General features: G+C 38.6%; 3 protein-coding genes and 1 long non-coding RNA gene across 7 annotated transcripts in view; 1 reads left to right on the top strand and 3 right to left on the bottom strand.

Moving 5' to 3' along the window:
• Window positions 1-11,878, bottom strand: part of LOC129769651 (leucine-rich repeat and death domain-containing protein 1) — a 22,486-nt gene extending 10,608 nt beyond the window's left edge. Inside the window, exon 1 of the mRNA XM_055772036.1 lies at window positions 10,849-11,878. Coding sequence (XP_055628011.1) covers window positions 10,849-11,153 — 305 coding nt within the window. The 5' untranslated portion in view covers window positions 11,154-11,878. The remainder of the gene's footprint in view (window positions 1-10,848) is intronic.
• Window positions 11,879-24,794: 12,916 nt separating this feature from the next.
• Window positions 24,795-25,476, bottom strand: LOC129766852 (uncharacterized). Its single transcript, XM_055767454.1, has 2 exons — window positions 25,173-25,476; window positions 24,795-25,117 (listed from the first exon to the last, which is right to left on the bottom strand). The coding sequence occupies exons 1-2, from the start codon at window positions 25,474-25,476 to the stop codon at window positions 24,795-24,797; spliced, it is 627 nt and encodes a 208-aa protein (XP_055623429.1).
• A 12,998-nt stretch (window positions 25,477-38,474) lies between these two features.
• LOC129771257 (uncharacterized) lies at window positions 38,475-38,971 on the top strand. Its single transcript, XR_008742319.1, has 2 exons — window positions 38,475-38,607; window positions 38,665-38,971. It is a non-coding gene; the product is annotated as an uncharacterized LOC129771257 (long non-coding RNA).
• A 4,890-nt stretch (window positions 38,972-43,861) lies between these two features.
• On the bottom strand, window positions 43,862-64,505 carry LOC129767453 (large proline-rich protein BAG6). Of its 4 annotated transcripts, XM_055768373.1 has the most exons (14): window positions 64,219-64,504; window positions 64,003-64,163; window positions 63,756-63,827; window positions 63,141-63,488; window positions 62,441-63,082; window positions 62,170-62,364; window positions 61,704-62,112; window positions 61,454-61,627; window positions 54,763-55,138; window positions 54,558-54,703; window positions 54,317-54,492; window positions 53,804-54,253; window positions 44,843-45,253; window positions 43,862-44,773 (listed from the first exon to the last, which is right to left on the bottom strand). In XM_055768373.1, exons 3-14 carry the CDS (start codon window positions 63,816-63,818, stop codon window positions 44,405-44,407), a joined length of 3,759 nt encoding a protein of 1,252 aa, XP_055624348.1. In that variant the 5' UTR covers window positions 63,819-63,827; window positions 64,003-64,163; window positions 64,219-64,504; the 3' UTR covers window positions 43,862-44,404. The 4 variants fall into 4 exon arrangements, with proteins under 4 accessions (XP_055624348.1, XP_055624350.1, XP_055624349.1 ...); XM_055768375.1 differs by having other exon boundaries at window positions 61,502-61,627; window positions 64,003-64,505; XM_055768374.1 differs by having other exon boundaries at window positions 44,843-45,241; window positions 64,003-64,504.
• Window positions 64,506-72,089: the final 7,584 nt, after the last annotated feature.

Genomic DNA, 72,089 nt, shown 5'->3' with positions numbered 1-72,089 from the left:
CGTTTTACAAAGGTCATAGATACTTTCGGTTTATCATTTTAATCAACTGAATGTTGATACAATACGTGTTACTATAGATACTCCAGTACGCAGTGCTTTCAATCGTTGAACATCGGATGACTCCTCATCCCCGGGAGTTAGTAGGTTCAATACTTCCTCAGGATCATGAGGGATCTCAACTGAAAACGAAACATTTTGAGTATGCAGTAGACTCGTTAGCTGATGTGTGGAATAATATAGCGATCGGCGGATATTCCCTTAAAGCAGAATATATTGAGTTCGGTAACTGCAAAATCGATGAAGCGGAATTAGTACGATATGAAGCTGAGTGGTTTGCTCGTCACGTTAGGACATCCCAGGGCCTTTTGCAAGTAGTGAAATGTAACAACAGGAACTGGTGCATTCAACCAAGGAGTAGTGTTTATATGTTCCTCTCAGCTTAACGCCAAAAGGGCTGAAAGCACCAATCCCAATTGATGTCAGAATTAATTTTCCGTCTATGTTTGATCAAAATTCTATGAACTTGTCGAAAGTTCTTCCGATGTCACTATTTGCATATAAGGAACATCCGTAGTTCCGACCTGGGCTGATATCTAATTTTTTTTATGTTGTACGTACGACTTTGACTTTGTGTAAAGATTAGCGTTACGTAACATAAGGGGGTGGGGGTTTTGTCTTGCGTCACTTTTTGTTACATAAGGGGAGGGGAGGGGGATGTGTGGTTGTTGCAAGTGTTCAACAAATCGCAGTTTTAGCATTACGTAATTTGTGCACGGCACAAAAGTATTTTTTTATTTTATTTTATAGTTTTTTTTACAGAAACGGTTGTTTTTTATCAACGCCATGGAACAAGATATAGGATAATTGATTCTAAATGTTTGGAGTGAGAACAACTTTTGTTGCATGCTGATAAGTTTGGAAGTACGAAGTTTAAAAAGTTTTGAGGAAAAAGGTCGTCTAGGTCTTGCCAATACGGATGAAAAGCTCATAAATCCTATGCGGAAAAAAACTTCAACATTGTGCCGAACAAGTGCAATCCTCCACGCAACCCAGAAATACGTCGAGTAATACTGGCAAATCGTGAAGGACCTGAGAAAATCGAAATGAATGGAAAATAATGTGAAAGGTATTACCAAAATATGGGAAAATGGTTCGAAACAGGTGACTGCGGATCATGATGAATAATCAATTGAAACTAATTTTTACTGGGAGTTTTTTTCGGGATCAGTTTGTCTGTGCACATACTTGATAACATGTAGAAAGCATCGATGTAAAAGTGGAGTTCAGTAGTTAACCATTTAAATTCACACCTTTCAATCTTACACACAGTTCTCCCCTAATAAGTATCGCTTGAATTAGTATAAGGATATTTATTGTAAATGAAGCACAATCAACCAATATGAACACAAAACAATAAAGATTACCGTTGCAATTATTTTGTTCCAACACTCAACTTCCTTGCCGAAGCGTGACTGAGATTGTGCTATAAAACATAAATTCCATTCCAGGATACCCGGTGCCGACGCATAACAAATATGCGAAGAATTTTAATCGAATTAAAATTTTCTTCGAATTAATTGAAGCAATCTCGATGCTTATCGGAGCATCTGATATGGCGCCATTAGACCCACGAAGCATTCAAACAGAAGCAACCACAAAAGCATAATCGCTCGGAGAAAAGAACGGAACCATTCAGAGACGTTTGTCAGTGAACAGTTTAAGATGCGGAATCATTAATTTATGAAACTATGTAATTTCATTTAGCAAACATGATGGAAGCAAGCGAATGAAATGATGAAAATATCGGAGACCCATGAAGCGCCGGGGCGAAAGAATGCTGAAAGGAATTTATTATTATTTTATTGGTACGAAGATTAATGGGAGAGCCATCAAGAAATGGAAAAATATAAGTCATACACTTAAAGCATCAGATTTGTGCTCAGCTACTGGATTTGGATTTTGCCACCACCGAGACACGCAGGGAGGCAGGGTTGGTCGTCGCGATGGTGGAGATGATGATGATAAACGACGTTGTCGAGAATGAGAGCACAAAAAAGAGTCGTCCGCATATTTATGATAATGATGATGATTATGAAAGCATAAGTTTAGCGCCACCACTTAACAGTCGCGTGCCGTTTTTTTTGTACTTGATTGATTCCATCTCCCCGGGGTTGAGTTGAAATTGGGAATTCATGGTGTTCACCTATAGGGGACAAATGAGCGATTTGCTCGAATAAACATTGATGTTTTGGAGCGTTGAAAGGTTTATTCGAAACATAAAATTTTCAGTGTAATAAACAACCTGACATCTATCTGCAATCACGTGGAGCAGTAGCATTGCACATTCACTGAATCACATCGGGCTACAGGAGTTCCTCCCATCGATTGTCGTCACTTCGAAAGGATTGTAAACAACAGTGACGATAATTGTTATCACTCATTCATATTTTCTCTGCTTGCATGCTGATTGTTATTTGAATGTAAGCAATGAAAAAGGTCACAAGTGGAAATGTGCACTTTTTATGAATGAGTGATTTTGATTACATGCCGGACAGGACAGTGAGAGTAAAAGAGCGCCATGTGTTCTGGATGTTTTACGCAATGATGAACGATTGGGTATTGTAAACTATGCTGAGAAATATGCGGGAAAGCGTTTGTATCTAGTATCTATTTGATCTGAAATCTGAAATCAGAATTATGTTATCGTTTGGCGTAAAAACTGATTGCCATTTTTGACTAGTCAAAAATAGGTCAGTCACCTGAGACGTGATATCATCAATTATGTCGCCTCTAGATGCAAGCACTCATTGCCTGAATATACGACGAAAGCAGCACAAGTTCCCGCCGACAGAGCGCCATGTCCGCATCATCCCAAATAGCGGCCAACACACTAAATCGGGCTCAACTTCTCAGGCGTCGCTCACCACTGGAGCATATTTTCCAGTATGTGTTTTACAAATAACGTCAAAATTTAATTAATTACCAATCTGTCCCTTATCAGTAACAGGCAGCCATGCATGAGAACCGCCAAACAGGCGCATGGCGCTTCCAACAGAATAAAAACAAATTTCTTCTCGTGCCTTGTGGTGGCTGTTACCATACTTTGTTAGTAAATTGCCAACGATCGCTGGAAGGAGCGCGTCAGCGCGAGATAGTCCTTTGCTGATTTCCCTGTGTGCCTCCATGCGATTGTATATTTTGGTTACAATACGAACAGTCGGAAATAAATAAACGGCAGAGAGAATGTTTATTTGGTTGCAAACAGCTGATAAAGGATGTACATTACAAAAACACCGGCTCGTTACAAGCCGAGTAATGGGGCGAATGTCGATCATAGATTTACTGAGAGGCCGATAGGAATTTTCATGTTGTCACTTCACAGAATATGTTAATTGGGAATAACCGTTGAATGAAAAAATTGTACGGCGTCATGTGATATTCAACAGTGTTTATAAATTTCATGAAAAAAGAAAACAAATCAACACACAGAACAAGACAGAGGATACTGTCCGTTTATTGCTGCGCATTTCTTCTGGTTGCCTCGATATGAAATCAGTTGACGCAATGTGACGACGTAATTACAATTCCTGATTATTGCAATTTCATGTTCTATCGCGTGCACTTTCTCATGGCATCTCCGTCACGAAGGGCTCACTTCCCCACACTCATCGTGATTTGAGGGTAAAGGTTCATTCAAGTATTAAAATGCTGGAGGAGTTGATAGGGTCGGCGGCAAGGGACGTAGAGTGGCGACGAGTAATGTGTATCCGTGTGGGTGGATTTAAATTTGATCCTTCCTGGTGATTCAACACGTTTCACTGCAGTTATGCCGTTTATTACCGTTGTCTATGCTCTGGGCTTGATTAATTTCATTTGTTGTGTTGATGTAATACATTAGAGTGAGGGCGATCTCTGTGAAAAACTGACGCATAAATCCACACAAGCGTGTCTCGTTGAAACGAAGAAAATATTTTTTATTTATTTATTATCAATTTTAATGCAAAACCACTGAAAACTGTTTTAATGTGACTTTCACATAGCCTCGGCATTTCGAACATTGAGAATTGCGAAAATAAAAAGCGAATTGCCTGAAATCCCTGGTGTATCAACATTTTTAAAATGGCACATGATGAGAGTAACAGACCACAGAATCGGTAAACAAACGGATTCCGTACTATTGTGTGGTGTTGCATGCGGATCTCTGATGGAACTCGCATCATGCGAGTCTCGCCGAGACTCGCATAAGACATCCGCAAGGCAATAGATTTTATTGTCTGCTAGCGTCGCAAATAGTTCTCGATAGTGCCCACGTCTTCAGCGTTGACTATTTTCTGAACATATTGTTCTTAAGAACTTTTACTTCCGCGTCTAATGTACAGTGTCGGACAAAACATTAAGACCACTGCTCAAGCAAAAAAAGAATGTGACAAAACTTTGACAATTATTTCAATCCAGTGCTTCAATGCATTTAAAATAATTTATTTGCATTGTTCGAAGAAATTTTTAACATCCCTGTCGAAACAATAGTCATTCATTAGAAATGCTCTGCCATAAAGCGAGCCTACAAGAAAGATCCCTTCAAAGCATCTAAAAAGATCCGGGGCGAACTTAACTTGTCCGAACCCTATAGAGAACCTACGGGAGATCGTGAAAAGGTCGGTGTACACGGAGAAGCCGAAGAATAAGCAGCAACTGTGGGATAGGATCCAAGTTTGTTGGTACGCCATCGCGGTCACCACGTGCCAGAAGCTGGTGGAATCCATGCCCAAACGGGTGCGTGAAGTGTTGCGTAACAAATGTTACACTACCAAGTACTAATCCTAGAAGCCTTTTGACATAGGACTATGTCTTTGATTTCTATATAGGGGGGTCACTCTACGAAAAATGTAACGATTTATTAAGAGTTTTCAAACGCATATTACTCAAAATTGTTATTGCGACATATGTTGTGTTATATTAGGCTGTCAAAAAAGTCCTGCGGTATTTCCGCGAGGTGTCGTTGTAAGCGCGTAGTTCTAGTTGTATTCATTGTATCAAGTCATACTATAGCTTGTTGGAAAGGTATTTTTGCGCGATAATATAGTCCTTGACAGTGTTTTGTTTGGTTAAGTCGTTCGTGAGTTATAGTGTCGCAAATATGGAGCAAAATAAAGAGAAAATCCGACATATTTTTCAGTACTACTATGACAAAGGCAAAAATGCATCTCAAGCTGTCAATAAAATTTGTGCAGTTTATGGACCCGATACAGTTTCTATTTCCACCGCACAACGATGGTTTCAACGTTTTCGTTCTGGTGTAGAGGTCGTCGAAGATGCGCCACGCTCCGGAAGGCCTGTTGTCGAAAATTGCGACAAAATCGCTGAATTAGCCGAGAAAGACCGGCATAGTAGCATCCGTAGCATCGGCCAAGAGCTGGGGATAAGTCATCAAACCTTTATTAACCATTTGAAGAAGCTTGGATTCACAAAGAAGCTCGATGTATGGGTGCCACACACGTTGACGCAAAAAACATCATTGACCGTATCGACGCATGCGAATCGCTGCTGAATCGCAACAAAATCGACCCGTTTCTGAAGCGGATGGTGACTGGCGATGAAAAGTGGGTCACTTACGACAACATGAAGCGCAAACGGTCGTGGTCGAAGCCCGCTGAAGCGGCTCAGAAGGCCAGGAAGGTTCTGCTGTGTGTTTGGTGGGATTGTCAAGGAATAATCTATTATGAGCTGCTTCCCTATGGCCAAACGCTCAATTCGGACCTGTACTGCCAACAACTGGACCGCTTGAAGGTAGCACTCATGAAGAAGAGGCCATCTTTGATAAACAGAGGCCGCATTGTCTTCCATCAGGACAACGCCAGGCCACACACTTCTTTGGTGACGCGCCAGAAGCTCCGGGAGCTCGGATGGGAGGTTCTTTTGCATCCGCCGTATAGTCCGGACTTTGCACCAAGTGACTACCACCTGTTTTTGTCCATGGCGAACGAGCTAAGTAGTCAGAAGTTAGCCACAAAAGAGGCCTGTGAAAATTGGCTATCCGAGTTTTTTGCCAATAAGGAAGCGAACTTCTATAACATGGGTATTATGAAGTTGGCATCTCGTTGGGAACAAGTCATCGAACAAAACGGCGCATATTTGACTTAAAATAGATTTTTTTTTTTTTTTTTTTTTATCTTCGCTTATTTTTCGTCGGCCTATTTCCGCCACTTTAGTGCCAATCACCGACATCAGGGAGGCGACTCCACCTGTTCCTACCTATCAGACTCAACAACTCATGAGCCGGGCCAACTTCTTTTACTTCCGCTCCGAAGGAAGACGTAACCAGAGATTTTTCGCCTCAGAAAATCCCAACGACGCCAGCTGGGATTGAACCCAGGCCGATCGGATTGTGAGGCTGTTACGCTAACCATACAACCACTGGCGCCGTCTTTAAAATAGATGATTGTAACTAATTTTATGAACAAATGAAATTCAAAAAAAATACCACAGGACTTTTTTGACAGCCTAATATATCATTAGACAGGAAATTTATCCACTTTTTTTTGCTTGAAACATGAACAGTGAATACAGTAAAAAAGTTAACAATTTGACGATTTAATTGGGTATGTTTTCTTTCGATTGCACTATCCAACGCAACCAGCAATCTTTTTGCCTAAATTCGGGCGTTAGCTCGTAATGTGAGTTGATGCGTAAAATGAATTATTCTCCATTTACCGATAATAGGCATTAATTTTATATTATATTGTATGTTGTCCAATCAATTTGTGCTCAATTCATGTTTTTATCGTGTAGGTCTCACTACTAATAATGTTTGTAAATGTGGTCCAGGATGTCATAATATCGAATATGTTGTTTGGTTATGTAAAAATGCAATAAATTAATTTGAATGGCTGCTGATTTAGAAGATCGAAAGGGTATACCAACGTAAATCAGATTATGATAGCTTGAGTAGTCGCGATCTGACAGGGCTGTAAAGCTATTACAAACAATGTTCCGGGCAACGTGGTAACGAAGGAGATAATGCTATTTTTATCTATAATATATTTTTGTATTCATAGATTGATTTGACTCAGTCCTATTTTTAAGTAAGTCTTAACTATTTATACTTGTGTTCAAAAATGATACATGACGACTGTTTGTCTTCTTCTGCATGATTGAATAAACAGAAGAAAAGGGTAGTAATGGCTTTAATGGTATTTTTGTGTACATTTTTGAACAGAATGCGGTACCGAATTCTACCACGTTATGTCATCTAACCCGTTTAAAGGATACAAGCACATACAGGAAACGGTTTTCCAGGGCATCCATTTGATGTATCAGAAATACAGATTTTGAACAATGAAAAACTTATTGAATTTAAATGCAATTACTACACACAATCACAGTCCTATGTCAAGATCCCGTCCGTGCCCCTAGGCTCAGACTCATCAACTTTTTTCTTGTTTTTATTTTTTCTACCATTAATTTTAAAACTGGTTTTAATTTTTGTTGCGTAATTTTAGTTGTTAAGTATGCTTAAAACGCATTTTCCAATGAATGACCATAACTACAGCTGTTATATATTTTTTCGAACAATGCAAATAAATTATTATAAATGGATTGCACTGGATTGGATCAATTTTCTCAAAGTTTTGTCACTTTCTGTTTTGCTTCAGCAGTGATCTTTATATTTTGTCCAACACTGTAGGACTACGTATAACATAATCTTCCATGATTCCATTACAGGATCAGTCAAACGCCAGTGCATATATGAGAATGCATCCCGAAGCGATGGTTAGTGGTTAGAAATTAGTCAAAATTAGAATGAAAATTATTGTTCTATGAATAATTAATATTTAAAACACGTTGTCCTGAATACACCAACCAACTGTTACTATCCAGAGTATATGTGATACATATGCTAAGAATATATATAAGGTTTCAAAATTGACATCTAGCGTTGTTCACCATCTCTGTTATTTTCACTTGCAAAACCGAAGAAAATGCCAAACAAGAGCAAAAAACCATTTGGCTGGCGTGAGAGATTGTAACAAAATTTCATGTGTTGTTAATGTTATGAACGGATGCAATTTGACTCACTTTTTATTTTAAATAAGAAAACATTTTGTTCTATACCTATAAAATTCATAACTCGAGAACAAAATGAAATAAAAACCCAAAACTTTTATTGAAGGTATAAACGACTGCGGACCTATGCCTGACGATACGTGACATCCTGTAGAGTACAAGTGATGCACAAACTATACTTAGTTGCTCGTATCAATAGCTCTCTCTTGTCGGTTTAGTTGGTTTAAGTCAAATAGGTACATAGTGTATTCGGCAAACTTTCGATAATGTAACTTTTGACGTCAACATTGTACCTCTTATACGAAGTCGCCAACCTTCCAGTTTTTCAGGGATATTGCCAGTATTTTTTAACATGTCAGTGAAACAGCTGCCAAAAATCTCCAGTTTTCTTTGAATTTTTACAGTTGAACTGTTCCGTCGCAAATGACGATTCCTTTCATAAATTTTATTTTTGTATTTTTTTTTGACTCTTATCAAAGATTGCTTGGTAATTTTCAAAAAATATGACTTAGAAACGGTTGGTCCAATTGAGCTGGTGTCTTACGCAATGTTTTAGGTTATTATTGGAACTATACGGAGAAAGCACGCACTGTTAAAAAAATGTTTTATTTTTATTTAATTCCGAAAATAACACTTAAAACTCAACTGTACATCTCATCGTTCACCGCAAGTCCCGATGGATAAAACAGTGGTCTGGACGTTCCCTTCTCGCAGATCGTCAACCACAGAAGGACCTTCTCCGGGAACTTGGTGTGGGAGATATATTTGACTTCATCGCTTAGCTCCTTGGTGAGCGGCGTAAGTACCAGGTCCCCTGCTAGCGTCAAGTACCTCTTCTCATAATTGAGGTGGTTAAGTAATGTGTAATGACGGTGGGTGCTGGTGGAATATATTTTTAATCGCATATGGCCGAGTGTGTGCAGTCATGTCTTGGATACAACCCCTGCACTTTTTTCAATTTGTTTGATATTTTTCTAATGAAAATTGAAACAATCACCTACATTTCATTTTAGGATCAAAATTATGTAGTTCTTTTAGTTTTTGGTTTGATTTTTTTTTTGAAAAAAAATAAGGAAAAAACTGGCCTTTCACTAAAAATTGTCTTATTATCCGAAAAGGAGATTTCAACTATACAAAGTAGCTTAATGTTTTTACACCTACTAAGTTTCATTGCAATTTGAGAAGTTGTTGCCATTGGCTAGCCGAATATTATATATTGGAATATCGCGGAATTAAAAAAAAAATCGTTTTTTTTTTATTTTAAAACTGTCCTTAGTCCTGTTAATCTGGTAGAGAGTGGTTTGGCTCGAAAACACGGATGTCGTAACCAGATGACGACATTATACATTCATCATCGCGGATTATTAAACAAACATGTCAACAAACTATGAAAGTACACCATGATACATTTGAGCAAAAAGTGCAAGCAAACAGTAGCAAACAATTTTATTCAATGTACAGGCTTCGTACGCATAAAAAAGTTTTATTTTGCAATATACTTCTTCTGATATGTTATGTTTGCTTCTGATATGTTATGTTTGCAAATTACCATTTCGAATGCCGTAAATCAGCATAAACACTGTAGTTTTACATGTGGCAAACATCTCTCGCTTCTATACATTATCCACAGGTCAGTGAGTGAGGGCAACACGAATTCCTATTGATATAAGGTACGATCGAGTTTAGGGTTGAAAAACAAGGCCCTGGCATAATTATCTCAACCAACAACAAATTGATCTTAGAGCCTCAACAATACTGTGTTCAAATAACTTTTCGATATTTGGTTACTTTACAAAGTAGCAGCGAGTTATATGAGGTCATTCATTACAACGCATCACAGTGAATATTAAATTAAAATGATATTTGCTAAAAAATTAAAAAAAAGGCAATTTTTCTAGCGAAATTCCAGCTAAATCGGCCTTATAGTTTCTGGGATAAATGTTCCGCCAATGTGCGCAAATTACTAGCGCTTTGACAAAAAATATTTTTAACAATAATTAATTTTAAATACATCTTGGAACATATCTGAAACACACAACAAGAGATTCGAACACTTGACTGAATCTCAATTGACATGACAAAATATCATAAACCTACGAATTGTCCTCCAGGTCAAGGTCCTCCTTGAGGCAACAATTCATTTTGCCTTTGATATAAATCTGTTTGGTATCAGCAGGATTAGCTGTTTCTATTTCGTCATTTCGTCTATTTCGTAATTCAGTTTTGATTTCAAGGATCGTGCAGTGCTTATTTTCACGATTGGAACAAGAAGCATTCGTATTAATCAAATGATATGGAATCTAATACATGGACACAATCACGAATAATTTGTTATGATGGAATATTTATTCGCCACAGTTTTTTTTCCCAGGTATTCAGAACTTAACTGTAAAAATAGAAAAAACATTCGATTTGAAGCATGCTTTCCCCTGGAACTTTCCGCCGGCGCTGGAACATTTTAACAATTCGATCAAGCAGTCTTATTTCACATTAATCACTTCGTATTATCATGCAGTAAACAAACGCAACTTCAACATTGATACGTTCCATCAGCCTCCAAGAACTCGCTGCTACTAGGTCTGTTGTAGAAGCTAGAAAGTTTGAACCGCGGGGCTCGTGCCAATCCCACAGATAATAGAAATTCCAACAAGCGTCAGACGCCGAAAACAATCATCTGCTGTCTGAGGCGAGTACAGTTATCAATATAAACGGGGTTATGACGAATAGCCTGAATGTGTGAGATAACCGAGAAGACATTCACCAGCGTGGAGTCGTATCACCTACCTCAAATTATCAAAGTTCATCTTGAGCGATTTAATGTTCATGTTCATCTCATAGAACGATTGCGTAGCCAGGTCGAGTAATTGCGAGTGTGATATGGTGAGCCAAATATTGTAATCGGGGGTGAATCGATCCTGTAGCGCATCCACTACCTGATGGAAAGACTCCATCTGTTCGCACTTGACCTCGATTGTATTGGCGAAAAAGCCATGAGGTGAACAGGTACATGGTGAGATCTCCCGTCGGACGGCACAGTTCAGTGACGCACTGGCCGTCATTCCGATGATCGTATACAATAAAGTTGCCATTTCTTTCTTGTCAACGACCAGAACAATTTTCTACTAGAACAAATCACTCACACTTTCAGAACGAACTTTGCGATAAGACTTCTCTGTTTCTGTTTTTATTAATGTTAGCTCACTTTACTTTCTGCCTTTTAGTATTTGCTGTTTGCCAGCGCGGTGTTTCATGTTTTTGTTTTGACTCCTTTTTAGAAATTTCAGGTCGCGTTCAATAGGTTGTTGGGAAGGGGAGTACCCCTATCCCGTTGGCTCGGTAATGGGATACTAGTGGGTTAAGGTTAGCCTCTGACTATTCGAATTTCAAAACCTTTGTCAGCTGATGGTAATGTACATAAACACGCACTTGTCGCACTATCAGGAAACTGTTGATAACGGTTATGGAAGACCTCCTCCCTTGTATCAGCCTCTAGGATACTTAGTTCTAGCTAATCCCGTAGAATGTGATTCTGTTATTTACATTTCCAAGCAGCTACTTCTCAAGCAGATTTCCTTATCACTATCACTGAAAACTTTCTAGTAGCGTTTCACTATCAACAGAGGCCCTTCACCAATCAACATTAGATGTAATTATCAAAAAACAAAATCACAAACACTTCTTGAACTCAACAGTTCTGGTGCGTGATAGCAGCAGTCACTATTCGTTAAAATCCACTATCGCTGTGACTGTGACTAGTTGTTCTCCAAGCGATGTCTGCATCGCAGCGCGGTCAAAATTTAACTGAGAGCACAATATTTGAATATGTTCCTTTTAAAAACGTTAGCTTCCTGGGGATGCTGCTGCCGCTGCTTCTGTTGCATATGTACTCCCCAATGTGTGAGCTGGGAGATAATGAGAGAAACATGAGAAACGAATTCTCTTCTCCTTCCAAGATTCCACAGAAGGGAATCTACTAAGGAAGAAAGGTGTACTAATGAGAGGCTGCGTTCTCCTGATCTTTCTCCGGTCGATCATTCTCGTTATAATAGACCTGACGAGGGTAAAAGCAGAAGAATGAATTGTTGAATGGGAGAGCAAATGGGCTGTCGTTGGGTGGTAGTGGGCGGCTATTGGGTGTTCGGACCCACCAATGAATATTTACCTGGACCGATAAATATTAAGTCGTGTTTTCATTTGAATAGGGGTCACTTTGAGATCGGACACATGAAATGCGCATATATAGAAAACCGTGTTGAATTCCACTTAAATAAGGATACATCCGGTGGGTTGAATGGACACACGCAAAGAAATCTGATGTGTTTGGAATAACGAAAAAAAACCTAAGAGAGTTTTTGTTGGTCAATTAATCCTTTGCCGTAATTTTGCGTCCTTTTTTTTCGAAGAACAAAATGCAGGCATACCGTTCTGAATCATATTTCGGACGCTTAAGGCATATGATGCAGAAAACAGATCTCAGATCTCTATGCACAGGTATTTTTTGGTTGATATTTTTAATAAATTAGTTCAATATGCATTTAAGCTTTCTATTTCGGTACTTATTTGATTGAAAACATTAAAAAATCATCGAATAAAATGCTTTTCAAATCAAACTTCGGACATCATTTATAAAAAAAACAAATTTCGGACAGATTAAATTAAAACTTCGGACACTTTATTTTGTAATTTTTCGAACGAAAATTACAATACACTTGATTATATTCTATAGTCAACTGCGAAACACTTATCAAGCAATCACAGTCACCTGTTAACGATGATGAGAACTGATGAAACACGAGAGAAATTTAAATATTGGTGAAGGGGTAAATTCTACGTGCTCACGCTAAGCAAACGTCAAACACAAACGATAATTAAAGGATTTTGGATGGATTTTTTCCTACTATGTAATAATTCAAATGTAATTCTTAAATGAAGTGATAGTGAAACCAAGGGATTACTCTAAAGAAGCAATTGTGATATTAATTTTATAGTTATATCATCAGTGCATCAAGCAATTCAAGATATTAGAACAAAGTGTCCGAAATATGATGTTGTCCGAAATATGATTCAGAACGGTATATACAGGGTGGGCCATTTAAAGTGGAAGCATCTGGCAACCCCATAACTTTTGACAGAGATGTCAGATTAACAAATGTCATACCGCGTTGGAAGCGTCATTTCAGTACAATTTTAACCATGGAACAATAAACACCTAAACAACGCGCTGAAATTGTTCAGCTGTACATTCAAAATAACTTCTCAATTGTGGTAACTAAACGTGCGTGGAAAAATAAAAATAAAGTTAAAACATCGCCTGGAGACAACACTATACGTCGATTATATGCCAAATTTATATCGTCTGGTAGTGTTGGTAATGCCAGTCATCTGTCCAGACAACGACCAAGACGTTTCGACGAGAATATTGATGCCGTTCGAGCCAGTGTTGCAGAGACTCCATCGACATCAGGTCGCCATCGTTCGCAAGAGTTAGGCATCGCTCGAACCACTCTCCGACGCATAATTCGTGTTGATTTGAAAATGTTTCCGTATAAAATTCAAATGGCTCAACAACATAACCCATCTGACTTACCACGTCGACTTATTATTGCGCGAAATGTTCCCCGGAAGATTAATATCGAAAAACGGCGATTATGACTGGCCACCGAGATCACCTGATTTGACGCCTCCTGACTTTTTTTTATGGGGATATTTAAAATCCAAGGTATACACTGGTAAACCAAGGACCCTGGCTGCGCTGAAAGACAATATCCGACAAGAAATTGCTGCCATATCGGCCGAAACATTGGGCAAAGTGATGGAAAATGCCGAAAAAGGGGCACATTTTGCGGTCAAGGCCAGAGGCGGTCATTTACGAGATATCATAATCAAATGGTAGTTAGAACAAATCTCCTTGGACCAAAATAAATGCATCTCAAAAAAAAAAAATTTTTAAATTCCACTTCTTTACTTTGCTATTGCAAAAACAAATCCTTCCACTTTAAATGACCCACCCTGTAGTAGAAAACACAACAAATGTAAAGAAAGAAAAATATTTTATTAAAACATAACAGTAGGTAATCATTTGAAACCAACAAAAACTCCGTTCCAAGGCCTTCCTTTGTTTTTGTTTTTTCGTTTTCTACTTTCTATTTTTACTCAGGATTGTTGTTAAGTGTTCTAAACATTATTGCATGTTTAATTTTTTCTTTACTAGAACAGTTTACTACAAATTTACATTCGATAACGCAATTTTTCCGAGCAAATCTAGCTGAGCCAAATGGTCTGGCTGTCGATGCATGTTCCCCGAACACTTTTATAGCGGTGGTGGCAGTTGATTCCGAGTTTCCTAACCGGCCGTGCGAGTTGGAATTTTCGCGCTGCAGTAACAACATTTTGATGTGCATTTTAATAATTAAAGAGCAAATGTCATGCAAAGGCATCATTCTGCAGGCATACAATTTTTACGATTGACGAATTAAAATAAATGCCAACTCAGGAGTATGTTTCTATATACAGTAGAAAGCTGATTATCTGGAAAATCTCCGCGGATAATAAAAATCGCGGTTCCAATAAGCGGATGTGAATATTGTCAAGTCAAACATCCACTATTCCTGTAGGCGTCGTGCACAAATTACGTAACGCGAAAAGGGGAGCGGGGGGGGGGGAGGTCTCGAAATGAGAAAATTTGGTACAAGATATAGTAGTGGAACAACTAAATTGATGAATTTTAATAACATTTTTGGAAATTTTTAATGTGTTATTATTAATTTCATCCTAAAAATTTATATTAAACTAGATTGTTTCTATCAATTAAAATGAAGTTTTTCAACCGCTCCACAATTTGTTCTTTGACGCACAACTTCTATCTTTCTTAATTTGTCTGAAATATCGATATAAACAATTCCTGGTGAAAATCTGGCAAACTCTTCAAAAATCACGATTTTTACCCCACTGTACATGTAATAGCCACTTAAACTTCACCTTAACGTTGAAAGGTTACAGTTCTTCATGAAATAAGCCATATTTGAAATATAAAAAAAATGGGGTTGTGAAAAAAATGTAGATGGCACCATCTTGCGGTGGCGGCCATTTTGGATTCATAAATAACTGTATTCTACTAGTCAAGCCCTTTCATTTGATACCCATATTGATGGGGTTCTGAGAAAATATGAAATCCGCCATTTTGTAGTGGCCGCCATCTTGGATTTGCATTTTTCATAAATAACTGTGTTCTACCAGTCAAGCCATTTCATTTGATACCCATATTGATGGAGTTCTGAGAAAATGTGTAATCCGTCATTTTGTAGTGGCCGCCATCTTGGATTTGCATTTTTCATAAATAACTGCATTCTACTAATCAAGCCCTTTCTTTTGATACCCATATAAGCTATTCAATATAGAATTATTATACAAATTATTCAAAATTTCCAAAAATCAAAAATTAAATACTCCGGATAATCGAGTCTAAAATTCCGGATAATGGAATCCCGGATAATCAAGTCTCCGGATAATCGAGTCCGAACTGTATAAGAATTTCTCGAGTTTTGTTTATATTTGGACAAACATCTATTATAATACAAAATGACAAATGCGAACTTTTGCTTCATAGTGGGGGCAAAAGTGCGCACTTATTGAATTTAACTTCTGAGATAGCTCGTAACAAAAAATAATGCTTTATCATAATCAGAGGGGGAAGCATCATTACTAGAGTGTGTAGGTACCATTCAGTGGAGAGGAAGGGGTGTTGTATGATGTTTTATGGGTGGAGAAGGGTGGTTGTTATTGTCGAACGTGATTTTGTTATGTGTTGATTGATTCTTGGCACCCAGAAATATGATATAGGGCCACCCACATACCACGTGGAAATTTTCGGAGAGAGAAGAAGATATCTGAAAATGTTCAACATTTGAAACAGAATTATTTTTATTAACAAATCAAGTTCATAAATACATAGTTACCTTACCCTGATTTGTTTGAAACTCATTGTTGAAAAAAAAATTTATTTGAAGTTCATTGTGAAAACATAAACATTAACGAAACATAAGCGTTATTGAATTGAAAATAAAAACATTTTTCATTTGAAATTAATTTTTGATTTTTGGATTTCGGTTCTTGCCTTGGAGCGCTGTTGTGGGATTCGAAGAGATAGACGACGTTTCCTCATGAAGCTAGAAGCCCAATCCCTTCTTTCCAGTTTTGCAACTTGGTTGAATTCGTGCTGGAGGTTGTTGGCTTCCGTAAACCAAACATCAGGCGCCGTAAGTCTTTGAGAATCATACCATAGAAAGCTTTGTCCAGTGCTCTGCAATGGTTCACTAGGTGCTCGCTGGCACATCCCAGCAAAAGTAAAAATATCGATAAAATATGAGCCTCTTCCTCAGAGCTGATTCAGAAATACCGAGGACTGCCGCAATCCGAGGCTTCAAGATTCTCTGCCGAAGTCTCTATCGGGCCATTTCGAGCATTCCTGGAGTGCATTTCTTCAAATTAGTTTTCTTCTTTAGGGTCCCGTTAAAAAATTGATTGAACACAAATGTGTCAAATGAATACCCTGTTGCCGATTTTTCGTGCTCGTTTGTTTCAATAAGGCCAATGCGCACCTTTGCCCCGCACTACTCTAAAGGGTGTGTCACATCAAATTGCATCACGGAAAAAACGCTGTAGAAATTCGCCCAGTAGACCGATCCTTTTGAAAATTTTAGACAGTAAAATAAAAACTATTAAACAACTTTTGGCATTTTCTTTTTATTCATACTTCGAGCCCAAGCCCGTATGCTCGCACCTTCCTCTTTACCCCGTCCATAAGGTTCTGTACAACGTCAGTTTTTCCATTTTCTCTTGAAGTCCGCCTCTGATTTGACAACTTTTGGGTTCTTTCGGAGGGCCTGCTTCATAATCGCCCTATATTTCTCTATTGGGCGAAGCTCCGGCGCGTTGGGCGGGCTCATTTCCTTTGGTACGAAGGTGACCCCGTTGGCTTCGTACCACTCCAACACGTCCTTTGAATAGTGGCACGAAGCGAGATCCGGCCAGAAGATGGTCGGGCCCTCGTGCTGCTTCAATAGTGGTAGTAAGCGCTTCTGTAGGCACTCCTTAAGGTAAACCTGCCCGTTTACCGTGCCGGTCATCACGAAGGGGGCGCTTCGCTTTCCGCAAGAGCAGATCGCTTGCCACACCATGTACTTTTTGGCAAACTTGGAGAGTTTCTGCTTGCGAATCTCCTCCGGAACGCTAAATTTGTCCTCTGCGGAGAAGAACAACAGGCTGACGAAAGTCCGCTTTGACGTAGGTTTCGTCGTCCATTACCAGGCAATGCGGCTTCGTCAGCATTTCGGTGTACAGCTTCCGGGCTCGCGTCTTCCCCACCATGTTTTGCCTATCGTCGCTGTTAGGAGCCTCCTGAACCTTGTATGTACGCAGGCCCTCCCGCTGCTTGGTCCGCTGGACGAATGAACTTGACAAATTCAGCTTATTGGCGACATCCCGGACCGAACTTCTCGGATCACGTCTAAACTGCTTAACTACGCGCTTGTGATCTTTTTCACTGACGGAGCATCCATTTTTGCCGTTCTTCACCTTCCGGTCGATGGTTAGGTTCTCGAAGTATCATTTTAGTAGTCTGCTGACCGTGGATTGGACGATTCTCAGCATCTTACCGATGTCCCGATGTGCCAACTCCGGATTCTCGAAATGAGTGCGCAGGATTAATTCACGACGCTCTTTTTCGTTCGACGACATTTTTCCAAATTTACGAAAAATTGACAGTGAAGCATGGCCAACGTGATCTATACACTCTTATCTGATTATAAGCGAAAGCTGAAGATATAATTCCTAAAAATTAAATTTCTACAGCGTTTTTTCCGTGATGCAATTTGATGTGACACACCCTTTAATATCGATATATTATGACAAAGATTGTTTCCGAAAGATTAAATTTTCCTATATACCATAACGAAAAGTTGTTCAATGTATAGGTTATCTCCACTGACGAAAAAAAGTTCAACATGAATGGTCCTGATGGTATGGGTACTGACGTGATTCGATTTACATAGTCCCATTCTTATGTGAGGCTCCTGCTTCTCTTGTGTAATAAACACCACGTCATCCACCCTGGCTGGTCACTGTTGGCAATTGTTCTACTTTCCGGTCAGTTTCAATTTCTGTAAAAATCATTGAAAAATCCTTTTTCGTAAAATATTTGGCCGATCAATTCGAAGAACAGTGTGTTGAATTGCAAGAAAGTGCATTGAAGTTTGAAGAAAACTTAAGTTTCAAATATTAGACTGTCAAAAAAGTCGTGTGGTATTTTTTTTTGAATTTTCATTTGTTCATAAAATTAGTTACTATCATCTGTTTGAAGTCAAATATGCGCCGTTTTGTTCGATGACTTGTTCCCAACGAGATGCCAACTTCATAATACCCATGTTATAGAAGCTCGCTTCCTTATTGGCAAAAAACTCGGATAGCCAATTTTCACAGGCCTCTTTTGTGGCTAACTTCTGACTACTTAGCTCGTTCGCCATGGACAAAAACAGGTGGTAGTCACTTGGTGCAAGGTCCGGACTATACGGCGGATGCAAAAGAACCTCCCATCCGAGCTCCCGGAGCTTCTGGCGCGTCACCAAAGAAGTGTGTGGCCTGGCGTTGTCCTGATGGTAGACAATGCGGCCTCTGTTTATCAAAGATGGCCTCTTCTTCATGAGTGCTACCTTCAAGCGGTCCAGTTGTTGGCAGTACAGGTCCGAATAGAGCGTTTGGCCATAGGGAAGCAGCTCATAATAGATTATTCCTTGACAATCCCACCAAACACACAGCAGAACCTTCCTGGCCTTCTGAGCCGCTTCAGCGGGCTTCGACCACAACCGTTTGCGCTTCACGTTGTCGTAAGTGACCCACTTTTCATCGCCAGTCACCATCCGCTTCAGAAACGGGTCGATTTTGTTGCGATTCAGTAGCGATTCACATGCGTCGATACGGTCAAAGATGTTTTTTTGCGTCAACGTTGTGGCACCCATACATCGAGCTTCTTTGTGAATCCAAGCTACTTCAAATGGTTAATAACGGTTTGATGACTTATCCCCAGCTCTTGGCCGATGCTACGGCTGCTACTATGCCGGTCTTTCTCGGCTAATTCAGCGATTTTGTCGCAATTTTCGACGATAGGCCTTCCGGAGCGTGGCGCATCTTCGACGACCTCTACACCAGAACGAAAACGTTGAAATCATCGTTGTGCGGTGGAAATAGAAACTGTATCGGGTCCATAAACTGCACAAATTTTATTGACAGCTTGAGATGCATTTTTGCCTTTGTCATAGTAGTACTGAAAAATATGTCGGATTTTCTCTTTATTTTGCTCCATATTTGCGACACTATAACTCACGAACGACTTAACCAAACAAAACACTGTCAAGGACTATATTATAGCGCGCAAAAATACCTTTCCAATAAGCTATAGTATGACTCGATACAATGAATACAACTAGAACTACGCGCTTACAACGACACCTCGCGGAAATACCGCAGGACTATTTTGACAGCCTAATATTATTGAAGTTCTTCTTAAAATGTCTGTATTCCCATACCTCATACAAAAATCAAATTATTTTCCTTTTGAAAGTTCAATTAGTACAATTTGCGTGATAATTAACAATAAAAACCCTCAAATATTTCGGTTTCGATTTTTTTTTTCTAAAGGGGGAATCCGTAACTCCCGGATGTGGTTAGTAATCATGTGAGTGTTTTCCGTGTCCTTGACTTCGCCCCGTAATGTTCGTTTATGATCTTCCGTGCCGTAAATTCGCTGATCCCGTGTTCCTTCGCCATTTTTCCCATTGAACGCACTGGATTCGCCCGAATTTTCCTTTTAATGGCAGCGATAAACCTCGGAATCTAAGCTACTTCGGACGACCTTTGACCACCTTCGCGGATAGTTCCTTTCTTTTTTCGGCCTAAGACTCTTTTCTCGGTTCACCATGGCGGTTGAAATATCGTTTTGCGCGTGGGACAAATGACGAATACGCTGCCGCTTCGTCATGGTGCATACAGATATTCATATAAATTAGACATTAATTGGTTTAGTACAACTTGCGATATCGCGGGATCCTGATCTTCTGCTTCATCTATACCTGTTCCTCAGAAATGCCGATGTCAACGTTTAATGATGTTTCCTTCGTTGTGTCCCCGTTTCATATCCCTCCTATCCGATCGATAAACTTTTACTTAGTCGCGGCAATACATACACACACTCTTTACAGATGCACGGGCCGAAGGTTGTGCAGTCCACTGATCATTCAACAAGAGCCAAAGGTTGTACCGCTCATGACAACTCTACACGAGCTGATGATTGCGCCGGCTAGTGACCATTCTATCCTGGATTCCTCGAGTCGAGAAAGACGCACCACGCTAGATATGGGGTACAGACTAGGGAGCGTTGCTGATTAATGGTCAGCTGCATCCCAATAGGAAGTAGCCCGTGTCGGGCACACGTATAGAGCATCGAAGACTGCAACATACCAATTATGAGAACACTTGTAGTACTAACCTCGAGCCAACCGCGAGTAATCGGTTACATATTACTAACATAGTTGTAAGACAAAAATTGTCAAAATATTGGACTCCCGGCCCCGTCAGGCTAACGCCCCATGTGCCTTAATAAAAAATATATTTTGGGAAAAAAAAAAAAAAAACTTGCGATATCGTGTACGTCAGTTTGATAAAATTAGTTTCGAGAAAAACGCGTTTGGAGTTAACACGTTGAGCCCCGCATTATTCTTGGTGCGCCTTCCATTCGACCCGCATCAAGAGTAATTGCACAATATCAGTGTCGATCCCCGCTTCCACAGATATTTATTATACTAAAATTCGAAAATTCGACATTCTAGACTAGAATATTGCCTTAAACTGCTTTTCGCCATCAATGGGTTTTATGTCAGATATATTCATTAAATACTTTTGCTTTCACTTGTCACAATTTTCTCAACTGGTTATCATAATGATAATAAAGCTCTACCTACTAATAGAGAATCACCTTTTAAACAATATGCTATCAAAACATTCCAGAAACGATCACTAGGACCAGTTCTTAAGTGAATCAAATCTAATGAAGTTTTGTACCTTGTTTCATGAGTACTGTATACTACTACACCCAAAGCACATGTTATGGCATCCCGATTTATTACATTAAATGAGCTGAAAAATAACAGAAAATGTTCTACTCCCCAATACCCCCCATTTTTATCATTTGTATAATATATATGCTAGAGCCAATATGAGCGAGCGAAACAGGAGACACATTTAAACGAAAGCATATGAAAGCTTTTCTTATAGTTTGTTAAATACACGGCCCAGACAGAGAAAGATATATTCTCGTTCATATTCTTCTTTCTCCTCTTAGAAAACATTTTCCAACTTCATTTTATGATGAGGTGTACTATTATCACGCTTCTATGTAACAGCACCGGCAGCTATATGGATAGCGTGGTCGTGTTAAATAGCTTTGCATTCTAAAGAAATGAGAAAAGAAAACAGAAAGAGATGTCTGCTCGCATACATACAAACCATTTTTAAGCTTTTAGAACAGCTCATTATTTGCGCATCTGACCCTCCAGCACACGAAATGGCATCATTTCTGTCAAAGATGCAACGTTTTCAGCCAATGATAGTTTGGGTGTATGTACGCAATTTGGTATAAATGTGGACATGACTCCATAGACAGCCAAAGATAAATACCACGATTGAAAAGCTAAGCAGTTTGACCGAATTGTGGACCGTTGCTTTCGAAACAAACAATCATCCTGTTAGTACACCTGAAATAGTGTTGGCAGAAAACATTTCATCTTCGGCAGAAAACATGCTTTTTCGTGTGCTGAAGGGTGAAATGAACAAAAAAAAGCTCCTTTTTTCAAAAGCTTTAAAATTATTGTATTTGTGGGAGCAGACATCTCTTTCTCTCAGAGTGAACATCAGACATCTCTTTCTCTCAAACTGAACATCAGTTTGGGAATGTGCAAAAAAAATCCAAACTATGTCAAAGGGGATCGAATCAAGGCCGGCTGGAATGAAAGGCTGTTTTACACGACAACGCTATCCACATAGCCAATGGTGCTGTTGCATAAACGCGTGATAATATTACACCTCGTCATAAAATTAACTTAAGAATGAAGCATAAACATGAACCTATATCCTTTTCGGTTTGGGCCGTGTATGTGGCAAAGTATGCGAAGACTTTTTTTTGCAATGTGTCTCTTGTTTCGCTTGCTCATACAATCAGTTCATCAACCACGAAGAGTTTTAGTGTGTATTCGGCAACTTTCTCGTAAAATGTAATCTAGCTGTCTTTAGTGCTCTTGAAGTTTTCGTGCTCAAAATATCAGTTTCGTGTTCAAAATTGGAAGTTTATTTGTTTATTTGTTTGAGTTTAAATTCATCTGACAACATCGTCTTAATGAAATAAAATACTTATAACTAGTTAAAAACACATTAATACAGGGTGGGCCATTTAAAGTGGAAGGATTTGTTTTTGCAATAGCAAAGTAAAGAAGTGGAATTTAAATTTTTTTTTTTTGAGATGCATTTATTTTGGTCCAAGGAGATTTGTTCTAACTACTTTTTGATTATGATATCTCGTAAATGACCGCCTCTGGCCTTGACCGCAAAATGTGCCCTTTTTTCGGCATTTTCCATCACTTTGCCCAATGTTTCGGCCGATATGGCAGCAATTTCTTGTCGGATATTGTCTTTCAGCGCAGCCAGGGTCCTTGGTTTACCAGTGTATACCTTGGATTTTAAATATCCCCATAAAAAAAAAGTCAGGAGGCGTCAAATCAGGTGATCTCGGAGGCCAGTCATAATCGCCGTTTTTCGATATTAATCTTCCGGGGAACATTTCGCGCAATAATTTGGTCGTGGCAGCCGCTGTATGGCATGTAGCGCCGTCCTGTTGGAACCAGTAATTGTCCAATTCATTTTCACGAACAAATGGCAATAAAAAATCGGTTATCATTGTCCGATAACGCTCCCCATTCACGGTTACCGTTGCTCCATTTTCGTTTTCAAAGAAGTACGGGCCGATGACTTTATCGGCATAAATGCCACACCACACAGTAACTTTTTGGTCGTAAAGAGGTTGCGTTTCGATGAATTGAGGGTTTTCAGTAGCATAAAACCGACAATTTTGTTTATTCACTCCTCCATTCAAGTTGAAATGCGCCTCATCAGACATTATGATTTTTTGCCAAAAGCCACGTTCTTTTTTGGCTAACTCTTGCGAACGATGGCGACCTGATGTCGATGGAGTCTCTGCAACACTGGCTCGAACGGCATCAATATTCTCGTCGAAACGTCTTGGTCGTTGTCTGGACAGATGACTGGCATTACCAACACTACCAGACGATATAAATTTGGCATATAATCGACGTATAGTGTTGTCTCCAGGCGATGTTTTAACTTTATTTTTATTTTTCCACGCACGTTTAGTTAACACAATTGAGAAGTTATTTTGAATGTACAGCTGAACAATTTCAGCGCGTTGTTTAGGTGTGTATTGTTCCATGGTTAAAATTGTACTGAAATGACGCTTCCAACGCGGTATGACATTTGTTAATCTGACATCTCTGTCAAAAGTTATGGGGTTGCCAGATGCTTCCACTTTAAATGGCCCACCCTGTACATGACATTAAGCACATTAGAATTCTCGATCCTGTTTCTGAAGCGTTGTTACGGTTCTCCGAAATCAAAAAAATGTTCTACTAATGAAAATGTCCTTATCATTCCCGTTATCGATTCATGATGACCAAACGTTGAACGATGCGGGAACGGTTGCAGCAAATACAAGGATCGTAGGATTTGGCTGGGAGCGTGAAAGTTAACCATCTCTAGCAAGTTAGGTGCATCTAATTCACCACAAATTAGTTTGGCAACGGAAGTGGCTTGTTGAATACGCCTACGACGTTCAAGCGTATCCAGATTCAGTAATCGACATCTAGCTATATATGGCGGCAGATTCCGTGGATCACGCCAAGGTAGATGCCTGAGCGCTCTACGGATGAAGCGTTTCTGAATTCTTTCAATCCTGATGCTCCACATGGATTGGGAAGGGTTCCAAACTACCGATGCGGTTTTAAGAATTAACCTTACAAGAGAACAGTAGAGTGACTTCTGGCAGTAAAGATCGGTGAAGTCTCTAGATATTCTTGAAATGAACCCAAGCTGACGATTGGCTTTAGTGATCAGCGTAGAGCGGTGTGCGTTGAAGGTGAGTTTAGAGTCGAACGCTACACCCAAGTCGTTTACCTGACTTACTCTCTCCAAGATGATATCCATCAAATATAATTGGCTGTCTTTTTCGATAAAAACTCAAGATCACACACGTAGTAATGCTGATGGTAAGTTTGTTCAGCCGGAACGAGCATACGAACTGGCCAAGCAAGCTCTGCAACCGAAGACAATCCTCGAGAGTTTTGATAGCCAGATAGATCTTCAAATCGTCTGCGTAGATCGATACACCGCCGGATGCGAGAATAAGCGACACATCGTTGTAGAATATCGCGAACAGCAGTGGCCCTAGATGTGGAACTGCCTTGTGGAACTCCCGAACAAACGGCAAACGGATATGAAATGTGAGACTGGAGCTTAACACGGAGCGTCCTTCTAGAAAGGTATGACCTCAGCCAGTAGATGAATCTTTCAGAAGCACCAAGACGAGATAGTTTACTCAACAGGATGCGGAGGTCAATTCAGTTGAAAGCGGCTTTTATGTCGGTATAAATAGCATCAACTTGAGCTCGTTCTTCTAGGCGGTTGACACAAAACGATGAGAACTCTAGAAGATTTGTGCTAACCGAGCGTCCTGGCATAAAACCATGTTGTATTGGTGAGATATAGCTCTTCACTTCGAAGAAGACAACATCGTTCACGATCATCTCAAATAGCTTAGATGCGGCAGAAAGGCTGGTTATCCCGCGATAGTTGATCACCTTGCACTTATCTCCTTTTTTGAAGACGGGAAACATATAGGAGTGCTCCCACACATCTGGAAAGATTTCTTGATCCAGCGATCCTGTGTAGATACGGGAGAGTGGCAAAGCCAAAACTGAAGCACAGCGACAGAAAACTTTTGCTGGAATGCCATCTGGGCCAGGAACTGTTGACCGTTTCAACTTTTACGCTTCTCTCAATCGTCTGTGGAGTAACAGTGAATGACCACAAGTCTATTAAAGCCTCCGGAACATTAGCTGCAGCACATTCGGCTTCCGACGGGGTTGCTGCATCAGCTACAAACACTGAAGCAATGTGTTTTGAGAATAAATCACACGTTTCAGGAACCGAGGACGACTCTCGATATCCCAAGAACACCTTAGACGGGATATCTGCAGTTTTCCGCTTGGGTTTCACAAACTTCCAGAAATTCCTGCGCATATTCGTCTGGACACGAAGTACGTATGATTTGTAGAGAGTTGGGTCAAGACTGCGGTATGCATTGCTAGCGAGTTGAAAGTTGTGTTTTGTTTCAAAAGTTCGTCGACGATGCAACCTGCGTTGGCAGGAATTATTGTCGCGCCTTAGAACGCGTAGGAGTGGAGTACTCCATGCTGGAGGTTCTTTTCGTGGAGTATTTGTTACTAGCCAGCTACAGACAATTTCGCCAAAACGCGTCGCCATATTGTTAACATCCTGACCAAGGACACTCCAATCGTAGCTACACAGAAACTCATTGAATGCAGCGAAATCAATTTTAGAGTAATTCAACGGTTTTTCAGCTTCGTTACGATCCTCAGTAGCCGACACTACTCCACCTGTGGCTGATAACGACAGTTCTAATGGTGGATGGTACAGATCCACCGGTAACAGTGGCGGATTTGCTAATAGCTATGTTAGTGTCGGGTGCGCAGAAAACCAGATCCAATGTGCGGCCACGAAAATTGCGAATGAAGTTGCGTTGCTGGAGATCGAGAAAGGTGTCTCCATCTAATAGAGCAGCACTCGCAGCGGTAGTCAACGAGGGGTTCAGGTCAACAACAGAATCGACATGCGGTTCCCACGCAATATGAGGTTGATTGTGATCACCACATATTAAAACTGTGTCATCAGTGGACGCACGGTCACACAACTCGCGCACACAAGCTAAATGGGAGTCATAAGCTTATTTGTTCCAAACACAAATTTCGATTAGCATTCGAAATTTGATTACTGAATTCCACAAAACTGGCAAGATATCCTCAATCGGTGATTAGTTCCACCAAAAAAGCGGTTGATTATATTGGAATTAACGAAATATATTCAGTCAGAAAGATCAACCAACCCACAGTTATGATTTGCATGTTTCCTGAAATTACTAACTAATGCGTTTCGTATGTTGCAATGCAGCCGCGATCAATGTTCCTACTGATAGGACGGCACCGAAGTATAGGCCGTTGTTAAAAGAATTGTAACAAAACGAGAACTAATATACCGTCGATCGATAAAACAAGAAAATGTGATAAATAAGTTGCTGGAGACATGCTGCGCGATACCACCTGCCATCGTATCGAATCGCAGCATCCAGCCATACGAGCGCCAACCAGTATCAGCCTCACGAAGCAGAAATTTTAGGCGCCATGTCATTTCGGTATGCGAATTAATTATCTTTGACTGGAATGTTTAATAACCGTCTGATAAATGTGCAATGTGCACACCTCGAGTATGTGGTAGCGACAAGTGTTTACAACACCTTCATTCGCTCTCGTACATCGTCTTCGGATGAGACGATATTAGCGACGAGCACTGAACTTCTATTTCAATGTTAGAAAATAATAATTTAGATGGTGTCGCGTATACATGGGTTTGAGAGGATTCATCCAACATTCATCCGAAAGCGTCCGCTTACTCCTCTTCTCAGTCGAATGGTCTCTGAACACATGTTCTGGTAACAAAAAAAAACTCATAATTTTGGCGAGTGATTTACGCTACACAGGTTATCATGTTTACAACGTATAACTTTCGTTTTGTTGTTCAACTCCGGTAGCATCTTCGAGTTTCACGTAGAGCGATTCACACAGGGCTCCCCGCTGTGCGATGATTAACGAGGTGCTGTGACCCGTGTGACATCTCTGGCGCCACTTCACGTGAATCAGCAATTAAGCGTTCATAATTCGCTCCGCAATAATTTATATTCAGATACCTTGACATTTTTGGATTCGCATCGGCTTTTTCGGTTATGTGTAATAATAGCGAAAGTTTATTTTCATATACCAAAATAAACCGTTCCTATAAAATCAGTGCTAAAATTAACCTGGAATGCCGGTTTGGGGGAGTACGTATAAAAGCATGAAAAATTCGAAATATGCAAACAATTTAATAAATAAAACGAACCACTAGTCACGAGCACGACATGGCATTCCGAACCAACGGACTGCAACTACTGGATAAAGATCGACGCCGGATTTGCGGATGGATGCCGTGAGAGAGGACAGGATACAGAATCGGTATAAACCAGAGCAAAAAACTGTCTCTTCGCGGAGAATTCCTCCAAAGAGGCGATAAATAAATAATTTATTCCGAAATTTTCACACTCGGACGGCTTATTTTGACAGTTTTATAGGTTTGTTTCCTTCGTTCTATTGGTCACTCAGAAAGATTACCAACAAGCAAAGATATGTCAGGTCAAACACTTGAGAACAACCCAATTAGGGCTATTTACGCTATTTCCTCAGCTGATGCGCGTGTTTGATAAACGATTTTGAGAGATTTTGCTTGTTTTTTCCAGTATATTGTTTTCAGTATTAAATGTATTGGTTCGTATCCTGATATACTGACAAACACTCAATTTTGCCTGATTTTTCTGGAATGATCCTGATTTTTCCTATTTTTCCTAATAAATAAATATCCTGGCTGACCATCGTTTTTACAAAATTTATAATTCAATCAAAATAAAAGTGAAGCTATACCACTTTTTTATAACTCTGTAAAATATAGTACAACGCCGCTCTTTATCGTTTTAGCTCTACCCACGCAATAGACGAGTTTCATAAAACCAGTTAATGTACAGATTCAGGTAAATGTCACATTCGGATCAATGTTCCATTCTGGTACATGTCGCATTCAGGTATTTGTTACATTCGGGTGATTGTCTTTCGGGTAGTTGTCGTTCGGGTAAATGTGACACAATCGCCTTGAAAATGGCGAAAGATTGTGAAACAAACTGTGCTATTTTCTATGCTTTGTATGTCTGCCTATAAAAATAATATTTTTGTTCTCCCAAAAATCGGCATTTCAATATGAGCTAACCTGATTTCTATTTTCATTCTCCTGATTTTTCTAAATTATAGTTGGCAACCCTGATTACAGGGTTTCTGTGCGTACCGTCGAGCACGAGTATATTTGACACGCGAGTATATTTTGACAATATAGTTTTTGAACGTTTTTAACAGAATTTATATCTACGAAATTTTCATAAAATAATATTTTAGACACCGTCGGTATGAACAGTTTTTTTTAAAGCAGAGGATGCATAAATTTCACGTTGAAATTAAATATTAAAAAAAAGATGATATTGAATGAATTCTTGAAGAGTTTCAAGAATAGAAGATAGAGTAAATACCTACCGGAAAACGAATTTTCGCCATCTATCTAGGATATCTAGGATTATTGCATAGTCAAACGCTTCTGATGGGATGTTCTACAATTTGTCACCATTTTTTTAATCATTTTAATCAAAACGGTGCTACGCGATCGTGAACTACAGCTGAAGTTGAAGCAAAAGACGAAGGGAACGATGGCTACATCGTTTCGGGCTTTGGATTGGGAGATCGAAGCAACTGACAAGACAGTAAAAAATACCTAGCGGAGATGGACGACATCATACGGAAACGTAAGTCATGACCGACCGTATCGAAACAGTAAGCTGTGCCCTAGAAACTCGAAAAGGTAACGCCAAAGCCGTTCTTCTTCTTCAAAAATATAATCCGGACGAGGATGTGGTACTTTGGCCGCGAAGTAGTCGCTGGAGGAGATGAACCTCTTGAAAATAGAAGTGGTTCCGAAGTCCGCCAATCCTCCGAAGTTTTAAATTGTTGAAGGACGGGGGTCTTTGTAGCCTAATTGATTACGTATCCGCTACTAAGCGAACGCTCATAAGCTAATAACTCAGGGCCCCAACTGACCATCTTTTGTGTGTTATTCTAGATACTACGTCCATGCAACAATAATCATGCTCACATTACGGTCAGCTGCATCGGCAATACGTACTATTAATAACACAACAAAGAAAGACTCATATCAACAGTCCCGCTGTGTTTGATCCAACTATGAACATACTAACAACAGGAAAGTTCTTACGCCCAACTGGCTACTGTGCAATATACTACAAATTATCGAGAGATATCATGTAAACGAACAAATTCGGCTTTGTTACTGCTGAATTTCTAAATGCGCCTAATAAAATAAACAGATTGGATAAAAAAAACCCTCCGGAAATCCCCCAGCTGCGTCTCATTGAGAATTTCTGAAGCAGAGGATCTACCCCTGCGATTTCGTGGCGAAGTATGAACTCATGAATAAAGCTAAAAATGAACTGAAAAACATGCCCAAAAGAGTATGTTTTTGCGAGCAATTGTGAAATTCCCGGGTAACTGCTGGAATATATTTTTTTTTATACATTTTTATAACATGGTGAATAAAATTATGTTTTATGGGGAATTCGTCCAATTATATTATTTTTTGTTGGCCACCAGATCTTTTTTACCGTTCTGGTCGTTTGTCAGCTCTCAGCCGCCACAACAAGGAATCTTAATAATATGAGTACGATTTTTTCAGCCATGTATCAATTTAGACTTCGAATCTTAAGGTGAAGGTGGAACGAACCATTGTAGTACAGGTCGGACTCGATTATATATAGTCGACCATTTTTTTTCAACAATTATTTTCAAATCCTATACATAATTGAATCTCAAGAAAACAATTTTTTCATTAATGTATGAATGTCAAACATTAATAGAAAAATAACTTTTTTGTGATTCGATTATGTATTGGATTCGAAAATTAAAGTTGAAAGTGAAATTGTAATTATATATAATCGAGTCCGACCTGTAGTATAAGTAAAACCACGTGTTCTTCTTTGGGTAATAGTGTTTGTGAGAGAAGAGCAAAACACACCGTTTGTTTTGGTGTTGGTACGTAAACAGATCAATTCACTTATCAGACTGCGTGGCGTTTCACTGACACGAGTCTTAGAATACATTTGAAAAAAAAAACCACAATTGAATACTGAAGTAAAATGTATGAACTATGTGTTCCGATGAACAATTGCAAATATAAATATATATATAGAAGGTGTATTTGCATATGAAGTAAAATTCTGATTATACGCGAGTGCAACATGAGCAAATTTATAACAGATGCGAATTGGGGCTCTTTTGGTATTAACAAGTTCTTCCGCACAGTAACTCGATGTTGATAATTCCTTGATATTTTCCTTCGTTGATCTATTTTTTTCACATATTCACGTTGGAGAGCTTTAGAGGCATTATGATTGAATATAATACTTTTCCGTTTACTATTTTTTATAGCAGAGGCGGCCGTGGCAGTGTTCCGAGCTCTGCAATACAATTTTCTTAATCATTGTAAAAGTTGCTAAAACTTACATTATAGACTCATTTAACGTTAAAATAATAATTGTATTGATATTAACATAATTTTCTTTTATTCATTTTCATTGCATGAAACGCTATGACTCAGGAGTAACATTTTATTGATTGGTTTTTATAGCTGTTTCGATGATGTTGTCTGGTATCAGTGTCGAAAAAATAACGATGCTTTCACCAATACAAACAAAACCATTGCACAATGGTCCAGGAGATGCATTTAAGTGGAAATTAGCATTTAGAGCTTGACAGTTATTCTCTAGACAAAAACGGTCTTAGACGAAGTTGTTACTCAAGATAGAGCGCTCGTTTTTATGTTGTCAAAAATAGGGTGCCAAAATTATCGGTGAAATAAAAAATATAACTTTCTTATCTTCATAGATAGAGGTAAACATAGTTCGACAATGTTGTAGCTCCAATTATTTGAGACACCTTGTAGAACAAAGTTTTTCTTTATCTCTTAAAATAACCGATAAAGCGCCTTTTTCCTAAGTTACGTTAGGGTCACCATGAAAAAAACTGTTTTTTTCTCTTACTTTTATATTTCAAATTTTACATGCAAACTGTCTTGGAAAGACTTTTAGAGCTTACTAATACAAACATTTTTCGATGCAGAACTTGTCAATATCTCAACTTAACTCAAAGTTATTGATATTTCTTCCCAAAAAACAGGCTATTTTCATTTGTTTGTCATTCTTTCTGGGGCAAACGTAAATAAAGTTTATTAGTGGCAATTGAAAGATCATATTTCACTCTACATGATGTGCTATGTTTACCTCTATCTATAAAGATAAGAAAGTTATATTTTTTATTTCATCGACAATTTTGGTCACCCTATTCTTGACAACATAAAAACGAGCGCTCTATCATGAGTAACAACTTTGTCTAAGGCAGTTTTTGTCTAGAGAATAACTGTCGAGCTCTAAATGCTAATTTCCACTTGAATGCATCTCCTGGACCATTGTGCATTGCGGATAATTGAAAAATGAATATTAAAGCACTAGCTCGAGTTTTTCGACGATTTTTATTATACATTGCGACGGCAATAGAAAATTTAATATCTTGTGAGTAATCGATTAGAGTTTGGTTGATATTGCTTGATGGAAAGTGTGCAAAAACGATCATTTTCTTCACACTGTTTCGCAAAATTATTGAATTTTTTTGCATATCGGGCGAGGGGTGAGGGAGGGAGATGAAAGAAATGAGCGCCATTGTGGCAGCCATTTGTGGCTTCCTTCCTCCTTCACCTTAATTTCTGGTGAACCTGCTCACGAGTTAATATGGTGCTTCTATGAATAATGGATAACGGTACTCAGTATAAACCAAAGATTATTAGCGTGGAAACGTGGTCACGATGCTGAATAGCTACGATACATCGGACACAACAGTTATAGTAAAAAGAATGAAACGAGGCGCCACCGTCTACCAAATTATATTTAAAACTACGATATGAATAGGGGAGGAGTACAAAAATTTGTACGAAAGATGGTGGAATGACTCAGGTTCGTTGCATTTATTCGAGAAAATTTCAGCGGTAGTCTGGCGTCAGACTTGTTGGTTACTCTCGTGGGATATACACGAAGGAAAATTATAAAATATAATTGTCTTATAAAAACACAATTAAACACATTGTTCAGTAAATGCATATTTAAAATTTCTCAAGAAATAAACAGATCTTATTTAGCTTTCATTATCTTACATGATACATGCAGTGATATATGCTCCTTCAAGGGAAATTAATTCCGACCAGTATGATACCCATACAAAAATTTGATACGACCGCAAAGCGTTAATCACTAGAAACACATATCTCATATTCGAGAAATATGTAACGAAAAAAAAAAATATAAATCAAACCCAGTCTTGTTTTCAGAACTAATCAATAAATGCAAAATGCTGATTATCCGCATCAACGAAAACTGAAGTCCGAAGCAACAATTTCAATTTCCAGAATCAAGATGAAATTAAAATTCCGAAAGGAAATTCCGCTGCATTGCCCAGACCAAGCAGACATTCCAAAGTGAATTGCCCAGGCAAAATATGTTTTGATGATAGCGACGAGTTTATATCAATAAGTTCAAGTGCACGCGAAAATCCAAATGATTCCAACGCGCACAACGTCATCAATTTTCGTGACTGAAGTGTAATGATTTTGCCTCTATTTTTCTGCCCGGCAAACAACAAAAATAGAAGGAATGTTAATTTCCAACCGTCTAGGAAGCCAAATATACTGGAAGCGTCGATGGAGCCGTTTTCCAAAATAGACTAAATGACGCCGATGGTGAAATGATGGAATAGATTTTTGATATCAAATTCCAAACAGAACGAGTGATAATTTACTCTATATCACGTGGAAGCTCGTTGTAATTTAAAAATAATACATTAGAATTCATTTTTTATTCAACATCATTTTGAAGATTTCAATGGAATACATTCAAAATGAGGAACATAAATTGTTGAACACATCTTTTTTATGTAATAATCGACTGTTAATTTTAATTCTTATAAAATTATTTGCTCCGGTGAAGTTCTAGTGATGGAGTGAGTAATATTTTTTAAACCGACGCTCTTAACATTAATCGCTCTAGTATTTAACAGTAATTTCTATTTTATGAACGGTTTACGATGACAGTTTATTTTCATCATACCATATTCCTCATAATGTTTGATTATTTGAAATCAAATTTCTCGAACAATTGTGAATCATATATCGGATCAAAACAAAAATTAAAACCAATAATGATACAGGAAAACCTGTTTTTGTGCGGTTGCTTTTTGTGCCATTTCTCATTTGTGTGACTGTTTAAGTGCGATATTATTATTTGTGCGATTAGTTTGTGTGATTTAAGACCCGATGTCATAATAAAATCGCACAAAAAGAGTTGCACAAACGAGGAATCACGCGGAAAGGGACCGCACAAAAACAGGTTTGCCTGTATGTCAGAATAAAGTAGAAACATGATTATCTGTGAGTGGATGATCCGAAATCATTCTCGTTATCCGCGGTGACCTAGCCACTCAATTACGCAGGTAATCGGGGTTCTAGTGTAATAACATACACCGACCGGCACACTGGTGCTCTCGTGGCCGAGTGGTTAGCGTCACACATAACATGCCGGGGTTTCGGGTTCGATACCCGATCTGGTCCGGGTAATTTTTCGTCAAAGAAACTTCCTCCGACTTCCACTGTGGTCAAGCGTATTCTAGAGCTTGCCACTCAGATTGCATTCAAGGTGTGATTTTTTGGCATAGAAATCTCAACTAAGTACTAACAAAAATGACGCAAGTAATACTACGTTGATATTTTATATTGAATTACAATTTCAATTAGTTGAATTTTAGAGTGTATTCGAACATCTATCAAATGAGTATATTGTACAGACACTTTAGATAACTTCAATTATTCGTGTATTCAGCATTCGGCGGGATAAAAATACTGCTGTCAAAGTAGTTGTTGAAATAAAGTTCTTTCCGAATTCGACTCCCAAACGAGTCACACGCGTTTTTATTATACTCCGCAGAATTTATTTAAGTATCATTTAGTAGTTGCCCTCGGATTTCCCTCGGTGATCCGGAACACATGTGTGTGGAACACAGTGGCGACGAGGATCAACGCGAAACGACCGTTTTGAAGAAGCAGCGGCAGTTTCCTAATCAGTCACTTTGATCCGGGAAAATATAACACGGTAAAAGATAACAAAACAATTGTGAGCCAAATAAATTTTTGGTAAGGTATTGTGCGACCATTGTTCAGTGGAGATAAACGCTTTTGTAAACCAATGCGCCATTTGCTTTTCGCGGACGTATTTCTAACAAAGGAATACAATCACCACAACTAAACCTTCTGTTCTTTTAGGAAGTGCTTTTGAAGAAAAAGTTTTCATTGTTTAGGTTATTAAAAGTGGTTTTTCTTTTTCTTATGAGTTTGGAAGCGCTCGTGAACAATCGGAAAGTTAACCGGCGACAATCATTTTTATCGACCTAGATGTTTGCTGGTGTTTGCCATTGACATCGCGGAGGAAATTTTGCTGAAAATCGGTTGGTGCTCGCTTTTGGCATCGCATGAGTGTGGCAGGTGGTTTGGTGAGTTGTATCATTTGATTTATAGACAACTAAGAGAAATTCAAAACAGACATTCGAGCATTTTCGAGCAAGCAGCTTATTTTGACTGACTTTCATATTTTGACTTGAGTGCATGAATTTTTCTTCTATAAATAAAATTAGTAGTCCCTGCTTGTTAAATGTATCTATTGAAAATGATCCTGTAAAAATGTAAAGATTGATAGTGACTCATCTGTATCAGTGATGAGTGAAAATTGTGAAAACTTTTCACCAAGGGAATGTTGAATTTTGAAACAAATTCAACATTCCCTTGGTGAAAAGTTAAAAACAATTAGTTGTGATTTACGGTTCCAGGTTAAAGGTTTCTGGGAAAGTTGAAGTTATTGTTGAATAGAAATGGAAGAAAGTGAAATTGAATCTTTTGGTTATTGACTGTGATTACCAGTTCGTTCCTTTGCTGGGTAGATCATGGTTGGATGAATTGTTTCCAATTGGGAACATTTTTTTGGTGATTAAATACCAATCAATTATAATCAATTACAGAAAAACAAAACAACGCACTAATTGCTGGAATAGAATTAAAGTTTTCTGACGTTTTTGTCAAGGATTTTTCTGCTCAAATAAATAATTTTGGAGCCGATTTGGTTATAAAAAGGGACATTACAATTTTTAGGAAGGCAAATGATGTTCCCTATCTTTCAGGGGAGAAGGTTTTAAATTGTTAAGGTAAATTAAAGAGAGATAACGTTAAAATTCCTATTCTAACTAGTGAGTGGGCATCACCTGTGGTTGAAGTTGTCAAGAAAAACAATGATCCAATATTAGTAATTGACTACAAAGTTTCTATTAACAAGGTAATTATACCGAATGCCTATCCATTGCAATTTGCTCAGGATCTCATTGCTAGATTAGCTGGAAGTAGCGTTTTTGTGCGTTGTATTTAGAGGGAGCGTATACACACCTATCTATATCTGAACGCTCACGAAAATTTATGGTGTTTAACGCAATTAAAGAATATTTTACATATAATAGACTGCTACAGTGCGCTTCCTCAGGTACTATCTTCTAGCAACAAATGGATCAGATTTTGTATGACATTGAAAATCTTGTTGCTGCTTGTGATGTTTGTGCAAGCATGGCAATTGTTCCAATACTCAAAGTTTTTGCTAGAGCCTGGTATGCTGATTTTAAGCTTAGAGGAGCAGAGTAATCCTTTTTTATTAAATTATAGAAATAATAACATGACATCAGATGGTAGTTTCCCTTCTGAAAGGATATTTAGTTATACACCAAATATGTTGATCGATTTGATCAACTTAAAGAAGAATTGTAAGCAAACGCTGGTACCACATGCGCTCGATGATGCATCTAAATCTAATAATAAAAATTATCAACATGATCCTTTTGATACGCAGATGTCTGGGGTACAAGTATATCGTGGGGACAAGTATAACATTCTGCATTTACGTGAAAAATGTTTCAAAGCATCATTTTTAAAACGATTCTCTAAAAAGTTATTACAGATTACGGTTGAAAACGAGACGACGACTACCGTTCATCCAATCCAGGTCAGAGTCGTTAGGGATACACAAGAAACATCGGGTCAGCCCACCCACCTCTGAAACCGAGATGCCAACCGTAGAGGAGAGAAATGATGTTCGGCAAACACCTGAATGGAAATGAATGGAGTGAATGGAAACATAAAGAGAAAGTATCAGCCTGAATCGGTAGTGCTAACTGGCCTATCAAGGCGTTCGAAGAGAGTGAAGAAGCCAAGAATAGAAAAGAAAGTGAATATGAATATTTTTGAATTATTGTTCTTATTTCTGGATTTTTGTAAGGAGGAAGAGCTATTGTATATTGAATTACAATTTAGATTAGTTGAATTTTAGAGTGTATTCGAACATCTATCAAATGAGTATAGACACTTTAGATAACTTCAACTATTCGTGTATTCAGCATTCGGTGGGATAAACATACTGCAGTCAAAGTAAAATAAAGTTGAAGGGATTGCTAAGATGGCCTTTTTGTAGCCAGCATAGAAAATCATGAGCATAGAAATCATAACCTATAATTAAAAATGAAGTACTCCGCGCTATTCTCCAATAGTGATTTAAATGGCAAATCGCCAAGAAAGCTTCCGGATGGGTGTCCAAACATCGCTTGCCGAAGGAAACTATCCAACGTAATCAAATATTAACATATATGACTCCAAACATTAAACAATACGTGAGCCCCCTGAGCGCGAGCCCTGCTTTATGCTGCCTACGCTCAATTTACATTGGTTGGGGAAGGGTTGCCAGGGCCCCGGTTGAAATAAAGTTCTTTCTGACTTCCACTCCCAAACAAGTCACACGCTGTTTTATTATACTCCGTAGTTTCCTTCGGTGATCCGGAACACATTAGTTGAGATGGCGAAGTACCTCACAAAACCCGGTACGAAAGAAAAATCTACCTCCAATATAAACCAAACTTTGAACGAAACTTATATTTGCTTCAAACTATTCGTTATTTCTTCATACGGTTTAGAAAAGAAAACTCCAAAACTCATTTTTCCAAAACATCGTTGATCTTTTTTTTAACTCTTTCACGTATAACGTCGAACCACAATCGTGGCGACTAGACTGTGCCAGTACGTACAACATCGTACCTCACTCGTCGTCTATTGATGTGAAATAGATACTTGTGATGCTGCGGGACTGCTACAATCGCAAGTAGGATACACAGACTCAGCAGAGTATCGTAATGGCTCACTGTGCTCGTATTTGAGCCCTATTGTTGGAAATTAAATCGTACGGCAAGGGGTTAAATGTCAGCATCGGACGGCATACGTTTGCCCGGTTAACTTTTGTTTTGATATATAGTACCGCGCCACAATATTTCTAGCCTGCTACTCTTTTTCTGAGTGGTTGTTCCTGTTGCAGTCGTTTACTGCGGCGATTTATTCCGGGAACCGAATTTGACCTATTATTAACAGTGTAACCGATGAATTTATTTAAATTGAATTTGCACTGTACTGTAAACTTATATTCTCCCCTATATCCCCTATATATAAACGTGTCATTCTTTATCTTGAACAACAATTCCCCCACTATATGGGCCCTATTATACGTTTAAAACCAAATCCATGGCAATCATCATCATTTATTTGCGTTTTACTTTAATTTGAAGTGATTTTTATACTTGTCTAACTTCGTTTCGTCGTGGGTGTCCAAAATCGATTTTCTTCTCTCGACTTCAATCACTCACAAACTTTGAAAAACATATCGCATTATAACGAAATTTTCAGCACTGAAAAAGAAACACTAACATATGACAATAAGAGCCCCCGCATACTACAGACTTTCTGTCAACCAACAGTTTGGACGGGTTGGCCTTCTGGTGCAAAAACGACCCAACTGAATCGGTGTAATGTGCGCACATGCATACCTCTCCGTACTGATTAAGAAGCCGACCAAACTATCGGCCGAAAATTCAGTCTGCAGTCTGCGGGGGCTCTAAAGGTGATAATAAAGGTAACTAATACAAACATATAAGCTTATAAGCATTCCTTTTCGAACAAAAATACCTTCCGCTACGATAAGAAACGATGGCCCTAATTCTTTTAAAAATTTCCATAGAATTGCTATGAAACAGTGGCACTCAACGTGTTAAAAAAACCAACTGATGTCAAAACATTACTAAACTTACTTGCTGCTCAGGGCTCGGCCACGATAGATACAATACGGTAGCGCGACTTATGAGAAAGGCCTTTCAGTCATCTTGGATTTTGTATGTAAACAATCTGCAATATTTTGCAATATCTTTTTTTTTGCTCTTTGTGTGTGGTATTGTTTTGGTGGGAATAAGAGCATTGGAAAGTTGAAAGGTAAGTTTTTTACGGTTAAAGATAGGTTTGTAATATACTCTATCTTATATGTTTCAGCTCAAGAGAAAAAATCGACTTTCGGAGTCGGTCGGTGATGGAGGAATTTTTCCCGCGTTTTGCAGTTAGAGACGTCGGTTAATTATTCGATTGTAAGGTTTCTGGAATTTCAAGTTTTCCTATATTTAATATTCTTTGTTACTGTGTTCTTGGTTAACATAAACTTAATGCCTGTTTTTGATGGGGCATAAAAAGATGATATAAAAGGATTTCTAGGAACTTCCTGCGACTTGTTTTATCGTCGATATTGTTCAGCTCATATATTATAGAAAAAAACCCGAAGATGTAACTGTAAAATTAACCATAAGCCACTGATTAATTCATAATTTACAGTTTACAATTCTTCCGCAAGTGCCTTTATATCACAAGTGTGTATATGCGTGACCATTATATTTAGTGAACAACTATACGAATGTCAAACATTTGTACTTTATTTTTGCACGTATGAATCTAACGACGAGTATATCGACGAATAATCCGTTCAATCCGGTAACAAAAGGACTAAAATCAAATAACAATAGTTCGAAAATGATATTATGCATTATATTTAATAAATATTCCACGCCACTGACATTATTTATACATTTCATTGAACAATATTCTAAAATAGGAAAGAAAAAGTCACTTGTCCAAAAAAGTTACTCCTGTACGCGCGTCGGTGTCTCAGACCGAAGGTGGTGAAAAAGTGATATACGTCCCCTTCGTACCAACTTATACGATACGCTAAACGATGATGAACAACGAATGACGAAGCTAGAGAGAATCGCAATGTCGTAGTGTTGATGTTTTCTGAGAAATGAACGAATTATTGATTTCTTGGTCTCTCAGACCTATGCGCGAGTATAGGAGTGTTAACCGTCATGGTGTTTCGTCGAAATTCTTCGGATATGTTAAATCATTAACGGTTGAACCATAAAAATGATTCCCTGGTGGTGGAGGAGACTGGGAAGAAGAATTTAGGGTCTGCAGGAGTAAAATGCGGATTTAAAGAAGGTGGTCTCAGCTCCCGTTCTAAAATAGTAGTATTCAAATTCAGAGTGCCGAGGAAAATATACCATACTAGTGGTCAATGATTCTATAAATGTACCTCTTTTGAACTAGTAGCTATAAGGACCAAGCAGAAATATTCAAACAAATCAGCTATTTCATTCAATGAACAAGTAATTTTGAACAGAAAATTTTTTATGTTGGTACAATAATAATATTGTGCATCATTCTCATTGTGTACTTTTTTTTCAATCGTCCTCAAAAAATCATGAAATGGTAAATTTACCAATATACTAAAATACCATTTCATTCAAAAACAATTATTCTGCACCATGTTTATTTCGAAATTATATTTAATGTAACTTTTAAAATTATGACATCATACTTTTTTATTACAAATATGTCTTTTCTTTTGACGTAGGACTACGTCTTTCATTTCTATACCGGGGTGTAAAATCAAAGTTTCGAAAACGAAAGCGTTACGCCGGAGACCGAGATTGTGAGCGTTAATAGCTCCTAAACAACTGAACGAAATGGTATGATAAACACTTCATTCGAAAGATAAAATATCTACGCGTTCTATACTTGTTACTTTTTGATCCAAAAACTTGTTTCAATAGTCTTAAAATTGCTTTCAAAACAGGCTATTGAAATCACCAATCGATATATAAGCGAGCGCCGCTCGGAAATCCACTCAGTTCTAATTGAACAGCGATTGGAGCATGTTGTCGCTGTTGTGGTGAAGCTCTTCGTTTATCATGAAAGCGCGGATGAACGGTGTCACCAAGAGCCTGTTTGTGCACCCTAGGCCAGAAGGGAATCCATCAGGAGGAGAGTGATGCCACAAACGGTTCCCCGGGAAGCTACACACACATACACGCGCGGAATTCTTTCCGTTTGGATGCCATTCAGCATTGAGAAAGTTCCGGAAAGATCTAATCATTTCTGGAAAATAATCTGCCAGTTCCTCTGGGAATTCAAAAATACATTCATGTGAAAGAGTTTATTTGAATGTTTTCTATCCATGTAACACTGTGACCAAATATGTTTCAATCAAGTGCTATTAACAGGTGGTTATCAAATTAGTATTAACCACTGGTGGGCTTCCAGTATCGAGGAAAATGTGGAAATATCTAATCGTTACTGAAAATAATCTGCCAGTTCCTCTGGGAATTTAAAATTACATTCATGTGAAAGAGTTTATTTGAATGTTTTCTATCCATGTAACACTGTGGCCAAATACATTTGGTTTTGTGATTTTTCAATCAATCGCAATTAACAGGATAGCTTCTGAAGATTATTCTTCCCCATCAGTAGGATATTTCCGTATCCAATATTGTATGCGCCCGCAATCGATTATTGCTCAGTCGCCAAAAGTTCCGAGCTCAGAGAGTGCATTCCCCTCTAGTTTGCCTTCCAAATTGCCATCGTAAACCACACCTTCTCTCGATTCAATCACACACAAAAAGCATACTTAAGCGATATTCTGGTGGTGAGACACATTCATTTTTCGTGAGGACATCGACAAGACAACATCGTTGCCTAACGTGCTGGAGGAGGTGGACGGCGAAGGATCGACACATACACGCGCAGAATTCTTGCCGTTTGGATGCCATTCAGCATCGAGAAAGTTCCGGAAAGATCTAATCATTGCTGGAAAATGATCTGCCAGTTCCTCTGGGAATTTAAAAATACATTCATGTGAAAGAGTTTATTTGAATGTTTTCTATCCATGTAACACTGTGACCAAATATTTTTCAATCAAGTACTATTAACAGGTGGTTATCGAGTTAGTATTAACCACTGGTGGGCTTTCAGTATCGAGGAAAATGTGGAAATATTTAATCGTTACTGAAAATAATCTGCCAGTTCCTCTGGGAATTGAAAATTACATTCAAGCGAAAGAGTTTATTTTAATGTTTTTTATCCATAAAATATCCATATAATACATTTGGGTTTGTGATTTGTCAATAAAGTACAGTTAGTAGGTTAGCTTCTGAAGATTATTCTTCAGAACAAGGTTTTTCGTATCCTATATTGGATGCATAAAACCTTGTGCCTCCAACGTAACGCTCTCGTTTTCGAAGTCCCCCAAATATTCATTTATTCATTCATTCAGAATGGATTTAGATTCAACTTCAAACAAATGATCTCTAAATCAACGATAGTCCTACGTCACCCTTGCGGTTATACCATACATATAACCCACTACCTGTTTTTGATTACAAGAAATAAATATTCACTCGGTTAATCGAATACTGAAAAACAATCATTCGAATGAATCGAATATTTAAAAATGACCCCACGATTAATCGACAATTGAATAAACGAAAAATTTAGACATCTCTATTTGCAGTAAAATCCCTTTCCACAGTCCTCTGAATATTTATACCGTTTCCCCTCGCGCACTTATTGACGACACGGTCACACCTTTATTCCACACATCTTGGTCATAGTCAACTGAGGATAGCTGACTATCTGACTGAATATATCCGTATTCAATTGGAAATGACTTTTGGCTTCTTCACGCTGTTTCTGCGCCAAAACGACTAAACAGTCAGTCGGGCGTTTAGTCGCTATCTCCCTCTACCGACTCGACTATATCATTTCATTCTTCCCAGTCAAACTGTCTTCATCCGCGTTGACGGCATTGAGCTTCGTATTACGAAATGGGGGAGTAGGCATGACAATATGGGTTTGCAGAAGAAATGAACACACTTTTAAAAGAAAAATTATTTTCCCCAAATCAAATTAGTACTCTATGTAAATGAAAATCACTTTTGATTGTAAGTAGTGAAAAAATATCATATAAAAATTGTGTCTCAAGATAATTTTATATTATAATGGTAAGTTTTGGTGATCTGAAAATTCATACAAAACAGTTTCAATTAGGGTCATAACAACGTACTTTTCGTAGGTAAATAACGCCAAGAAAAAAATTCATAAAAACCTCATCCAAACTAATGTCGTATCCAGTTGTCGACACCATTCCGCCGTCATCGCGAATTGTATTTTGAAGTGACTTCCTCCAAAACGAATTCGTTCCTCTCTCTCTCCCATGTATATCGTATGCATGCATCGATGTTTTAATTCAACATGGTTTGACAGTCGCTACAGGTGAGCTAGATTGTTTTGTATCGCACACAAACATTACTCACACGTATAAAATAGCGTCTAGTGTGTGTGCGCTATTTTGCACGCTATTTACTAATACTAACGCGAGGACCTTTATAGCATTCTTGATAAATGTCTAAGTTCGTTGGTTTGAGTTCACGATGGGTAGACAATAAACCGTCCGTTGATTGGGTAACTACTTTTTCTGCATCAGAAATCAAGTCTTCGTTTCTCTTTATATGGACGTAAAAATAAGATTGCGTACGCCGGTAACAATTTCGTTCCTAGGAGTGTAGAAATGTGGATTAAAGTAAGTTGAAGAGGCAGATTTGTATTCATTAGTCGCGTCAGTTAGAATAATCACTGACTGGACTAGCTCAACAGTCATCCTCACTAGTCAACTAAGTCAATTTATTTTCTAGTCAAGTCACTCTTTGGGCCTGATTCTCGAATACACTTCACGGTGGAAACGAAATGAAATGTATCCGCGATGACAACGGTACGGTGTCGACAACTGGATATGAAATTAGTTTCCCACTAAAACTTATCATTATAATATCAAATTATCTTCAGATAAAATTTTTGTATGAGATTACTATACCACATGAGGAGAACAAAGATTTCCATTTACATTGAACAACAGTTTGATACGAAGAAGTCAATTTTCATTAATGATTTTTATTCGAAAAGTGCTTATTCGGCCTGAAAACTCATTATTATCTTCGACAATTCACTAACTCGTAAAACGTATTTCGTTTCCTCCGTGAAGTGAATTCGAGAATCAGGGCCTTAGTTGACTGCCGAAGCAGTTCTAGTCGAAACGAAGCTACTGAGAGTAGAGTCGGTCTTCATTTTTCACCTTCAAGGATTTCGGGTCTTGGTGCTGCTATCAAATGAGCAATGATTCCGGATTATGAGTGACTAAAAATTATAAAATTTTTATCCGCTTATTGAAGATACTGGAAAACGGCATTTCTTTGTTCTTATCACATCTCGATAAGATTCAATTTTTCTTGGAGCTACCGACTCGAGACTCGAAAACGTGCGAAGATTGGCAATTTTTTCTTTCTCTATAAGTAAAAACGCATGTCGTATATAACTTTTAATTATTTTTATCGCTGAAAGAAAGTTTGACTCTATTTACACCGTATTCAAATTAGAAAATGATCCACGAACTAAACGAACTAAAAGATCAAGAATATTTGTTTTCACAACAAAAGAGAAAAGCAAATTTCCTCGTATATTTTTGTAGCTAAATTGCAGCGCAAATTTCTAGAAATTTATTAAAGCGTCATAAAATAATATACACAAAATAAATTTGCGTAAACAGAATATTTACCAGTCACATTTACACTAGCAAATTTTCGTCAGAAAATTCGTAATTAATTTCTACGACTTTTTTTTATAGCAAGCCCACATTTTTTCATTTCCTGGATTTGGTTAGTGATGGTATGTTTTTTTATCGGAAGTGTCTCATACCTTCAGTTGTTTTATTGTACAGTTGTACCACTGACTGAAATACATACTCTGATTTAAGATGATTTTGTTATACCACTTCCATTTGTTCATAGAAATTTTCTGCTGTCTATTCAAAAAACTCCCCCTTCACATCGGCTATGTGCTAATGGCTAAATAGCAACTATTTCTCGAAATATTTCGAGCAATTCGGAAACCGTCCCGCGTCATAGTCCGAATCTTTAGCTAGTCTTTCACGAATGCTTGCCTTCATCGCTTCACAGTAGGAACCTTGAACGGCAGTATCGTCCGATATTGAACTAGCCAACTCGTCCAACGCCGTTAGTCTGCTCCCGGCGGCATTGTTCGCGGCTGTGCTAGAATTACTACCGTTGACACTAGCCGGATTGATGCCAGTGCTTTGGAAAGCATGCCTCACACCATCCGATATTAACGATGGAATGTCAGACGGAGGTTTCGTTTCGGCAATCAATTTGCGCCGTTTCGATGACATACCGGAAATATACGCGTCGGAGAAGGGACTGTGTGGATTCTGAAAAGTCGTTAGAGACACACGCAAAATTAAGTATCTAGGAGTCGACATAAGGTATGCAGAACTCACCTGTCTTCTCTGTCGGGCGATATCACGTGTGATGACCGGTAGCCAAGTAGACGGTAAGTGCGAATGCCACGATTCAGAACCAACGACAACAGGTGGTATATCTTGCTCTTCATCTTTTTTCTCTAACGGAGGGGGTACTTGTGGGTCAACTATTGCAATCGGTGTTGACATTGTCACATCCTCGCTGTTCTCAATGGTGGGAGCCGGTGAAGACGTCGATTGTGGAGTGATTGTCGCTGTCACTAATGGTTGGACTGCCGCAGATGCAGGCCCAGCGGAAATCACTATTGCGGCACATTGTTCAATGTTGACGATTGGTGGTTCAATAGATATCGAAATTTCAGCGATATCTGACACAAGCTCTGGAGTGGTAGATTCCGGTTCGTCGACCTCCATTGGCTGTAACAGAAACTAAGGAACATTGTACATCATTGAAATCCAACACAAAAACTGGAAGTGGGTTATATCTGTGGTATAACCGCAAGGTTGACGTAGGACTACCATAGGTTTAGTGATCATTTGTTTGAGGTTGCATCGGAATCAATTCTCAATGAATGGATGAATTAATATCTGGGGAGGATTTCGAAAACGAGAGCGTTACGTTGGAGGCACAAGCTGTTGAGCCTCGATACCTCTTCGTCGACTGAACGAAATGACATGATTACTACTTCATCCGAAAGATGAAATGTCTACGAGTGCTTTAAAGGTAAACTATCAATAGAATCGAATGAATTGAAGAAGTTTTAAGCCTTTATAATTCAAGATAGCAATAACAAATTGTTGAAATCACAAAATCTATAAATATGGATACCTGCTTGAAATTTCTTCTCAGTCATGATCAATATGCGGGTGATGATGATGGTGATGATACGGCTAGCGAAGCAAGATTGTCGTTCGCTTTGTGCACAACGTCGTCGAACAACTTGTATGTAGCGAAGGCAAAATATTCAACAAAAAAAGCAATCACCCAAAAGTGGTTCTCCGCTTTCTCATGTTTGCCCTCTACATAATACATTGCTTGTCACTAAGTTTCACTCTTTCAACACCCTAGAAATGCTGTATGCATTTTTTAACGCGTTTTTCTCGAAACCATGTTTTTTCAGCTGGTGGTATCGATATCTCAGAATCAACTCGACCGATTTGGCTGAATTTTTTTTTATCAGCATGTAACGCTTTAGTTATATAGCCGTTCTTTGATGTCTCGTTTTTTAGATCTTTTATGAGCGATTTTTCGTGAAAAACAACTTATTTTTTTTATAAAATAGCCGCAATTTTGACAATTTTTGAAATTTTCAAAAACCCCTATGCAACGCTTTAGGCATTGTCCTAATGTTTCAAAAGATTCATCCAAATTCGTTCTATGACATCTCGTCGCTTCAGAACTGATACCACTAGCAAGGTACCGATTTTCAGACAGCATATACGCATCCAACTGTCAACAGCAGAACAATCATTATTCGTGCAATAACCAAATTAACATAATACTTCACTTTATTCCTAGCATCCGAAAAAACTCGAAAATTCATTATATTTCGACCTTCCAGACAGGGGTCCCCCCTTAAGATTCATCGTACCCCTAATAAATTGCCGAAAGGTGTAATCTCATGTTGATCGCACTTGATTGAAAAAAAATACAAAACAAAGTGTATTTGGTCGCAGTATTATATCATAAATGGGAAACAAAATAAACACTTTCACTACAAAGTAATTTTTAGTTCTAAGAACTGGATTTGATCTGCTGAAAACAAAATCCCTCGTTCTGTGCTCCGGCTCAGAACCGCTTTATTGCTTTCTGTGGCATCAGTGTTTTCGGCTTCTGCGCATAGGTTTTCGATGGTTTAGTTGTTTTCTTTGCTACAGCTGTACCGGCGGCAACAGGTGTATTACTTTTTCCTGGTCGATTCCTTTTTGGCCTTAGGGGAAATCTTCAATCCATTTTGCGCCAAACGTTTGAAAAATCGAACAACCACTTTGATAATTATTCATGTCTTTGGAAAGCAACCGTATGGTAATGTTTTGGCATGAAATGATAGCTTAATTTATTAGCTACCATTTACCGTCAATCCATTCGATTTTATATAACTATACTGGGCAATAAATTCGATTTAAAGCAAGTATGTCTGGAAGGCGTTTTCAATTTTATTTAAAAAAACAAATAAAATACAAAAATATGTGAACTTTTCTGTAGTATTACTTTGATAAAAGAACACACTTTGTGATTCAGGGCAAAAATCTTTCGATTGAGCTTTCTACAGGAAAATAACAACCGGGAAATTTGAGTGTTCGAAAAATTGAACGTTTACCATAACGAAGGCTGCTGAATTAATACCAACACATCTAATCTCCGCAGCGCATTCTGGTTTGTGTGAAAATGGAAGGTATACTCTTTTAATTTTGCATTTTCAATTGTGAATGTTGGTAAGCATCAAATAATTAAACAATTATTGTTGAAAAGTTACATTTTTGTCTATAATAACCTTAGGTGATGGCGGTTCGTACTATTTCGTATGGAGGAGCTGAAGGAAATAATCAGTATGTGGAATTACGAAGGCAGTCCAATAAGCCTACAAAAAAAACAAAAATTTTGGAGAAGTGGAGATTTATTTCTCAACATAGTCTTCTTTTAGCTCGATTCACTTGACCCAGCGATCTCCACCTTCTTTAATCCATCTGAAAAATATTTTTTTTCGAGGTCTGCAAAGTAGACCACCGTGGCGGCGATGACCTCCTCATTCGACTCAAATTTCTGCCCGGCAAGTGACTTTTTGAAGTCTGGAAACAAAAAAAAAGTCAAACGGGGCCAAATTTTGAGAATACGGTGGATAGGGCAGCAGTTCGTAGTGCAATTCGACCAATTTGGCCGTGGCCAAACCCATCGCGCCGAAAATTTTCTCATGCCCAAAATTTCATGCAGGATATGAACCACGCGGTCTTTTGAGATGCCTACTGTTTCAACCATCTCGCTCACTCTCAATCGGCGGTCTGCCAATACGAGATCGTGAATTTTTGTCACGTTATCCTCCGTGGTAGTCGTTTCGTTTTCGGGGCACCTGGGTGTGGCTCATAAAAAACCGACGTGCGATCACGTTGAAAATTTATATACCAATTTATGACGGTCACCATCGAAGGAGAAGAGTCACCGTATACAGCATCCAAGCGCTCTTTGATTCCGCTGCACGATTTCCCTTCCAAAAACAAGAATCGAATCACCGACCGATGTTGCTCTTTTCCCATTTTTCTAAAATCCGCGGACACGCCCGCTTCCACAGACAGTCACAACAAAATCACGAGTGCGATTTGGCAGAAATTTTGACAGTAGCCGTTTACGAGAATGTACTACACGATAGTAATCTCTCTTGCGATACTGACACCATCGGGCAATGGATCTAAGTACAGTAGAACCCCGATTATCCGCGGAATAGTCTGGCAAAATCAGTGCGGATAACGCAATAAAGTACTAAAAATGAGATTCAAACACGAAAAAAAATAATTCAGCATGAAAACTATGTTTTATCAATACAGAAATCATTAAAGTATCCATCTATAAGCACAGGTACATCACATTTCAGGTAATGTGGGACCTAACACAAAAACTAAATAGCAATAGCATGCCACTCACTGACGAATTTCGAGAAGGTCACGAGAGTTACTATGAAACTCGCTTTCGCGGATAATCCGCATCGGTGGTACAGTGGAACCGCTCGCGAGGTTCCACTGTACTTATCGGACCGCCCTCGTATTTGCTACTTGATGTGATTTTTAGATTAAATCCCTGTAGTAAACAACTTCAACAGGAACAACCGCTTGGAAAAATTGTAGTAGGCTACAAATATTGTGGCGCGAGAAAAACATCATGCGAGACACCGTCGGAAGCGACGGTCGATCTCCTTCACGGTTCGAAACATACTGAATGCTCCTCGCCATTATACCGTCGCTTTTATATATTTCTTGTCGGTTAATGAATCAGTAACAGGTGTGGCTGGCTTTAGAAATTTGAAAGACTAACTAGAGGCGAATAAACTCTCTGAGTTCGAAGCCCCCAGCAACTGAGCAATAATCGCTCGAAATTAGATAATTTTCGCGATACGAACGATTTTACGTTTTTCATTTTGTTTTCATTCACTTTCAAAATAGTTTGTTACAATAAATAACGTTTCATATGGATGGCTTTCGAGTGGCCTTGTTTCTCATAAATGCTCTAGAATCTCGTTGTTATAATCAGTATCGAAAATATTCACCGTCACGACATTCAAATACGGCGAGTTTCAGTCTACCTTGTATTTATATCCTACTGCTCGAGTGGAATGAACATCAACATCAACATGCCATAATCATTTTTCATTTGCATCTTCATTTCCGTCATGATATTCGAAACGTCGAAATTGAAAATCACTGCGTGTTAGTGAAAATCAAAGCATAAAATTCAACCAATTGAGAGTGAAATCGATTAATGGTAAGGGAAGGTCATTCATCACATAAAATTCTTGTTTCTGGTGACTTTTGCATTAATATGTATAGTATAACTCTTTGACTATGTTTTATGAATCTACTCTCGACTCTCCGTAGACGACATACACCCCCAATCATATGGGCAATGTGTGAAAATAATAGACGAACGGGAAATTAACCTAATTTTGTTTTGATTTCCGGTTTAATTATACTGGTTCTAAATGACTAGCAATAATAGAAAACCCCCACTCTATATCGTAGGTGAAAAGGCTTTAAAATCAGAAGAATGGCAATCAGAACACGAATACAGCACTCGTTCGCTAACTGGGCTGCTTTTCAACTGGGCGATAGCCGACCAAACTGTCGGCCGACAAATCAGTCTGCAGTCTGCGGGGGCTCTTAGGGATATAAATGTTTGATATAAGTGGTGGCTATGGTCATAAAATTGCTCCGATGGGATATGAACTCCGGTTGTTTGGATTATCAAGCCGCAGCTATCTCGCACGGTTATCTGAAATATGATTCTAGGCAGTGAAAGCTCTTACATATGATACAAAATAGTTGTAACTGGATACAGTATTCCTGGTTGCCCATTGTGTTTTAGTGGAAATATCGCAAAATTTATATAGAAATGGTTAAAAATAATGTTTCAAGTAATCAAATAAAATGAAGTAAAAATTTCATTCATATTTTAACAATTTAAAACTTCCTTCGGGCCTGCCCAGCATATGCCCAGCAAACATAAAATCGTAAAAAAATCTAAAATTGGAGGTGATATACATACATCCAAGACACATTACTTGTATGATGTGCAGTGACGTCGAGTGAAGCTTTTGCACCCGGGGCGGGAGAGTTGATTTACATCCCCACACTCCATCAGAAATCATAATTATCCAATTTCTTCATATAAATTCGGTTCATTCTGCACCCCTAAACCTTGCACCCGGGGGTGGGCCGCCCCTCCCGCACTACCCAGACGACGCCACTTATGATGTGTATAACTGGCATATGCATACGAAATTGGAAAATATACATGTATATAGGGTATATGATGTTATATAAACGATAATTATACGATTTAATTGTTGCTGGGATGTATGTATATCGCCTCCACGTTTGCATGTATGGGCTGGCTAGGCGCACCATATACATGCAATTTCTATTAGTCATACTTGTATGTTTGTGAATATAAACCTCAAAATAAAATCACTACACTAAACCTTCGCTTCAAACATCTTATACAGTAATCAAATCACGCAAAAAACATCAAGAACTGCTGAAAATCTCTTGACAAGATTGAATGCATTTATCAAAAAAATCGTTATATTTACAAATTATTTCTCTTAGTGTAGTTTTCATTTTGCGCTTCCATATTTTTCAATACATATTTTTTCTGAGTGTAACCATTGACGTTCCCCTCAGTGTTTTTTTGGCGTTTGTAAAGTCAGCCCAGTTAACGAGCGAAATTCGCTAACTGGGTGGTGCCTTCTGCCCAGTTAGCGGACAACCGCTGTATAGCATTCCGATGTTATTCTGGCCGCCCAACAACGCGCTTGACGAAACTCATAATGTGGCCCAGCTTAGATATCAGGGCCGGACATAAAATAATAAAATGAAATTTGAAGCGCAACGAGCGCAAATAAAAAGGACCAATTAAGCCGGTGGGAAGAAACCAAGTTGTTTCCTTTCTTGCGATTTGTTTGTATAGCTTCATATAAGCGGCGCATGATTATGACGCACGCGAAAGTAGGATCAGGGAAATACACGAAAATAACATTTTTTTGTGACCTACACGATCCGTTCTACGAGGGTCACTATTTATATTTCGGGAATTGGCAACACTGATGTCATGTGAGTCCATCTGAATCGTGAACATTTTCGTGCGATGATTTTTTACGACTTTCGACTTGGATTATCACAACAAGAGTGCGTCAATCAACTTAATTTGACTTTTGGCGATGAAGCTCCATCAAAAACCACTGTGTATCGCTGGTATAGTGAATTCAATCGTGGTCGTAGTTCGTTGTCCGACGAGTTTCGTGAAGGTCGTCCAAAATCGACTGTAGTGCCAGAAAACATCGATGCTGTGCACGAAATGTTTAAGCAAGATCGTCATGTAACCTATTGTGAGATTGAGGCATCCCTAAGCATTAGTTCCACCAGCATATATGCGATTTTACATGAACACATAGTTGTGCGAAAATTATGTTCACGTTGGATCCCACATAATTTGACAATCGCTCAAAAAAAAGGCTCGTGTTGATTGGAATAAATGCTTTGAAAATTGGTTCAAGCGCATGCAAAAGTGTATCGATCATCGTGGCGAGTACTTTGAAAAACAATAAAAATATATTCGCAGCTTAACTATTTGTTTTTGTTCCTATTCCCGAAATATAAATAGTGACCCTCGTATAGATCTTATTACTCATAGTTTAGCGCAGATACACGAAGAAAGCGCACCGGACCCAAACAAGACCCAAACGAGAGTTGGGCAAATAAAATAAAACGCTAAGCGATAGCGCGCTAGGCGAAGGATTATAACTTATGTTTCATTGCTGACAATTAGATAAGACCCAAGACGAGAGCGCTACATGGGCCAACCGAGTGGTGATAATTGTTTTTCTTAGATCTCGACCTTTTATCGCAGGGAATGTGCGAAAGGGCTATGAAGTAAAAGGGGCGCATAAGCTAAAATATTTATTTAGGATCCTACGCGTGTGGCTAGAGATAAGAACAGAAAATATAGATTAGATATCATTGCCTGCAATCAGCAAATATTTGGGTAGTAAAATCCCTTCTTTATTGAACCCCTTGATCGAGAGCGAATGACGGAATCGGTATAGATCCGCGCAAACAAGCGGATAGAATTTCGGCTGGTAAATAGAAGGCAGATAACCAGACGCGGTCTCGGTTATCTGAGTAGAAAAGAGAGATATTTTCTTTCTCTCTCTTACAGAGAAAGGCTGGGTAAGAGTTTCGCGTATATATACTCGGAATTTTTGTCTGGCAAATTAGTTCAATTTGTTCAAGCATACAATACAGTTCAATTTCAACAACAAAACAGATCAATTCAAGTCAACAAGATTCAGTGATCCGAAAACCATCAACGAACCATCAATCAGCGTGGCAACCAGGCGCCACGCAAGAATCTACAAAACACAAAGATCCCCCGAAAAGTAATCGTAAGCTTCACTCGGACGGAGCAATCTGGAGTCGTCTGATTCCGTAATATATATATAAATATTATCATTTGAAAAACGCTTATCAGGATTAAATAAAAAAATATCTCCTTATTAAATATAGCTGTAAATATTACATTCAGGTAAATGTTACTTTCTGGGTAAATGTTGCATTCGGATAAATGGCGCTTTCGGGTAAATATTGCATTCGGGTAGATGTTCATTCGGGGAGATGTATCATTCGGATACCTGTCGCATTCGAGTATTTGTTAATTTGGATGATTGGAATTTGGGTGAATGTCTTTCGGGTAAATGTGACACAATCTCAGAGAATATAGAATACGAATATAATTTACTGGTGGGGAAGAATAATTTTCAGAAGCTCTCCTGTTAATTGAACTTAATCGAAAAATTACAAAACTAAATGTAATTGAACGCAATACTATGTTATAACTGGAAAACAGAATAAGCTCTTTCGCTTCAAAGTAATTCAAAATTCCAAGAAGAACTGACGATGACATCGAGCCATATTCCCGTATTCACTTCACGGTGAAAACGAAATGAACGGCACGTCATTGAACATCGTTTTATGAGTTAGTGAAGCGTCAAAGATAATAATGGGGTTTCAGGCAGAATGAACACTTTTCAAATAGAAATTATGAATGAAAATTAACTTTTCCGTATTAAATTAGTATTCAATGTGAATGGAAAACTTTGGTTGTTCATGTGGTAAAATAATCTCTTACAAAAACTGTATCTGAAGATAATTTTATATTCTAATGATAAGTTTTAGTGAAGCATTTTTCGATGCTATCCTGGTTGCCTTCTTAGCGGTACCATTTTACTCTTCGGTGGATTCCTTTTTGACCTTAGGGGGAGGTTGAAGGAACACGACGCACCAGTGCACTTCGTTTACACAAACAGGCTCTTGGTGACACCGTTCATCAACGCTTTCTTGATGAACTAAGCAAGCTTCACCACAGCGGCGATGACATGCTCCAACCGCTGTAAAATTATAACTGAGTAGATTTCCGAGCTGGTACCCGCTTATATACATAAATTTGTGAAAAGTTAGCTTGCTTTCAAAGCAATTTTTGATCTATTGAAACAAGTTTTTCGATTAATAGGTAACAAGCATATAACGCGTAGACATTTCATCTTTTGAATGAAGTGGTTATCACACCTTTCCGTTCAGCCGGCAAAGAGGTATTAACGCTCGAAATCTTGTTTCTCCAATGTAACGCTCTCGTTTGCAAAACTATGAGCTTACACCCCAGTATAGAAATTAAAGACCTAGTCCTACGTAAAGAAAGGAAACTGAAAACAAGCTTACAATAGGTTCAAGTTGGTTGTTGGGTTGATTTGGTCCATTCCTTCTGATAACTAGAAATTCTTGAATTTCATGGTGGTCCTGTTGGCTTGTTCGATCCAGTTGTCGTTCGATTGCATGCATGAAAAGGTCGTAAAGCTCCATTCTCACGAAGCCAGCTCCTTGGGTATTGTGGATTGCCATATCCACCAGCTGTCCGGAGAAAGACTCTGCATTCTCGTGCCCAATGCATGTAATCAAAATCATGAAAAAACGACGGAAGAAAGTGACTAGGGATCGGAGTAGACGCGGACCAAACTGCTGACTACTGTCTTCCCGTATCAAATTGATGCAAAACGGGATTGAGTTGCGTATAAGGTTTTCTATCGAGGCCCGTGTATCGTAATCTGGCAGGTCGTAGTTAGAAACAATCGTCAATATCGGTTCTAGTCGTCGGATCAGTAGATTCATTGCCTTCAAAACAGAACAAAAAGTTAGTAGTAGCGGATGTTTCATAGTCAAACAGCATCTATTTACATTTTCCATTGCCTCATCGCTGATTGCTTGCCCGGTGAATAACGTTTCAACGACGAATGATTGCAGAGAATCTCGTATTCGATTCAGCGTATTCGGGTGCGGAACTATTTGCTGTAAATCCGCAAACGTAAACGGTATTCCAAACAAATTGAGCGGCAAAGAAGAAAGCTCCGAATCTGTGGAAGACAGTTTTAATTAAATAATTAAGTAATGAGAAGATCTATCAATTTTCGGTAATTACCTGTTCTCGAACGAGCCGCAGTGGGAGTGGGTGTAGATCCATTACTGTTATTGTTGCTATTTGTTTGATTATTACGAGCGGTGGCTGTTTCAGCGGAAACACGGTCGATATTCTCGCGAATGTGATGACTATTGCAAGGGAGGAACCTGTGTAAACAATTGAATATATGTATCAGGTCTACTAACAATGTGTACAGTGATCAAACCTATCGAATGAGCATAACATGTTAGCCGGCAAAGGTCGTACGTTGCGTATATTCGGCGGAGGCATGCTGTGGACGTGAGGTCTCGAAGTGGATCTTGTTTGGGTTGACGTTGTCGGTAGTGTAACTGTTGCAAAACGTGATTGAGACCCATTCTCGCTTCCAGCACCATTCGTATTGGTAGTGGTATTGTTAGTCATAGTTGGGTTGGCCGTCTGACCTGCACCGCTGGTATTACTCGACGTTGATGCTGGGGAATTGCCACCTGCGTTAATTTGCACGTGAATATCTGCGTGGACCGGAGCTGCGTTCACAACCGCCTGAATCAGTCGAGCTACCTGCATTTGTGCGCTATTATTACTGTTGTTGGCGTTGTTGACTGAAAAAAAGTAAAGATCTCTATCAATGCTACCGAGAAATGGTCAACTAAATACGGGATATTATCCATATTAGCTGTTTTAGACGTAGTCGGATTGTCAACAAATCAACAAGGAAAAAAATGTTTTAGGAGATGTGATAGTAATTGAAAGATGTTGAAAAACGAACCCCATGCTTCCACCTTTGGCTAAGGAATTTAATCAACCTAAATCGTTAACAGGGGTGGTTTCAAGAAATCTCAGCCAGATGTGAATTTGTCGTCAAAATTCACTAGTAACTGTCGTTAGTCTAGGATTGGACTTTTTTTTTCTCAAAAGATCGATCTTGACGAATCGATTTTCTAAACGACCAAGAAATCGATTTACTGATTAAATCGGTGTAAGGGAATCGATCTTTGAAACCTCAAAATCTTTTTTTCAATTTATCTACTTATTCTACATGAGTGCCGTCTTTTCTCAGGACATAGAATACAAATTTCATATATCTATGCAAACATCAACATCATTTTGTTTTGTTCCTCAGCAAGGTCAAAGTCCAGAAAAATGCATTTGCCAGCACATTCATCTTGTGCCGTCATGGAATCATTCAAGGGGGGGAGGGACCCCGGTCTGGAAGGACGAAAAAGTCGAATTTTTGTTTTTTTTTTGCATTTTTGGAAAGCTAATGCCCTCAGAAATGTTGTCCTAAAAGGATTTTTCGATATCTGATTTCGTTGGAAAGTTACAGCTGAAAGTATGAAGTCACCTCAAGGGATATAGTATTGCTGTATGAATTTTTAAACGCGTTTTTCTCGAAACCATGTTTTTTCAACTGGTGGTGTCGATATCTCAGGATCTACTCGACCGATTTGGCTTAAATTTTTTATCTGCATGTAAAAATGAATTTTCCAAAGCGTTCTATAGCCGGTTTTTGATACCTAATTTTTTCGATTTTTCATGAGCTTCTAAACAGCAATTTTTCATGAAAAATAACTCATTTTGAAACAAAATCTTAGGCAATTTTTCGAATTCTTCGAATTTTTAAAATCTCCTATGTAATGCTTTAGGTATTGTCCTAAAGTTTCAAAATATTCATTTGATTTCGATCTGCGACACCTCGTTGCTTCAGAACCGATACCACCAGCAAGGTACCGATTTTCAGACAGCATCTATGAAACCAGCTGATAACAGCGTAATAATTATTATTCGTTCACACAAAAATGGAAAACACATCTTCAAATATACCTTTAACAATAACCAAACTATCCGAACACTTCACATTATTCCTAACATCCGAAAAAAAAACACGAAGATTCATTATTTTTCGACCTTCCAGATAGGGGTCCCCCCTGTAGCATCCCTACTCACACTTCATCTTTTCTAAAATTACGTGCACTCATTTAACTCATGCACATCCAAAATTACTGCTTATCGGACAATCTTCACTAGGCCATAAAACACAAGGTCCGAAGTCTATCCGATACCCTTTCCGTATTTACATAATTGTACGCAAACAGCATGCGAATTATGTTTATGACCCAATCCATGTTTTCGGCATGGGCATAGAATTGCTCACGCTGCAGAACACATTTGATATTTATGACCTACTTCCTAATTTCGGCATGGGTATAAACTTGGTCACGCTGCAACATACATTTGTTGACATTAACTTATTTTGAAAACATCGTTGGTGGCTTGAGTTTGGGACGGAAAATGGGAACATGGAAACATACACCTAAGCTAGTTGGTAAGCCAAGAGAGAATATTAAATCAGTCTTACGATAACCTAATCGCGGTACAGTCAGTTATACCGAAAACGTCCCAAAGATCCCACGAACATCACTCCCCCAATTAAAAAAATAATTGTAAAAATATATTGTACTGGTCACAGTACATCCTGTCAGTATTTGTTTGAAGATAAATTATAAAAGAATCAAACTGACTTTGTCAGCAAGCCTAATGAATCGATTCAAATGTTGACATTATAATCATGAAATTTGTTTGGTGGTCTTCGGTGATATTAAAATCGATGCACACTGAAAAACAAATTCACAAAAAGTTTTTCTAAGTTCGAATAAAGCAAAAGAAAGAGATCGATTTTCGCGTTTTTTTTTTAGGGCAATGAATCGATCCAAAAATCGAAAATCAGCAAGGAAAAAATCGATTTTCTAAGAATCGACCCAAAATTGCCCAATCCTAGACTAGACACTAGTCACATCTTCATTTGTCATTTGTTTCTCCGGGTGTAATTTTATGGTGACCTGAGATAATGCAAGCGGAGTTATTCCATGCCACATCACTTTGACATGACGCTCTCCGAATCTTGGTACTTATGATGGAAACTAGGAAGGGTGGTAAAGACGGACACCTTAAGTAAAAGTTAATTTTTCTCGGGAATTCCACAAAAAATATATAATCTCACCACGACCTTCTTGCCTGAGTAGCAATGCTGGTATGGAAAAAAAAATTAAGTCGGCTGAAAATCCAGATGTTCCAGATTAAAATATGGTGTTTGAAGAAGTTGTTGGAAAATTAATGAACTATTAAAACAATATTTTAAAGGTACTGTTATGAAAAAATGAATTTAATATAAAAAACTTTTATATCTCCAAACAAACCCCCTCCCCACACTCGATATGTTTTTGCATATTCCTTGTATTTTTGTATGATGTATGTTTTTTATGAGGTACAGTAATGCCGTGCTAAACTCACCAAAAAGGAAATATATTTTTTTTAAATTAATAAAATCCAATAAAAAATATACAAAAAATTTTTGGAAAGGATTGTAAGGGATTCCAATTCTAATTTTGAATAAGCTTGAGCTTGGGTAGACTGTATACTTCGTAGTTGCTCTCCGTGATTAACCTAAAACCTAAACCAGCGAAATTGCACAAAGAACACACTGAATGACGCTTGGGAGTAGCAAATCATTCACATTGTGCAAATTTCAATGATTCGAGCTTCAAATGGCCAACAACGCTGCCGGTCATGTCCTTACAGTCACCAGGGAAAGAGAAGGAATGTTAGTATGAAATTCGCCGCCCGAAGGCCAGAAGGATTGCTTTTAGTGCGTGGTTCCACAGCGATTATCATGGGAGGGATAGTTGTTAGTGGGAAGAGGTAAGAATCAGGATTCATTGAGGTAAGTGATGTGATTATATAAACGCGAACTATCGACCACACAACAAAACGAAATTATTTTACTTGTTATTTATTATCAAAATCCAATCGCAACTGCGGAGTTTTAACTGTGGGAAACTTTGCAATTCATATTTTGAATAAGATTTTTTAACAGTGCCTATAAAATGTTATTTTTTTCTACATAGTTTGTTGATTTTCCAACAATTTTTTTGTCAAATAACATACATCTGGATTTTGAGTTACTTTTCATTGAAAGAAAGATCAATAATTTTGAATATTCTCTTTTAAAAAATCAATCGTGATTTAAATTGGTCATATGATAATGAAAATTGTGATTATGGGTAGCTTCCATCATATGTACGGGAAATGCAATTAAAATGAACAGGGTTAGTAAAATGAACCGGTACTCAAATTCCGATAGTTCAACTAAAAACCAATCGATACTTCTTGAAGCATATGAAACTATTTAAGACACCCTGTTATGCGTGAAACTGTCAAATGTAGAAAAAAATAAATAAAACAGAAATTTCTCTCACGCCATTCGGATATAATTTTGCGCGCATCGTATTAAAGGAATTTCCCGTTAAATTTAAGTTATTCGACCTGATATCTTCGACAAATTATCAGGTGGGACGACTGTTCATATATTCGATTAGTGGTAAACAGATATTTTGTCAATCGCTGAAAAATTCGCATTCGAAATTACTTTGCTGTTTGGGGAAAATGAGCCACCACCGGATAACGACTTACTGTCATTTTTTGGACCTGATATACCTTGTCACATATTGCCCTTCAAGGTGTTCCTTTTTTGGCTTTGACCCCGATAAAATATGCCATCCCAAACAAAATCAAACCTCAATATATGAAGCGTTATGAGTTTCTCACTACATTTATGTACATATGAGAAAATTCTAATTACTACTCTAGGTGAATAGGCCCAGATTATTTCATGGATATATCTTCTTTCTCAATAATGATGCAAACAAATTTGGACGTGAAACAACGTATAAATCTATCCCATTTAACATGATATGTACAGGTGTTCATTTTACCACCAGCAGGTAATCATTTTAAACTCACACTAAAAGAAATGTTTGATTTTACATTTGTTTTCCTTTTAAAAATATATCTCCTATTTTTATTTAAAAAAAAACCCTTTTGATATCTTAAACAACAATTAGTTAAGCTATAATCTTCTTCAAAAAACGGAGATGGTAGCGGTATGTGGACGCAGTAAATGTGCATATTCCTTAGGGTGTTCATTTTAACCCCATTTCTCCATTTCAATAAAATCGAAGAGGGTCGCGTCAAAATTTGCTGTTTTTCAGTTGATTTGGCATGGAATTGTTCAGTGGTCAACACTTCGATAGCCTCGAGACCAGTGCCAAAAATTATAAAAAAATTAATCACGAATGAAAGAATTAGCTTTTTCCCCAGTGTCGGATGAAATAATGAGTATAACACAAGAGTCGAGATGCGTAAACTTTGTCTAGTATATTGAACAAAAACAGCATGAACGAAATTTGAAAAAACCTGCATTTTCCTTGCTGTCATTAACTTCAGGTGATTATTACGAACGTTAAGTTGATCTTTATCGTTTCATTCTTTGTGTGGACACCGACTGGACAACATCGTTGCTGGACGGGCTGGACGGCGAGGGATCGAGTGCCTTTCTCAAGGCAAGAGGGCGGAGGTGGTAGCGCTGGAGTAGAATAGAGTAGAGTTTTCAAAGGGCCTTTCTCAAGGCTAGAGACGAATGAACTGCAAAAGTTTAAAGTCTCTATAATTCAAGACCTTCCTTCCTTCCTTCTTTATCGCTTGCAGTGATTTTTTATTGAATACGTATTTGATTTCCATATTAAGAAAAAAGAAAGGACCAGGAATCCGGAAAAGGCAACATTAGCTTTCGTTGAGTGTTGACCGTTGTGCGTTTGAGCGACGTTTAGCCTTCAACGGCGTTGAGCGTTCCGTTTTCGTTTCTTTTTCTTTGTTTATATTGTATACTGTGCATACTGTGACTTTCAACACTTTTCAACTGGTTGGTCACATTACTTCCATTTTTGGAAGAATGTCGGAAGTGCGAATTGAACTCGTGACCTTTAGTGTGAGAGGTACGATCCGTTTTCGTTTCCGTTTCCGCTTTCTATTCTCTTTTACACCCGCTATTTCGCTCTAATACGAACATAGTTTCTAACACTTTCTTTCTCTAACTCCACTTCACTAACTTCATTTTCGGCCTTTCAGGGCCGTTTTTAATGAGTCGGAAGCCACTACATTCTCTCCCAAAGTGACATCGGAATACGATATTCAACTTCTGCTGTTGAAGCCCATTCATCCAATACCCATATCGTAAAAGTTTTATATTATTGCTGGTCATTTAGAGCCAGTATCATTAAACAAGAAATCAAAACAAGATTACGTTCGTTTTCCGCTCGTCTGTTATTTGCACCCATTTGCTATATAATTGGAGTGGTATGCCATTTCCGGCTAATCGGGAGTAGATTCATAAAACATAGCAAGAGTTATACTATACATTCCATTATCGAAGTCGCCAAAAACAAGAATTTTGTGTGATGGATGGCTATCCTTTACCATTAATTGATTTCACGCTCAATTGGTTGACGTTGAATTCTATGCTTTGATTTTTACTAACACGCAGTAATCTTCAATTTCGACGTTACGAATGTTATGACCAAAATGAAGATGGAAATGAAAAATGAACTTCATGGCAGGCTGATGTTGATGTTCCTTCCACTGGTGTTCATTGATAGTGTTGTTTCATATTTAATGGTTTCTTCTAGGTTCCCCGGTTTGTTATGAAATTGTCAGATCAACCTATCGTACTGTGCAACTGGGTAGTTCTATGGAATCCAACCCAAAATAAGCGGTGTCGATTATTTATCGTAATAATCCTCTGAATTTCAGCATATCATAGATTGAAAACAAAAACCCATAAAAACTACATCCACCATCTTAGTTATATGATACAGAATGACACATATGGTGTCAGCGATAGTTTAATACTGTGGGAAAAAAAGAAAATAAGCTTTAAGTGAGCAAAATAGATCAACCAAATAATTTAGAAAGACATAAATCATATTTCTGTGCACAAAACAAAAAAAAAACGTACATAAAAAAGCGAAAACACAGAACTAATAAAAAAAACAGCGAAAACGCAAGAAAACAAAATAACATACAGTTCGCTAATCGTTCGGGAGAGCTCGAGCTGTTTGATTCGGACTCACTCGTCGTCCGTGAGTTGGTGGAAGAAGAGGATGAGGAAGTTGTCTGCAATTCGTCAGATAAGGAATTGCTGGTAGTGCTAGCATTTGCGCTGTTTTGCGTATTGGTGGTGGTAGGATTGGAACCTTCTGCGGTACAGGACATAAATTAGTGAAATAAATAATCGTCATGTCTCTGCGGAGGCGCGTTCAGCTAATCTCTAACCTGTAGCTTCAAATGTCCGAATAATATTCCGCATTCGTCTTACAGTAGCAGAGTCGTTCAGGGGAATATACACACGAGTGACAATATCGTCTGGAAGGTTGTTCAAAGTTGGTGTAGCAGACTGACCTTGTTGCTGCTGCTGCTGCTGCTGGCCTTGATTGTGTTGGTTAGCAGTTGCAGTATCCCCACCGCCTGCCGTTTGTGCCCCAGAAGTAGATCCAGAGGCTCCGGTAGATCTGTTTTGCGAACCAATCGGAGTTGGCGGCTGGACTGGAACAGCTTGACCCGCTATAGGTCCAGTCATTCCAGGGATCGATAGATTTATGATTTGAGCATTGATATTGTTGCCCATTTCGGTATTATTATTGTTGTTTGTTGCTCTCAATAAGTTGGCTAAATTTATGTTATTCTAAAACGTGAAATAAGACATATGAAATGAGAAGCTCTTCTGAAAACATTAGCTTACCGGGACAGCGGCAATTCCAGAGCTAACAAAGGCAGATTGCTCAACCAAAATCGGTCTACAGCAAAGATGGCGGGGCGTCGATGTCTGCAAATCCAGCATCAAATCACTGATCGCGTGCTGAGCATGAGACATGTAATGCAATGCTTCCGAGATGCGGTCGAAAACGCGTTGGGCATCCTGACGTGCTGTAGCATCCTAATAAAAAGAAAAAAAATCAACCTTTCCGACTCAAAAAAAAAAAAAAAAAAAAAAAAAAAACCGGGAAACATACACCATCTCCGAATGTTGGATCATTCTGCAAAATTTCATAGTATCGTTGCATGAATGGTTCCATCCGACGTTGGACATTTCTCATTTGCTGCACGACTTCTGCCAACGTTTGGGTGCTGGTTGTTTGATTCCTCGAAGAACCCGGGCGAGCTTGTCTCCTGGAATCAGCACTTGACTCAGAAGTGCTAGACGAGGTAGAAGAACTTCCAGAGGATGCACCAGAGCTTTCCTGGGCAGGTGTGGCTGTAGCACTTGTGTTTGGTGGCGTGGTCATCGCAGAATCAGGAATCGTACCAAAAACTTGAACGGAGGGAGTCGTCGTATCCTGCTGCTGGACTGTCACATTCGATATACCATTCTGGCGAAATGCCGCAGAAACAGCACCTTGAAACGCTTGAACAAAATTTTGCATTTGATTTTGTGGAATATCGACATCGCCAACAGCACTGATGCCAACTTCGAATACAGTCGATTCCATTGTTTGCTGAGACAGGATGTCCATAGCGGTATTATTGAGGCCACGCTCAGGTGCTTCCAAGAAGCTGACAATATTGTCCGCACATTGGAGCATATGACGAGCCACGGTAATGCGATTCATGCACAATGTCGACGAAGGACTCACGGTAGGGATCTGAGGTGGAGTCTATAAATATGAATCGAACAATTATTGTACTTCTCATGCAAAAGTAACGAACACTTACGGTGGCATTCACGTTCAGCGGTATCGAAGTCATCGATCCAAAGTACATCGTATTGAAGTCATCCAATCCACGGAATATTTGCGGTCGGGCCGCATTGTCGCTGCTACGTGATCGCCTTGCCGTATTGCGAGCGCCATCCTCCCCTAAGCTGGAACTACCTCCACCGGAACTAGCCCCACGAGCAGATGGGGGAGCTCTTTGGACCAAATGGACCACCTTTCCATTGACATCGTACTCTTTCAATGCTTTGTCATCGCTCAACACTCTACCACAGTAAATCAAACGCTGCATATCCACTGCAACGTTAATTTTTTCCGCTATGTGCTCTTTGAACTGACGAACAGTGATCTAGAACGAGAAATGTTTTCGTTAAAGAATAAAATTGGTTTCAATCCTCTTTCGCCAGTTTGGAACAAGATATTAATTGTGCCTACATTGATCCTACAGATTTCTTTAAAAGAGGTATCAATTTCTTTAGGCACTAAAACTTGATAGGCACATAGGATTCATTCGCATTATCCCGGCGACAGTGTATTTACTGCTCTAGCCTCAATGGAAGGATATGCAATGTTTATCTTCCGGTATTTGATTAGTTTCTGCCTGAGTCATACTTACATCATCATCCACGCTGAAGTCATGATTCTGGGAATCAAGTGTTTTCACTTTTAGGTTTATCATTCCGATACACTAAAATTGAATTAAAAAAAAACAATGGAAATTGTGAACGAGTGATATTTTCATTTAGCAAACGCCATCTTTTCCAATCGATAAAATTTCTAACCTTAATGTCAATAACATACAGAAAACTTTTGACAATCGAATTATGAGTAGAAATATTCACTCCAAATTAGCGGCTGATTACCTTCGCGTATTCACGTTTGAATAGTTTTTATCCGTTCAATTCGTGTGAAACAATCGTCTTGCCCGAGTCAGCACCAATATCGATCACTGCTGATTATCATTCCAAACGCAAACGACGACCCTCCGACGGTTTCCTTTTACCACTCTCTTGTTGGTAACCTCCTATAAATGGATCGCAAATTTTACGAAGCCCGCTGATTCTATCGTAAATGTACACCTTTTCAATGTTTCGGCACACCGTTTTGCCTAAATATATCGAGGATGCTAAATGATTCTCGGGGAGAAAATCCAATTCTGTAACTTTGCAATCACTATACACACTCGTGAGAAACTACTCAATTTTCACGGTTTACACAGTATGTAGAACACGTAGAGAGTAATTCGACAATCTGAAGTTTTCGATTATTTCCGAGCGAAAGAATCTTTCGTTTACGAGATAAATTGTGCAACTTCGTCTAGTAATTCAATGTTTATGGTTAGCCATTCAAACTTTCTAGAACATAAAAGAATCACAATTCATATTGACAGTTGTACGTTCCAAAACAGAATAGCTGAGAGCAGAGATGCCAGTTTATTTATTTTTACGAAACGAAAGTAACACATATTTGGATAAATTTAAAAAAACACCTCGTAAGTCACTTCTTAAACTGAAAAAATAACAGTCTACACACACTTTGAAAATGTGTTGATATAATAAAATGTTTTCACAATCAAGCTGGAATTGACAGGACGGGTTGGGCACCACGACGCGTTGACAGTGCAAAGCAATTGAAGCGCATGGCAGCAAAAGATTCTTTGATTGGATGATGATTCATTTCCTTTTCGCTTACATAAAACCGGTGACGCAAACGCTAGATTCTGATGACAATCTTCTACTTCTTCTTTTTGTTTTCTTTTATTGGCGAAGAGTTTAACTCTTGTATGTATCGTATGTCTACTCTCAGCCACCAAACCTTCTCTACCGTTCCGGTCGTATGGTGGCTCACAGCCACGATAGCAAAAAGCTACACAGTAATGTGAGGTGCGTGAAAGACACAACGTCCTATCCTTCGCAGTTGACAGTATAACAGTGATGTTGATATTATATACTGGCAGCACTAGTGAGCCATACATTGGGCATCATTTCCTCTCACAACAGACATAATTGGCGATCTAACGTACAAATCTACACCTAGGCGGCGCTGCGGTGAAGGTGATGATGGTTTTAAATTTTTCCATGTGAGCTTATGGAAGGTTTGTAGTTCTTTCCATAAATTACAATGTTATAATCATAAAAGATTATTTGGTTGCGATGAGTTTTTAAGAAATTTTATTCTGCGCATTTTTATATATAACATGTTATTTTCTTATCTCTTTCAGTAGTGAAAATTGTATAAATATTGACAATGGTTGAATCAAAGACGGAAATTCGAGAGCACCATCAAAAACAAGTTGGAAAATGCATGGTTCTTGCATGTGAGAGCTACCTTGAAAAGTCCGGAAGTAAAACATACGTGATTTGTCTTTCAATTTTAGGTTACCTAATCATCATTTTCTTAGTTGAAAACAGAATCCAGATGTCTCACCGATCGTTTATGTTTTGCGTTAGATCGCCAATAGAATAAATATTAAGTCATACTCAATATTTATTCCCTGTGTCGGGTGATTTCACTGTAGGTTTGTACTGACGACATTGAGGAACCTTTTACAGTAAATATATGAATGCTTCACAAGTAAACATTCACTAACTGGGCGAAAAGGGAAGACCAGTTATCGACATTCGCGTTTTAACTGGTCCGGCATGTTGAACGTCAAATAAAATCGAGGGGAACTTCAACGAATTGTTTGATTCGCGTTGATCATGAAATTGAATAAACAAAGGGATTCCAATGGAAGTTTCGTATTGAGTGCGACAACAAGTATGAAATATAATTGACGAAATTTGTTTCAATAATTTTGTCATGCGAAAATAATGTCAATTTTCATAACATTTCAAATTACATTCGAATGCCCCTAGCGAACGATTACTGTGCTAATGTTATATAGTTGGTCACATTTAATGCGACATTTAGCTAATTGGATAGACCTGTAATGCGACACGTTTAATTGGACATATTATTTTCCCATTTTTGTAGACATCGAGTTCGGGACCCAAATTATGGCTCCACATTGAAAGTCGCCACCAGACGTCGACACTGTACCACTCTCATCGCCAATGTCCAATTACAGGTCAACATCGCCTCCAATGCGACACTGAATGGTGCCTCGGCATGTCGCATTAAATGCAGACAACTTGCGTAAGTCAAATGTCTTCAAAATGGAGTATGTCCTCATATCTGGCACCCTTGCCGGGAACCTTTTTTCGTAGTACACTCAGAAAAAAATATAAGTAAACGTGATCACTTTTTCTATTTAAGTGCAATTCACATACAACATTCATGATTAATTATTATTATTTAATACATTGAGCCTCGCATTATTCTTGCTGCACTTTCCATTCAGCCTGTATCGAGAGCGCTTGCACAATAGTGTCGGTTCCAGTTCTCAAAGATACTTATTGTATAAATATAAAATAGTCAGAAATTCGACTAGAAAGTAGTCACGTTTTGTAACACGTAACACGAAAACAAAGCCATATTTTTTTATGTTCCTGTTTTGTAACTGTCACTCAGTCAGCGTTTTCCTGGAAAAAGCTCAATGTCGGCTCCTAGGGACCGACGCGGGGCTCAACGTGTTTAACTCATTGTAGGATACATTTTCGTTCAAGATATTTCCATCACTATTCCATAACATAGGATATGTAATTCATACGGAAAAGGTATCTGTTATTCATAGTATTTATTCCAAAAATGGGATTATTCATCATCAGAATTTCATATGGACTTTTGTCTCAGCAAGTCACGAATGAGACACATGAATTAGGGTTTGAGGTATTAAAGCATCCGTCGTACTCGTCCGACCTAAGGCCATCAGATTATCAATTGTTCAGGTCTATGCACATTCACATGAGGAATAGAGAATTCAGATCTAAGTGGGAGGTTATGTAATTCCCTTCGAATTCATTCTTTACTAGAGGTATAGAATATCTCAAAGCCTAAAGATAAGGTGATATTGGATCGGAGTACGCACAAACATTTGATTGTACGATAACTGACGGAGAGGAACAAACAATGTTGTTCGATAGAAGCTGGCGAATTCGAACGAAACAAGGGGGAAGCAATGAGCCTGATTCTCGAATACACTTCACGATGGAAACGGAATGAAATGTATCCGTGATGACAACGGTACGGTGTCGACATCTGGATATGAAATTAGTGTCCCACTAAAATTTATCATTATAATATCAAATTATCTTCAGATACAATTTTTGTATGAGATTATCACATGAAGAAAACAAAGTTTTCCATTCACGTTGAACACCAGTTTGATACAAAGACGTTAATTTTCATTAATGATTTTTATTTGAAAAGTGCTCATTCTGCCTGAAAACTCATTATTATCTTCGACATTTCACTAACTCTTAAAACGTAGTTCAATGGCGTGCCGTTTATTTCGTTTCCACCGTGGAGTGTATGGGTGAATCAAGCCCAATGTAACCACACCAATACAACTCAATGTGGTTGTTTACTTTCACTATTGCATACAATTCGTACGGCCACTCTTCCGCATCCAGCATCCACTGCCTAAGACAACACGTTACAACTGGCTTCTTACTCTAACCCTTCGACCCAGCGCGAGCAACAGAGATGCCGAACCACTCTGTCAAGTTTCCAAATGAGAGAAAGTTTCTGAAGACTATTTTTTCACGTGTTTTCGTATTATATATTCTATGAACTGGATACATTTGGATGATGTGAAGCAAAATTGTTGCGTATTTCACAACAAATTGTATTTTTCTGTTATGCTTCATCATGAAAACTCGTGTGAGAGAACATATTATGAGTACATTTTGTCGAAGTGTAATTTCAAATAGTATTGGCAACCTTTCAAAATTTACCAATCAGCAGCCGGTCAGGAAACTGGTCCGAAATCGATCCCCTATTGTCTGGTCTTATCATAACTCAAAACTAGGAGGGGGTACGTTTTAGCAAATGATGCCGTAGGAACAGATGCAGGAAAATGGAGTATCGTAGGAATAGGACATAAAAAAAAAGGAACAAGAGAGGCTCCTTAGTGAAGAAATAAGCGTCTTAACTAGGTGGGTTCTCTTATTTTAATAATTTGTTCTGCGCCTTAATGTATGCAGCACATCATTACGCTAGTGACTTTTGAAACAAACCAACACCGGCTTCGGAAGAGAGCCACCTAAAGGGCGAACACGAAATTCACTTCTCGAGGCACTCAGATTTGTAGATCTCGCCATTTACTGTGCCCTTTGTCACGAAAGGCTCACTCCTCAGTCCGCAAGAGCAGATGGTCTGCCAAACGAGATATTTGGAGGCGAACTTCTACATTTTCTTCTTCTTAAATTTGTCGTCCACATCGAACTTGCTCTTGCCGATGAAAAACTCCAACCCCGGAATTTGCTTAAATCGGCTTTTATATACGTTTCGTCGTCCATCACATAGCAGCCATATTTTGTCAGCATCTTCTCGTAGAGCTGCCGTGCCCAAGTTTTAGCCGTCGATTGTTGCCGCTCATCGCGGTTTGGGAAGTTCTGTACCTTGTATGTATGTAGTCCAGCTCTCTTCTTTGCATTCTGGACGTAGCTCTGCGACATGCCGATCTTTTTAGCCAAAACACGGCTTGGGACGTTGGGATTTGCTTTAATCATCCGCTTCACCTTTCCCTCCGTCTTTTTGTTTTCCGGTCCCGGTTTTCTTCCAGCTCCTTTGTCGTGGTCCAACGTCAACCGCTCCTGGAACCGCTTCAACACTCTGGAGACGGTTGAATGGCGAATGTTCAACATTTTCCCCAACTGCCGGTGCGACAGGTCAGGAAATTCCAGGTGTTTGGAAAGAATTTGTTCTCTCGACTCGCGTTGGTTCACCTCCATTTTCGTTGAATCGAAAAACACGACTTCGAGTTTGACAGCATGTAGACAATACACATCAATGAGAAAGTGTGCAAAATTTGGTTGATTTTTACCCAATGGTAAAAAAGTTATGCCCTGCTGAATGTGTCGCAATAATTTCGTGTTCGCCCCTTAGTACCCAGTGCGTGAAGCAACCTCCATCGACATCGGAGCTTATACCCCGACACTGGTACACCCTAACTAGCGTTGGCAGAAAACATTTCATCTTTGGCAGAAATTATGCCATTTAGTAAGCTGGAGAGTCAAATGCGCGAATAATGAGCTGTTTCGAAAGCTTAAAAACGGTTTGTATGTATGCGTGCAGACATTTCTTTCTGTTTTCTTTTTTCATTTCATTTGGGATTGTGCAAAAAAAAAAGTCCATACGACGTGAATGGGGATCGAACCAAGGCCGGCTGGAATGCAAAGCTATGTTACACGACCACGCCATCCACGTGGCTAATGATGCTTCAGGAGTTGTTCAGCAACCAAGTGATAATATTGCCTCTGATTATAAAATGAAGTTGGGAAGTGTTCTCTAGGAGTAAAAAAGGAGCGTATGAAGGAGAACAATATCTATCTCGGTCTGGGCCGTGTATGTGGCAAAGTATGCAGAAAGCTTATTTGTCTTTTGTTTCGCTCGCTCGTGTTAATCTTATATTGCTGTACCATGTACAAGGATGGAAAACAAGGGAGCATGATGTGATTTACGATTAATCGCAAACTGCACAGATCGCAATCTGTGCAAACTGCGACTAACTATTAATCCTCACCCATCATAACCAAATGATTTTCTCTTGGTAACTCTGAGTTGACCAAAGCATTGCTAGACTGAAAGTAGTTCGAATAATTGAGTTACTCTCCGTCCTCGTTTTGTTTACAACTCCTAACAAGAATTTGCTCCATGGGAATGAGTGTCTCTATGACGTACGATTCTCGCTCTCTCATCCGGGCGTTCAATTTTCCTTTCCGAGTGCGTTTACTTCGATGAATCTGGGTAAAATAAAAAAATGCGCTACAGCAGATAGGACGACTTTAATGTTTAATGTTTCACAGAGGATTTTTCAGATGGTATTTAAATTAATCTACAAGAGACTACAAACAATAATCCCCCTCAAATCACTAATTTTATGAGTTAATGTAAATGCGTTATTGGCCAAGGCTATTACGACATCGAACACGTGGTCTTGCGAGATATATTTTTCCGCCAGCCCAAATACAGACCTCTTTTTTCGGGCCCGAGTAAACTGGTGGCTAGGAAAGACCTTGATTACCTTGAATTAATCAAAAAACATAAATTAGCGCAAATATGTCAACATGTGTTTTTTTTTGTGTAAGCACGTAAATATTTACTCATAAAATTTTTGGATTGTAAAAACTCTACATAATTTGTATGCAGTTAGACTATCCACAGTTAGTGTGGGGGGGGGGGGGGGGTGAATACTCATACAACTCAAATGGATAATGATTCTCTGCTATCACAAAGCTAAGTAATTTTTTGACGTTTTGTTTTACTATTGATTCATTCAAAAAAAACCCTTTATTTTTAAATGTTTTCTTATCCTGAGACTGGCTCACCATATTGCACTGCTACTAAAACCGTAGGCTAACTTCAAGGATATTTTTTATTCATTTTCGGCGAATAATCAATAGAGTGCCATGTTATGAAACATCAGAATAATAGCAAAAACAATATTTCGATCATAAGGTGTTGGATAGGTTATTCCAGACGACATTGGAATATATTCCATATGATCATCTTTAGAAAGATTAAAGACCTTTAAAGGATAAATTTATCTTGGGCACATTGAATTGATGTTCATGACTTCCAGTCGGGTGTTTATCAGCTCTGATAATAATTGTGTGGTCCCCACAAAGCATATATTCCAATGCCGTCAGTTCACTGAAATTCTTAGCATACCGTTTGATGATAAGGTAGGATGTTGATAATCATTTGCTGCGATACCTATTTTTCCAACAGTATTCATTCGACAAAATGAAGACTGAATACCTGAAATTAACCAGATTAAATCTGCGGTCAAAGCAGTATGTACACTTGAGAGATGCAACAAGTTTGAAGGGATATAAAAAACATTAGTCGTTCGATAAATCTACTGCCAGATATGTCGGAAGTCCACGATATATGAATAAAATACGTCCATACTAATTCATTACATTTATTCGCAACGAAGAACGGAACCACACAGAATTGAATTAATCAAATATGCGATCCGTTTTATCTACAAAATAAGAAAGGGTCTGACATTCAATCGAATTCGAAAGGTGTTTCGTGAAGTCACTAATTGAATTACTATTGGAAAAATTATTTGGAGAGAACTGTGAATGTTCAGAATTATTGGTATCTAAAAACGATTTCGGGCGGGATGAGATTCGCCCAAATCTGCTGGTAATAAAATTAATCACTTGCATCCATTACATGTCTGCTGTTCATCGGGCGGGAGACGACAGAAAAATAAAATCGACACGAGACTGAGTCAGCCACTCACTGCGGACAATGCAATAGAGAATTAAAAATCCCTCGATGAGTGTCGTAAGATTTCAGTTGTTCGTCTCTTGTTACACTTTCCGATCAAGAACTCATCATCCGCTCTATGGAATGGGATTAACCGTTTGTGGCTTGCACTCACGATAAAACTTGAGTAGTAGAAGTAATGTTTCGAGAGTGCAAGCAGTGAGGATTCCGCTTTCATATTGCTTTTTTGAGATCTTGGTAGCTCACCGTTCCAAATATTCTCTCTGTGTACATATGAAGAATAAAAGAGCATCGCCTGCTGGGGGTGATTTAAAAATATCCGACTAGAGGGATATACTTATTCATTGATCGTTGAATGTGATTTTTTACCATCCCTGACCATGTATATTATACAAATGCTTACCAGTATTTGTGAGTCATGACATTTTCTGTTATGTTATGTCTCATTTAATGTCATAAATCGGGATGACAAAACATGAGCTAAAAATCAATTTTGGGTGTACCAACTCCAACAAACATCGGTCTCGAACATCATCTCCACCTACCTCATACGCAGATTGACGAGATATTGCTCCGTCTTGCATTCTATCAAACGCGGTCA

This window comes from Toxorhynchites rutilus, chromosome 2, assembly GCF_029784135.1.
Source record: "Toxorhynchites rutilus septentrionalis strain SRP chromosome 2, ASM2978413v1, whole genome shotgun sequence".
Lineage (NCBI taxonomy): Eukaryota > Metazoa > Arthropoda > Insecta > Diptera > Culicidae > Toxorhynchites > Toxorhynchites rutilus.
The sequence above is the reverse complement of the archived record's forward strand: the minus strand, read 5'-3'. Positions and strand labels throughout refer to the sequence as shown.

Bases quoted from the DNA above. Each gene is read 5' to 3' on its own strand.
- LOC129766852 (XM_055767454.1), bottom strand. From the start codon at position 25,476: ATGCGCAGGAATTTCTGGAAGTTTGTGAAACCCAAGCGGAAAACTGCA. The intron at 25,118-25,172 runs GTTTTCTGTCGC...GTATCTACACAG, and splicing joins CAGATGGCATTCCAGCAAAA to GATCGCTGGATCAAGAAATC.
- LOC129767453 (XM_055768373.1), bottom strand. From the start codon at position 63,818: ATGATAAACCTAAAAGTGAAAACACTTGATTCCCAGAATCATGACTTC. The intron at 62,113-62,169 runs GTAAGCTAATGT...TTCACGTTTTAG, and splicing joins CTGGAATTGCCGCTGTCCCG to AATAACATAAATTTAGCCAA. The intron at 55,139-61,453 runs GTATGTTATTTT...ACTTTTTTTCAG, and splicing joins TCCCGAACGATTAGCGAACT to TCAACAACGCCAACAACAGT.